This window comes from Rhinolophus ferrumequinum, chromosome 12 (genome assembly GCF_004115265.2).
Source record: "Rhinolophus ferrumequinum isolate MPI-CBG mRhiFer1 chromosome 12, mRhiFer1_v1.p, whole genome shotgun sequence".
Taxonomy (NCBI): Eukaryota; Metazoa; Chordata; class Mammalia; order Chiroptera; family Rhinolophidae; genus Rhinolophus; species Rhinolophus ferrumequinum.
This window is the reverse complement of record NC_046295.1, coordinates 9,586,779-9,647,726: the sequence shown is the minus strand read 5'-3', so window position 1 is coordinate 9,647,726 and position 60,948 is coordinate 9,586,779. Positions and strand designations below refer to the sequence as shown.

General features: G+C 38.7%; 2 protein-coding genes across 5 annotated transcripts; one reads left to right on the top strand and one right to left on the bottom strand.

The window, feature by feature from the left end:
• Positions 1–10,564: 10,564 nt before the first annotated feature.
• LOC117032230 (zinc finger protein 260-like) lies at positions 10,565–44,195 on the bottom strand. 4 transcript variants are annotated; one of them, XM_033123573.1, is made up of 6 exons: positions 44,128–44,195; positions 42,009–42,092; positions 41,710–41,888; positions 38,346–38,472; positions 21,820–21,912; positions 10,565–13,295 (listed from the first exon to the last, which is right to left on the bottom strand). In XM_033123573.1, exons 4-6 carry the CDS (start codon positions 38,377–38,379, stop codon positions 11,107–11,109), a joined length of 2,316 nt encoding a protein of 771 aa, XP_032979464.1. In that variant the 5' UTR covers positions 38,380–38,472; positions 41,710–41,888; positions 42,009–42,092; positions 44,128–44,195; the 3' UTR covers positions 10,565–11,106. The 4 variants fall into 4 exon arrangements, with proteins under 4 accessions (XP_032979464.1, XP_032979463.1, XP_032979462.1 ...); XM_033123572.1 differs by having other exon boundaries at positions 42,009–42,189; positions 44,128–44,194; XM_033123571.1 differs by lacking the exon at positions 41,710–41,888 and having other exon boundaries at positions 42,009–42,189; positions 44,128–44,194.
• On the top strand, positions 24,950–25,871 carry LOC117032234 (ubiquitin-conjugating enzyme E2 D3-like). Its single transcript, XM_033123580.1, has one exon. It carries the CDS (start codon positions 25,173–25,175, stop codon positions 25,614–25,616), a length of 444 nt encoding a protein of 147 aa, XP_032979471.1. The 5' UTR covers positions 24,950–25,172; the 3' UTR covers positions 25,617–25,871.
• Positions 44,196–60,948: the final 16,753 nt, after the last annotated feature.

Sequence of the window (60,948 nt, the reverse complement as noted above, 5' to 3'; positions counted from 1 at the left end):
GACTCTTCAACTCCTGCAAGCAATGGTGGGCTCTGCCCCCTGCAAATAAGATTGAACATGGCACCTTGAGCTGGGCTGCTGCTGAGCTTCCAGATGGCTCAGTTGGTTGGAACATGTTCTCTCAACCACAAGGTTGCTAGTTCAACTCCCGCAGGGGATCATGGGCTGCGCCCTCTGCGGCTGGCAGCCGCGGCTGGACATGGAGCTGGGCTGTGCCCTCTACAGCTACGATTGAAAGGACAACAACTTGACTTGGAAACAAAATGCTGGAAGTGCACACTGTTCCCCAGTGAAGTCCTGTTCCCCTTTCCCGATCGAATGTTTAGAAAAAAGAAAAAGGAAAAAAAAACCTATACAATATTGAAGAAAGAAACTGACGATGATACAAATAAATGGAAGCATATACTGTGCTCACGGATAGAAGAATTAACATTAAAATATCCATACTATGCAAAGTGATTTACAGATTCAGTACAATTCCTATCAAAATTCCAATGGAATTTTAAACAGAAATAGAATAATCCTAAATTTGTGTGGAGTTACAAAAGACTGGAGTAGCCAAAGCAATCTTGAGGAAAAAGAAAAATCTGGAGGCATCATGCTCCCTGACTTAAAACTATTACAAAAACTATAATAGTAATTTTAAAAGTATTGTATAGGAATAAAAATAAACATATAGATCAATGAAACAGAATAGACATCCCAAAAATGTTCCATACATATATGGTCAATTAATTTATGACTAAGGAGCCAAGAATACACAATGAGGGAAGGATAGTTTGTTCAATAAATGGTGTTGGGAGAACTGGACAGCCATATGCAAAAAAAAAAAGAAAGGAAGAAAGAAATTCAACCACTATGTTACACCATAAACAAAAGTGAACTCAAAATGGATTAAAGACTTGAACAAAAAACTCAAAACCATAAAGTTCCTGGAAGAAAACATAGGCAGCTCCTTCACATAGGTCTTAACAATGATTGTTTTTAATCTGACACCGAAAGCAAAAGCAAAAATAAACAAGTGGGACTACATCAACCTAAAAAGCTCTGCACAGCAAAGAAAATCATCAATAAAATGAAAATGCAACCTACTAAATGGGGGGAAATATTTGCAAATTATACATCTGATTACAGACTAAAGTCCTAAATATATAAAGATCTCACACACTCAATAGCAAAACAAAAAACAAAAAACTTGATTAAACAAGGGCAGAAAAATCTGAATAGACCTATTTCCAAAAATAACATACAAATGGCCAATAGGTACGTGAAAAAAATGATCAACATCATTAATCATCAGGGAAATGCAAATCAAAAGCACAATGTGATATCACTTCACTACTGTTAAAATGACTATTATCAAAAAGAAAAAAATAACAAGTGTTGGCAAGGATGCGGATAAAAGGGGACCCTTGTGCACTGTCAGTGGGAATGTAAATTGATGCAGCCACTATGGAGGCTACCAAAAAAATGAAAAATAAAACTACTCTATGATCCACCAATTCCATTTTTGGCATTTTCCCCATAGAATCTGAAAACACTAATTTGAAAAGATGTCTGCACCCCTATGATCACTGCAGTGTATTTACAGTACAATGGACACAATAACCTAAGTGTCCATTGATGGGCGAATGGATAAAGAAATTGTGGTATATATATAAAATGAAATATTATTCACCAATAAAAAGAATTAAATCTTGCCATTTGTGACATTGATGGACCTATAGGGTGTTATGCTAACTGAAACAAGTTAGATATAGAAAGAGAAATACTGTATAGTCTTTCTTGTATGTGAAACCTAAAACTGAACAAATACATATGTACATATATACCAAGATCATAGATACAGAGAAGAAACTGGTAATTGCCAGAGGTGGGGGGGGGGGGGAAGAAATGGGTGAAGGGGATCAAAAAATAAAAATTTAGAAATAAGTGTAAAAATTGTGTAGTCTATAGTTAATAATCCTGTATTGCATATTTGAAAGTTACTAAGAGATCTTAAACATACTGACCAAAAGAAAAACATTGTAACTATCTGTAGTAAGGAATGTTAGACTTATTGGGGTGACTTTACAGTATGCACATATATCAAATCATTATGTTGTATACCTGAAACTAGTACCAGCGTACCCCAGATATCGTGGGTTTGGTTCTAAACCACTGCAATAAAGCAAATCATGACAAAGTGAGTCACACAAAATTTGGGGTTTCCCAGTGTATATAAAAATTATATTTACACTAAACTATAGCCTATTAAGTGTGCAACAGCATTATGTCAAAAAAGTTAAAAAATAAAGATAGTGGTCACTGAAGGTTGGTGTGGCTGTAGTAATTTCTTATAAGACAGTAAGTCTGCTGTATTTACTGACTCTTCTTTCACGAATGATTTCTCTGTATTGCTGTTTGATAGCATTTCATCCACACTAGAACTTATTTTAAAATACGAACCAATCCTCTCAAAACCTGCTACTGCTTTACTAAGTTATGTAATATTCTAAATCCTTTGTGGTCATTTCAACAATCTTCACAGTATCTTCACCAGGATTAGATTCCATTGCAAAAAATCACATTCTTATTGCTCATCCTTAAGAAACAACTCCTAATCCGCTGAAGTTTTATTATGAGATTGCAGTAATTCAGTCACATCTTCAGGCTCCACTTCTAATTCTAATTATCTTGCTATTTCCACCACATTTACAAATACTGCCTCCACTCAATTCTTAAACCCCTCAAAGTCATCCAAGGTTGGAATCAACTTCTTCCTAACTCCTGTTAATGTTGATAATTGGACCCATTCTCATGAATTATGAATGTTCTTAATGGCATCTAGAATGGTGAATCTTTTCTAGAATGTCTTCAATTAAATTTTCCGAGATCCTTCAGAGGAATCACTATTTATAGCAGCTATAACCTTATGAAATATGTTTCTTAAATAAGACTTGAAAGTCAGAATCACTCCTTAATCCCTGGGCTGAATTAACGATGTGTTAGCAGGCATGTAAACATTAATCTCATTGTACATCTCCATCAGAGCGCTTGGGTGACCAGGTGCATTGTCAATGAGTAGTAATGTTTTGAAAGGAATCTTTTCTGAGTAGGTGTCACGTTATAAACAGATGTGCTGTCATCCAGGCTTTGTTCTATTTACAGAGCACAGGCAGAGTAGATGTAGCATAATTCTTAAGGGCCCTAAGATTTTCAGAATGGCAAATGAACATTAGTTTCATCTTAAAGTCACCAGCTGTATTAGCCCCTAATAAAGAGAGTCAGCCTGTCCTTTGAAGCTTTTAAGGCAGGCATTGACCTCTCTTCTCTAGCTATGAAAGTCCTAGATGGCATTTTCTTCCAATATAAGAAGACTGTTTCATCCACCCTGAAAACCTATGGTTTAGTGTAGCCACTTTCATTAATGATCTTAGCTAGATCTCCTGGATAACCTGCTGCAGATTTTCCATTAGCATTTGCTGTTTCATATACCACTTTGACGTTATGGAGACGACTTCTTTCCTTAAACCTCATGAACCAACCTCTGCCAGCTTCAGACTTTTGACTTTTCTTCCTCACCTTTCAGCCTTCATGGAATTGAAGACAGTTAAAACCTTGCTCTGGAGTAAGTTTTGGCTTAAGGGAATGTCATGGCTGGTTTGACCTATTCAGACCACTAAAAATTTCTCCATGTCACCAATAAGACTTTTTCAATTTAATATTTGTGTGTTCATTGGAGGGGCACTTTTAACTTCCCTCAAGAACTTCTCCTTTGCATTCATAACTTGGTTGTTTGGTGCAAGAGGCCTAGTTTTTGGCTTATCTCAGCTTTTGACATGCCTTCCTCACTAAGCTTAAACCTTTGTAATTTCTGATTTAAAGAAACAGATGTGCAACTCTTCCTTTCACTTGAACACTTAGAAGCCATTGTAGGGTTATTAATTGGCCTAATTTCAATATTGTTTTCTTCCAGGGAATAAAATAATAAAAGATACTTTTAAAACGATGCACTTTTGTGGAAGGAAAATAGAATGTGTTTTTTGGATAAAGAAAGATATAAAGGACGAGAGGGGGATGGAGAGAGTTGATAAAGGAATAAAAGGAAGTAATTTTATCCTGAAGTAAAAAGATTGTTTTAAAATAAAAAGGGAAACATAGGACAACAGCTTAAAGGTATATGAAAGTTTAATAAGGTTTATGAAAGTTGCAGAAGATTTTTGGAAAGGGGATCTTGAGAAAGGAATTTTATGTGTGGCCAAGCTAAGATTTTAATGGGTAAGTCAATTACATCATTTATATGTGTGTATACATGAACTCTCATCCATTCTTTAACCATGGTCATTTTTAAGTCTTTTGTCACTTATAGTTATTGTTCTACTCTGATACTTTTACAAAAGTGTTTCCACAAAGATGTCTCATCTTCAGAGAGATTCATGGAGAGGTCTCTAACACTTACAATATAGTACAAAATTTTATAAACTTTCAGAAAACAATGTTAAATTTGAAGGTTTGCAGAACTCTGTGGGAAAACTGGATTCATAAAACGGCTAACAAAAAGTTCCAGATCAAGAATTAATAACATGGGAATGAATGAACTGATGGGGATGATTACAATTTTTATGACGAATTTTTATATGAAGATAGTTTTTTATCTTTTCCAAATAGAAAAAATTTTCTCCTAAGCTACCTATGACCTATGGTAATTTGATAAATTGTAACTTCGTCAGTATTGAAACGTTTACCTTTTCCTCTCACCTGATCCCTCCAAAATTTAGACATTCTTAGTATTCCTATTTTTATGACCATACAACTATTCACGTAAGTTCAATAAAAATCTGCTCTCCTTATAACAGTATAATTGGAAATATTGACTATATTCCCAGTGTATGACTGAAATGTCATGTTTCAGACAGGCAGCTTTCCCAGACATGACCAGACAACTTTAAGGAAAAAGGTTGACTTATAGAAACTTCCTTGGAAAAATCAGCCTGGTACTTTTTTTTTACAGGGTTCCAAAGAGCTCTACCAGGTCAACCAGTGTACTTAGATTTATCTGCTTTGGTATCCAATTCATTAAAGACAAAAAAATTAATCACCAAAATTTACAGATTATGAATAGTGGAAAAAGACACTTTTAAACACTCCCTTTACAACCAAGATGAAAAGGACCATATCAGGTACTTTTAACTAATTTGTTGTGGCCAAATTTAATGGTACTGACTCTTGGATTCATGTTTCCCATTTAAAGAAAGCTCTTGCATCTAACTGGACTGATCAACAAGGATTTAAAATTTTAAATTACTAAGAGGTAAAACAGATGACATTTGTTATGGACAGCTAACCCAAGACCCAGAAGAGGGCTATATAATCAAGGCCATTTTTCCTTCTTTCCTTACATTAGTTCCTTCCTATCTCCAAATAATATGAGAGGCCAAGCACTCACTATAATGTTTTGGTTTCCTTTTCCTCCTTAATTTCTGACTGGAAATATAAATCAATATGGGCATCATCTTTAAACCGACGTCGCAGATCAAAACGTGGAACAGATTATACACAGTCAATGCCCAGCAATGGTATGAGATTAGGAAGAATACTTTTCCATTGGCATATATTGCAATAAATAAATACATGATTGGGAACTTTTCAAAAACCTTAAAGGAATTGCTGGAGCTACCACCAAAGTACCAGCCAACAAGGAAAAATCTATAAATTCCCTTGCATGACTTGTATTACACAACAGAATTGCTCTTGATCATCTGGCTAAAGAAAGTAGGGGTTGCTGTAGTGTTAATACTTCCTGTTATACTTGGATAAAACACTTAGGGAAAAAGAGAGGGAACTGGGTAAAATATGGCACAAGCCGAGATTAAACATAGTGCCCACTGATACTTCATGGTTCTTTAATATATTCAGTTGACCGTCCTCAGGTATTGACTCCTCGTTCAAGTCTATTCTTCAAAATGGACTTACAATTTTTTGCTGTTCTATAACTTTGTTTTGCATAGGTCAGTTATAAAGGCACACTCTGACAATGGTCGCTCCTTTTGAGATGATCACTAAGACCTCTGAGACTTCACAGGAAAAACCTGAAGAAACTACAGATGTTTGCCCTTAAAGAAACATAATGTAGACTTTCTGTGTTCTGGAGCAATTGCTCAAGTGTGGACTAAGGCTCGTAAGAAAAAACCTCTTTCCCTTCTATGTGGAACATAGCCTACTGGGAAGGAGTCTTCCTGGCAACGAGAGAACAATGCTTGTAATAAGTGATCAGTGTTGTTTTCCCATGATTGATCAGTGAGGCTTTCAAGGAATGATCTTAATTAACAAAAGGGGAGAAATATAAAATATAAAAAAGAGAAATATATAAACGGAGCCACATTAAAATGGAGTCAGAGCTGCTATCCCAGAGAAAGCACCTTGCTCAACATACTTCTCACACCTTTGGAATGTTAAAACTGGGCAAAAGAACTTTGCACTGGGGCTGAAGCAGCATTTCAGCATAACAAGAGGCATTATGAATATTGGGCTGAAATTTTAAAAACATTCTTTAGAACTAGCATCACAATGGGCAGAAAATAGAAACATGCTTTAGAAATAGCACCATTAGCTTTTCTGCACATATAGAAATTTGTTCCTTCTATTCATGTAATTCTTCCCCTTCTATTTCATCAATAGCCCTTGCCTCGTCTCCTAATTGAAACACTATTGTGTTTCTTCTTCAATCAGTGCTTCACAAATAGCTATTCTTTTGGATCTCAAATAAATGCTTGTTGCCTCTCATTTTGGTCATTTAATATTGTTAATAGTTTATAAATGTATTTGTAAACAATTCAAAGAATTATCGCAATAATTCATGAAAAAAACTCTTTAAGGCCCTGCATGTGTCTGTTTTTATTGGCAGAGGAAGAAGGGGAGGGCAGAGAAGAAATATTGGAGACGAATAAACTCGGCAATTTTCTCATGGCTCTGCTATTAAGTTTACATAATATAAGAAACGTGTGTGAGTCAAACCAGCAACCTTCAGAATTTCTGAGCCAAGGAACAGGATGAAATTTCATACTATTAATTAACTGATTTAAATCATTTTCACTGATGAATATTGCTCAGTCTCGTAGGGGCTTTCAGACTCAAAAGGGGAATTCACAGGGACTTCCCAACACCTCCAGTCAGGGTACAAAGCTTACTTCTTTCCTCCCCTTATGCTTTATGTTTTATGCTCATCTCATCAACCCACATAGTGTTGACACAGAACCCAGTGTCACTGTTAGAATGCCCGGCCCGGCACGGCCCTGCCACAACGCAGGTTTCCAGGAGACTTTCCCTTAAAGATACTATTACCAACGAGGTGTCTCTAGCTGCCTCCCACGACACCTCGCATTGGGGCAAAATCTCCAACTGCTCTCAATAGGATCCACAGACTACCCACAACCAAGACTCAGATTCTTCCAAACCACTCCCCAGAATTCATGAATACCCCATAAATAAAGAGACCTCGAAGGCATTAAGCCCTTACTAAAAGATTGTAAACCTCAGGGCCTCATTATCTCCTGTGCAGATCCATAAGGCAGGGAGGAGAGAGGACCACTCATGTTCAGAGCTCAGATAACATTCTCTCATGGAGAAGTGGTGTTGGGGTGTCCACTGGACATGTGCCAGCAAAGACAGGAAGCGGGAAAGGCAGGGGTCCCACATCCCTAGGACTCTTCCTCTGGGTTTCTCAGGAACAGATTTCAGTCAGTTGGTTAAGTTGGTTGTATCTTGTGGATACCTGACTGAGAAAAATGAAATGCTATTCCAACCAGAAGTATTGAATATTTATTTAAGGTGGTATAGTACTCTAAATATTTGGGCAAACACTTTTTTGCAAAAATGAATAAAGGATTTGCTCTATAATGCAAACTATCACAATGGCATAATAAATATTCTCATTATCAGAACAAGTAAAAAGATAGTTTCATAAAAGGAAAAAGATATCAGAAAAATCAATATTGGACACAAGCCAATCTGAATGAACATCAGCTGGCTTTATCTCAGATGATTTGACCATCAAAACAAAACTAACAACACTAGTTAAGGATTATAACCTACTTGCATTAAACAAAAATCTGAGTCTACACAAATATAAATTTAAAATTCTGGAAAGAGGAAAACTGTTTCATACCATGAGAACAGGAGGAATACTGGGGAAAGTAGTATGATTTTGCAATTATGGTAAAAATTGATTTGGGCAATGACCAGAAATAAATGCTAAAATTTGAGAAAATGAAGGATTACAGCGACATACTGAGGTATATAGCCTGAATATATCTCGTGAAGATACTTAATGACTTTTTCCTGAAGACGTTTGGAAGATACTACATTAACCAAATGATCCAATTTAGTATCGCTATTCATGGGACCAATTAACAGTATGCATCCTGGTATGATGTATGGTGAAATCTTCAATAACTCTTTTGTATTGATACAAAAGGTATACAAGCTAAATGTAATCATAAGAAAACATCAAACAAATCCTTTTATTTACATGATTAATAATAGAGAAGATAATAAAAGAGAATGATGCAGCTAGCGATCATTCAGGATATTATCAAGGATTCCCTTCACATCACTCTTCTGATACATACCCAGTTGTCACTGTTCACAGAGGTCACAGTCATAGCTTGTGAGAGGGAGATATATCTAAGAGAGGTCAGTAACATGTAGATCCAAACCTCTAACAGCTCAGCAGAGAACAAGTTTTTTATTCCTTGCAAAAGTCACACTGTCAAGAGGAGCAAACTGTTCCGTACGGTAATTCTTGAACCCTGACTTGTTCCATGTGCTACTATACCATAGTCACTATAGGAGAAGTAACAGCAGACAATACATAAGATGAACAGGTCTTCATGGGACTTGTTTTACCACTGACAGTCATATTTCACTATCTAAAATTTAGTCACTTTACTGCATTAGGATGAAAGAGTGTCTGGGAAATTTAGACCAGTCGTGGGCCTAAGGACTAAAGAAAATGGTTATCAGTGAACATGTAGTATACGGGATAGGGGTCTCATTTTATTAGGTTTATTATATATGTATATATGTATTATATTGTGGATTGACTTCTGGTAGGATTTCCCAAACGCATTAACTTCCTAAGATATCTTTCATCTGCTCGATATACTATGAGGTCTCTACTGCTCTATGAATTTTCTCCTGTACTGAGAAGGGAGGCTTCTGCCTGAAGTTATCACACATTTATTACATTCTACAGTTTTTTCATTGTGTGAATTCTCTACTCCGTGAGAGTCAATCTTTGACAGAAAGCTTTCACATTTTTATTACACAGTCAGTATTTCTCCACAGTGTAAGTTCATTGATGGTTGAGTTCATAGAGAATATTTCCTTTATTCATTACCTTCACAATGTTTCTTTTCCCAGAGAATTCTCTGATGTCCAGTAAGGACTAAACTTATCCCTCGTGGCTGAAATACTGTCTATAGACACTTCGAGGGTTTTCCTTCCAGAGTAAGTTCTTGTGACAGACTGAAAGTTTGTGTTCTCCCCAAATTCATCTGTTGAAATCGTGTCCCCAAGGTGCTGGGATTTAGAGGTGCAGGCCTCTGAAGGTGATGAAAAGGCCTGGAAGTGTTCATTGCTCCTTCCCACATGTGAAGACACCACAAGGAGATGGCTATCTATGAACAAGGAAGTTGATCCTCACCAGATACCAAATCGACCATCACATTAATTTGGGACTGCCACTTTCCAGAACTGTGGGAAACCAATATTTTTTATTTGTCAACAAGTTTATTTGTTATAATAGCGTCAATGTTTATGTTTAGTGAGGAGCTTCCTGAGGAACTTCCATGTTCATGGCTTAATAAACTGTGGCCCCTTCTCTGAGTTCTGAAATCTTTTCTTGACCCGGACTTGTCATTTTTCTTAGTCATCATCATCTTTAGGATTTCTCCCCTGTGACTTCTCTGATGTTCTCAAATTGTGATTTCTGGTTGAAAGCATTTCAAGTTCCATTACCTTTACACGGCTTTCCATGTGTGTGAGTTCTGTGAGGTAATGCAAGATTTGATGTCTAGATGAAAGTTTTTCCACAATCGTTACATTCATGTTTAATTCCCTGTGAGTTTCCTGATGCTCTCTGAGGTTTGAATTTTGATGGAAATTTTCCCTACGTGTACCACATTTATAAGGTTTCTCCCTGGTGTGAACAAGCGGATCAAAATATGCCACCCCAAATCATGCCACTTTGGCAAAAGGATGATCTTCAGCTGAAAGCAACTGAAAAACAGTAGACACAGAAAAATCTTTTTATAACCTTTACCCATCTGCTGAAAGGCAGGACATAAATCTCCCTTTATAAATGTGTTCCCCATACCCTCTGTGTATAAGCAAGAGCAGACAACTCGTATCATTGGAGATGGCCCCAACTAATATCTGCATAAACAAATCTTAATGAAATAACACTTATATTCCATTGGTTTCCCCGTCTATTTACCTTCCCACAACTTACCACCTGCGTTAGCTCTAAACACTTTTCCCTTGTGTGGACACTTCTTTGCAAATGTATTGTCCTCTTTGTATTGTCCTCAGTTTAAATGTCATGTAAACTGACAGGACTTATCACCTCAATGGAGTTTTCATTTCACTTATGTGACGCTCTCCATATGAATATGAAATAAACCTTTTTCTCCTGTTAATGTCTTTCAATTTGCAGGGCTCCAGCCACTGAACCTAACAGAGTACACACAAAAAATTATTTTTCCTCCCCTTGTTTTTTACATCTGACAACTGTCTAAAGATTTTCCCATATTACCACCTTTATAGGATTTTTCACTTTTGTGATTTTCCTTATGTTTTCATAGGTTTTCACTGCTGAAAATGTGTAAATCACTGCACTTCCCTGTGTGAATTGTCTCGTACGTTGGATTTTGAGAGTTAAGTTGCAAACAAAAGCTTTCCTGCATTAGTTACATTCATAGGGTTTCTTCCCAGAATGCAGTCCTGACGAATTATGAGGACTTCCAAAGAAAAATTTCCCCTATTTCATACGTTCATACGATTTCCCCCCTATATGAACTCTCTGATGTCCTTTGGATATGACATGAAAATGAAACTGTTCCAGATTCATAGGGTTTCATTCCTGTGGTGAGTGCTCTGATGTTTTCCAAGGTTTGACTTCTGGCTGAAAGTTTTTCCACATTTATTACATTCATAGGGTTTCTCACCTCTGTGAATTCTCTGATGTTTTCTAAGGTTTGACCTCTGCCTGAAAGTTTTCCCACATTCATTACATTGATATGGTTTATCCCCTGTATGAGTTCTCTGATGTTCTCTGTGGTACGACATGGAGGTAAAAGCTTTCCCACATTCATTACATTGATAAGGTTTCTCCCCTGTGTGAGTCCTCTGATGTTTTCCAAGATTTGTCTTCTGGCTGAAAGTCTTACCACATTCATTACATTGATAAGGTTTCTCCCCTGTGTGAGTTCTCTGATGTTCTCTCAGGTATGACATGGAGGTGAAAGCTTTCCCACACTCATTACATTGATACGGTTTCTCCCCTGTGTGAGTTCGCTGATGTTTTCCAAGATTTGTCTTCTGGCTGAAAGTCTTACCACATTCATTACATGGATAGGGTTTCTCCCCTGTGTGAGTGCGCTGATGTCCTCTGAGGTTTGACATGGAGGTCAACGCTTTTCCACATTCGTTACATTGATAGCGTTTCTCCCCCGTGTGAGTTCTCTGATGTTTTCCAAGATTTGACTTCTTGGTGAAACTTTTACCACATTCATTGCATTTATAGGGTTTCTCACCCGTATGAGTCTTCTGATGTTGTGTAAGTTCTTTTTTGCATGTGAAAGCTCTCCCACATTCAACACATTCATAGGGCTTCTCTCCTGTATGAGTTCTCCAATGTATATTCAGGACTTGCTTCCAAAGGAAAGTTTTCCCACATTCATTACATTTATAGGGTTTCTGCCCTGTGTGAGTTCTCTGATGTACTCCAAGGCTTGCACTGCGCCTGAAAGTTTTCCCACATTTAGTACATTCATATGGTTTTTCCTCTGTGTGAGTTCTCTGATGCTCTCTGAGGTGTGACATGGAGATGAAAGCTTTTCCACACTCACTGCATTTATACGGTTTCTCCCCTGTGTGAGTTCTCTGATGTACAACAAGGCTTGACTTCTCAGTGTAGGTTTTACCACATTCATTACATTGATAAGGTTTCTCCCCTGTGTGAGATCTGTGATGTTTTCCAAGGCTTGATTTCCAGGCATAACTCTTACCACATTCATTACATTGATAGGGTTTCTCCCCTGTGTGAGTTCTCTGATGTACAATGAGTGATAATTTCCAGGGAAAAGCTGTCCCACATTCATGACATTCATAAATTTTCTTACCTGTGTGACTTCTTTGATGTAAAATGAGTGATGACCTCCTAAAGAAAGATTTTTGACATTCATTACACTCATAGTGTTTTTTCTTCCCATGAATTTTCTGTATTGTGAAGGTCGACTGAGAACTGAAACTTTGCTCACGTGTTTTATTATCACAAGATAGCTCTATTGGGTGAGTTCTCTGTTGCATGTTAATGGCTGAGTTGTAGCTCAAGTTTTTCCCACACTCAAGCAGTTGCTCTCCTGTGTAATTTCTCTGATATTCTCTAAAGTGAGCTTTTTGAGCAAACGTTTTCTCTCTTGTATCAGTTCTCTGAAGTTTAGCAACCATTCTGAAATTGTTCCCAATTTCATTACATTGATCTTCATGAAATCCACACTGACTCTTCTCTGTGTGAATACTTGGAGAGACAACAAGGGCTGAGTCAGCACATAGTTTTGTTCCAAATTTATAATAAAACCTCTCTTTTGTGTAAGCACTCTTCCATGTAATGGAGGAAGCCTTATCATGCAAAGCACTACCCCGTTCATCATAATCAAAAGACTGCCCCAAAGTAAGTTCGTCCACACAACTATTAATGAAACTGTGCACATTTTGATTGTATTCCAAAGACTTCTCTCTAGTGTTTGTTCTCTCATTTCTAGTATTAGAATGAGATGTATTAAATTCATCAGTCTTGTTTTTTGAGTCATTATGTGGAGCCAATGAGTAGAGACGAAAGTATGTAGGCCGCACAGTGTTACATGTAGAGAGAATTTTTCTTGAAGGAACAATGTCTGTGCCCAGATTGAACAGTTTTCCTGAAACTTTCTCTTGCTCGGTAGTCACTGGTCTGTTGGTGGTGAATAAAACTTGACATAAATACTTGTCCTGGTTTACCTGGCTGTTCTCTAAAAGATCACGTTGGTAGTCTTCTAAAAAGAGAAAGTTAAAAAATTCCTTATGAAATTTAATATATTTTTAACGTAAAAGTCTTACAGACCTATGCCCTACTATATGTTTAACATTTTTATTTCTTGATAAAGTCTTCCAACACTGTAGTATTTCCAAGTATATATTAACTATACTCACTTTACTTGGGAGACAGGAGGCTTGCTATCCTAAGTGGAAAAAGGGAAAAAAACTTGGAGGTGAACATCGCATGTATTTTGGCATTTTAAAATATAATTTTCAAACTTGGGCATAAAGGAATGAAACGATGAATTGGGAACATAACAGTTTTAAGAAAGTTGGGTCCTGGGGACAAAATCAGAGTACGTTTTGAATTCAACATCAACAAAAATATCAATACCACAATAAGTTCATAATGGAACACATTTCCTCATATTTAAAAAAACAATCCTAAAACACAAGTTCTGATTCTGCTGTCATTCTTCGAAACACAAATGCACAAGAGGAATTGTAAAAGTGACTGGAGGAAAACCACCCTTCCACCTGAATGGGATTCATTGCTGTATTCTGGCTCTGGTACTTTGGTTTTTATTACTGTTGTTTAAAAGTAAATGTTTATTCAGCAGAGAATCTTGAGTATCACCCTTTCAATATGCTCACCCATTTCAAAGGTGAAATATCACCTTTTCAAGCAGTTTTAATGCTGTCTCATATGTAACTCTGCTTTCAATACACTTTTCAACATATCTGATTTCTACTGATTGTGATCACACTTCAAACTGCTCTCATAAATTTCGGAAATATCCTTTATATATAGCTATCGTAAGAAAAATATTGCGTATATGTGACTATTATCCTACTCCAAACCATACTCCATGCAAGCATGTCACACTTTTTCTAAACACCTCAGATGATGCATACCACCCAACCCACTCACGCCAAAAAAGATTCAAGACTTCGGAGATATCTCTCTAGAAAATAAAAGTTTCACATTACCCGTATATACTTTATGTGTTCAAACTATTAATATAATTCCAATGCACAAGTCCACAGTATTTTCTACCATAGTCTAATCCAGGCTATTTTCTACTCCAAATGTTCATTTGAAAAAAACAATCTGGTACTAACATTCTTTCCTGACTTCCCTGAACTTCCACTTTGGCAATATTCATACTCTAGATATCCTTCAAGCAAAACTATTTACAAACTAAACTTAATATATTTCCTAAGGGTAAACCTATAAAGTGACTAACAGGATCTGTGTAAAGAAAATCCTGAACACTGATGAATGAAATTCAAGAACACCTAAATAAGTAGAGAAACGTGCTATGTCACTAACTGAGAGACTCAATATAGTAAAGATATCAATTACCGAAATTATTCTATAGATTTAAGACAAGTCCTATGAAAATCCCAACAAGATTGTATATAGACAAACTTCTTCTCAACTTTACAGGAAAAGGCAGAGACAGCACAATAGTTATAACAATTTGTAAAAGAAAAATAAAGTTTACCTTATATTAAGACTTATTAGGTATTTATAGAAATCAAGAGAGTGTAGTATTGACAGAGAAATAAAAATACAGATCAATGAAACAGAAAAGAGAACCAAAAATCTGACCAGCACAAACACAGCCAAATGATTTTTGACAAAGGTTGAAAAGCAATTCAATGAAACAACAGTCTTTTCAACAAATGGTGCTGAACAAATGGACTATCATAGGCAAAATAGTGAATTTTGGCCTGTACTCATCACGTACAAATATTAATGCAGGATGCATCATGGATTTACAAGTAAAGCATAAAACTATAAAACTTTTGAAAGGAAAAAGAGGAGAAAAATTTGGAGACCAAGGGCTTGGGTGAGGAGGTTTTATATGTAAGAAGAAAACAATCCATTTTTTAGATGTATTTAATTGGACGTCAAGATTTCAATCAAGATTGAAAATGTTTGTGCAACGAAAAGACCTTGTTAGGAGTATGAAAAGTATGCTACAGTCTGGCAAAATAAAACGGGCAAAATAAATCTGGCAGATACAACGGGAAAAAGACGGAACAGCTATTTCCGTAAACATGATATACATATAGCAAAAAAGTAAGTGAAACGTAATACAACATTTTTAGCCATCAGGAAATGCAAAATGAAGCTCAAGACATTGGCATGAAAATTAGTACAGCTAAAAAAACAAGAGATAATAAATGCTGATAATGCTGCAAAAAAAAAAGGATCTCTCATACACTGATGATAGAAATGTAAAAAAACACAGTCTCTCTGGAAAATTAGTGGCAATTTCTAATAAAACTAAACATGTACATACCACATGAACATGGAATTGAATCCTTTCATTACTTTATCCCAGAAAAATGAAAATTATGTTCACAAAATACCTACACACAAATATATATCGCAGCTATGTTTACAATTGGAAAATACCAGAAACAACCAAAGTACCCTTCAGTGGGTCAATAATCACTGACACAGGCAAAAATTTGGGTAAACCTCAATGGTACCATGCCTGGTTAAAAAAAAAAAAGTGAATCTGAAAAGGTTATATATGATTCCATTTATATAACTTTCTTGAAATGACAAAATTTTCGAAATGAAGGGAAGATTAGTGGTGGCCAAGGCACACAAACGACCCCTAGGGGGATGAGGGTGAGGAAGTATAAATACAGAAAGTAGCGCAGAGTTCTGTTATGCTAATGTAATAGTTCTGTGTCTTAACTGTGGTGGTACTTACACAAACCTATCTATGGGGTAAAACTGCACAGAGGTATACACTTATATGAGCATGCACACACACAGAAAGACACAAAGGAATGCAAGTTAAAAGAATAGTAAAAAATGAAAAAGGTCAGCAGTAACTTAATTAACAGTAATGTACCAATACCAAGTTCTGGGTTTTGATCCTCTACTACAGCTACTAAGATGTAACCATTGGAGAAACTTGGTGAAAGGGGAGACAAAATCTTTGTTATTTTTGTTACTTCCTGTGAGTCTATTTTATTTCAAATAAAAAGTTTAAGAAATGCGAAATCAGATGTGTTTGATGTATTACTGTTATAAGAATTCCAAAGGAAGATGGAAAAATCAAGAGATGTTCACCTTGCCTTACATTAAATTCGTACATGTAAAGAATATTACCAAAACAGTCATAAAACTAACTCATCTATCAAGTTTTCCTTTATCAAAGTACTGGTAGTACTTTGCATAATATTTACAAGTATAGTATTGTCAATTATTATCTTAAATGTTCACTTAGCCAAAACATTACTTCCGTATTTAAACCTCTAGTATCTTTTAGGTCAGTCATTTTCAACTGGGGATGTATTACAGACTTACTGATGGAGTTTTATAAAATGACACTTCTCTAGACCCTACTCCAAACTTATGGAATCTGTTTAGTTGATATTCTTGTATATTAATGGGTATATTATTTAGGTAAACTATAACTCAGGATTCTTAGTGTATGTAATATCAACAACTTTCTCTAAAAAATGTTGTTCATGCATTTTGACAAATACAATGTAACATTCACTGACTTCTTTGAAAACAGGCTTATTTGATGCCCTTAAAGACATTATACCTAAAACTTTTCTTTACAAGTGGGGTTATTATATTTTTCCTATCAAGAAACAATAATTTTCCTGTCACTACATTATTCTTATTATGAACCCACAAAAGACTTTTCCTATTTAAAAATGATTACTTATAATGACTAACCACAACCATTATAAATTCAGACATCTACACATGACTTTTTTTTTTTTTAACTCTAATGCTTGCCTGAAAGTTCTGCTATAAGCTGGGCCATAGTTTGTGTCATCAAGAAAGAAAAATCTCAAAATCTCAGGAAAAGAGGGTGTACTAACTGTTTCAAACTGTTGACACTTCAATGAAAAGACTCTTACAAACATGCTTTTGAGCTAACATCATTTAGAAAACTTTCAGGTCATTAATGTGCAGTGTCAGAAGTTTTTCAGTCAATGAGCAGACAATTTCATGAGACTGGCAACCCAAAATACAGCAGAACAAGAATTATATGTAACTGAATAATTAATTACACGTTAATTATAAATAATTGATGGCGGGACAGCAACTTGCCTTGGGCATTGGCATTTGGGATAGTGCTTTCAGAGTGTATCAATATGAAATACCTCTCTTATACCTTTGGAGGTAATACTCAATGTAAGTATACAGTATTTATTTGTATTAGTGATGTAAATATGGATGAATAAAGCAGAGTGATTCTTTTTAGTGGATTTCCAGGAGGGGAAAAGAGCTCTTTCAAGAACTGTATGATATCTGACACAGAGTATGTGAAAAATCACATTTTCATGTAAAACAGCCAGGTTTGGAAGATTTACAAAAAGAATAAATTTAAGTAGGCTAAAATATCCCATGATTATTTAGCAGAAGTAGGAATCTTAGCCAAAACTTAATGTGTAGTAATTTAAAAAATATAAGAGCCCTTCCCTGTGGCCAGGCATGCTAAGAAATTTAAGAACAGAATTTAAGAACACAAAAAGCATACAATGATGGAAAGTGTGAGGTAGGGAAGATGTCACAAGGATTGGTGACACTTAGGAGACTGGATCATACAAGCTCTGGCAACAAGGTAGGCAACATAAATACATCTGATGATGCAACAGGAGTTCACATTGGACAGTCACTAATATAACAGAAATTTAAATTTCATATGTTAAGTCACACGTAAACCCTACGTTTATAAGCCATACGTTATTTTGTGAATCCAGAGCAACGTGAATTGGATGCATTATTTAAAAATGAACTCTAATTACAAATAAGAATAACAAAGGCAAGTAAAGAACAAGACTCTAGTTGTGGGGAATGTTATTAGACAGTGAGAATATGAAAAGACTGAGTACAAAGAAAAACTAAAATGTCAGAAAGTGTTGAAGGATCAGTATGAGGATGACCGAGATGAGCAATCAGCACTTTCAAGTGATTTCATGGTTGTGTTATCAGAGTAGGTAGTAGAACAAAATAACTAAGCCAGAAGTGGAAAAATAAGGATTTCTGACTTTTGAAAGAAAAACTTCATCTTCATTTGGTCCTTTTGAGAATAAAGACAGCATAACACTGAGGTACAGCTGCCCTAAAGGTGGGATGAGGTCATCGGGATGAGGCAAAAAGGTTTAAATTACAGGGAAGGATGGCACAAGCATGGAGCGAGCTACTGTACAGGAAGAAGAGCAGATAGAGGACAGAGCTGAGAGACACAAATTTGGAGGAGAAAGAGACTAGGACTCAAACTTTATTCACTCACAAATACCCATTGTATGCCTATTCCTAGTCCTTATTGTGACTGAGGTACTAGGGACACAAGGTTATACCAGGCCAGCGACATGTGGGCAAGCACTCAGGGAAGCACAGACAGAAGTAGGATCAATTCCAAGGAGGGACTGAGCTCGGGAATCATGATTAGTACCATCACAGGAAGGGGATAATGTATGGGAGGGAGGAGTAAGCCTCCGAAATTTTCAATAAAACACATAAGTGGAGATTTTTAAATATGATTTTAGAAGTAAGGGGAGCTGATGAGTGCTTAGGGGGGAAATAAAAGATGGGTATAGATGGACTGACTGCTGGAGAAGAAGAGAGCCGCTATAAATAGGGCGTCATGGAAGGACATAGTCAGAAAGTGATGACAAGATCTGAATTCTTCATAGAAACAATACATTTGTGAGGAATGTACGTAGCAAGCACCTCCCACTCATTACTCTGTCCCTTCTTAGCGGTTAGAACATGGAAACCAAAGCAAATATACATAAATCCCTTTCGTATAAATCCACCCCAAATTGAGTTTTGTGGTAGGGTAAAAACCTGGGGCACAATGCCAGTTTTCATATACATGGCCTTGGAGCTTTCTGCACTGTCACCCTGTTCATATATCAGTTATCATTATAGCACGCAGTTGTTTCTGGGCTCTGTACTGTGTTTCAAAGGTCTATAATTATCCCCATGCCAGTACCATTCTGTACCAGTTACAACAGATTTACAATGTATCTTTAATACCAGTTAGAAAGATTCCACACTATCCTATTCTTCAAGTATGTTTATACATATGGGTGAGAAGTAGAATTTTGTAGTATCCAATCTATGAACATGATATATCCATTCACTTCAGTTTTATTACATGTTGCTCAGTTTTTTAAAATTTCCATATTTCTCCAGCTGTACTTCTAAGTACACTCACACTGTAAGTTCTTATACAATGCTTCCTCTCCTTTTTCCAGCATGGGATAGCTACTGAATGCATTTTATTTAAATCTTTTTATTGCACAAACCATGGTTTGCACTACATTTAATTTATATGATTACAGCTTTCCAATTATACACACACACTCACACACACACACACACACACACACACACATATTTAAAGTAATAACTTCTGTTTTGGTTAAGTGTTCTCAAAATTCCTTGTTCTTCCAACTTTCTATTAAGCAATGCTATACCCATACACAAAACGTTGTGTGCAGGAAAGGGTTAACTGACTCCGTTTGCAGTTTTCACATCTTGCACATTTCAAAGAAATTACTGTCCTCTGACCAAGTGTTGGATAAATTGTTAGCCCAGGGAACATCCTGCCCGATGAGAGTGTCTTTACATACCTGGGGCTGGGTCACACCAGACAGTTCAGGCTCACATTGGGATTTATGGTTGGGGCCTTGGGCCTCACTGGAGGGGCTACACTCCGAGTAAATAAGGTCAGTCACGCAGGTATTCTGGCCCTACATGACCGACCCATATTAAGAACCTTGGACACCAAAGCTTGGGTAAATTTCTCTGCTTGAGAATACTTCATGTGTGCTGTCATAAATCGCTGCTGGCAGAATTAAGCATTTTCCACATAACTCCACGGGCAGAAGAAAACAAGAAGTTTGCATTGAGTCTCTGTTGGATTCTGCCGTCCGAGACTTTTACCTTTGCTGATTTTATCTATACCCTGTGGCTATAATAAACTAGGCTTTTATACAGCAGCTTTACTGAGTTCTTCCAGACCTCTGGACACAGGTTCATAAATACATTTTATACTTTTATAATTTTGATATATCCTTTGATCAAATACATTTTTCAAAACTATGTATGTATTCTTAATTTTCAATTGGGGTATTTTTTCTCATACTGTCTATAATTTCTAGGTTTATTGAATTATGTTACATTATGCAAACTTATTTAATGAACTTTTCTTTTAACTCAAAATATATTTATGTTTTGTTACATAATTGAATCTTCAGAGAAAGTTTATACTATATTTTCAGAGTACAGACGTGAAAAAAACATGTATCAATATATTGGCTTGTCATAAAATATGTTATTAGTATCTAGAGCAGAGGTCAACAAATTTTTTATGCACAGAGTCTGATGGTGAATATTTTAGTCATTACAGGTCATATGATCTCACTCACAACTATTCAGCCATTTTGTTGTATCACAAAACCAGCCATAATTAATATGCAAACAAATGACTAAAAAAGTTGTTATTTCAAAAACATGTAGCTAGCTGGATTTAGCTCAAGGAACGTAATTTACCAGCTCGTGTTCTAGAATCTCAGTTGTTGTCCACTATAGCTTGTATGAAATCAGAATAGCATATATATAAGTCCGTTATATCTAATGCTGGCTGTTTCTCCTTGTATCTCTTGCAGTTTTTAATCCACTTTCATGATAATTTAATTGGCACACAGGTATCTGCAGCCTCTGCATCTCCTTTTTAAATTATCTTCTTTAGTTTTATTAAAGGATCCTTTGAAATACTGTATGAATCTTAATGTGAATCAAAACTTTGTCCAATAGTTATATTAATTAAGCCTGAATGATTTTATGTATATTGTCTGAATATTAAGCGTTTCATATTTTAAACATTCAAAATTATTTTTACGTCTTTCTTATAATCTCATACGATTTTCTAAAATGACTTTAACCCATTGACACTGACATGACACATCTATCTTACTTTATGATATGCTATTTACATGTTAATATTCACGTTTTTTAAAAATAAAAGACCTCTTCAGTGATAGGTATGTTCTCCTTGTATTAATAATGGTGTTTTCCTCCTAATAATGAGAAAGGTTGTATTTTTGCATGTATAGTAGCACATTTATAGTAGTTACATTTCTCATTTATAAATCTTCCATAATTCTTATTTATTAATTAGGCAGTACCTAGTTTTTCCAACTATACTACCAATGATAAAATCAGCGTATTACTTCTCTGTTTTCCCTTGCTTTAAACTTTCATTTTAGTTGCTATTATGTTTTTCTATAATTGACTTTACACTGGTTAAATATAAGTTGATTATTTGATTTCTCAGGTATAAATGATATACTGTATTGCCTAATTGAAAAGAAGAAATAATGAAAACAATTACATTATACCCCTTATGTTACATCCTCCATACAGACATTTTATTGGATGCACTCATTTCTAAACTTCCAAAGGTGCCCATTGTTTAACTGATCCTATTTTGGATTGAATTTTCAAGGGATACCCTCTATCAGTATTCTAAAACTCACCTGCATAATTGCCATTTAGAAATGTGTGCTCTACTAACAATGGGTCTTCTTGTTCCAACTTGAAGATCACTTCTGGTTCTATCGAGCAATAACCTGTAAATGGAAAATAATTTAGGCCATGGGTTCATTGCATGGGCTTTGATGATTCTGAATGTGAAGGAAGGTGCAGCTTTAAAAGTGGCACAAAAACGATACTCACTTGACCCCTTCTTTGGGGAGGTGAAAAACAAACATATTTTCAGATGCTCCAAAGAGATCTCCTTAAATCTCTCAATTATAAACCTAAATAATATTCAATTCTAATGAAGGTCCACGTTTATTAGCGACAGTGAGAAAGAGAGTTATGGAGATCAACAAAAGGGTCCCTAATTTGTGGACACATACAAAAAAAAACAACCTAGGGGTAGGGATTTACCAGAAAAAAAGTAGAATGAAAAATCACGAAAGCACCAACATAACTAGGAAGTTTGTGTTTCCAGAGTAGAGAGGCAAAAAATCCTCAGTAAGATTCCTCCTCAGACACCATAAAGGGCAGAAGGCAGTGGGGTGATATACTCTAACTACTCAAAGAAAAGAACTATCAGGGAAGAATCCAAGGAAATGATCTTGCAAAGATAAAGGCCAAATAAAAATATTTCCAGATGAACAAAAATTGATAGATGTTTATTGCAAGTAGAGCCACCTGACAAGACACACTAAAGAAAGTTCTCTTGGATGATTTGAAAAGGAACTGTAGAAAATTATGAGTACATGTGTGTAATGTTAACATACACGTGTATTCTTACATTTCCCAATAAAACCATAAAAAAGGTAGGTGGGAGTCAAGCTATACTAGACTAAGGAAATAAGAGCAAATAGTAACTCAAATGCACAGTAAAAAATGAAGAGAAATGAAAATTAATAACATATTAACATACATAACGTATCAGAAATTAACATATAACAATACCACAAGCAGAGGTAGGGTGTGCAGGGGGACGGGTAGGAAGAATTAACCTACACAGGAGTAACCTGTTGATACATCTCTAAAATTAAGATAAACATGATATAGATTCTGGTCAGTGCAGGTGTATATGGTAAACTCTAAAGAAACAACTAAGGAAATAAACTCTAAATTCACACTACAAAACAGCGGTTGAGAAATAGAGAAAAATACATGACACATATAGAAAACAAAATGCAAAATGGCAGACAAATATGCAAGTATATAAATATTACATTAAATGTGAAAGAACTAAACAATCCAGGCAAAAAGCAGATTTTCGGACAAGATTAAAAACAAAACAAAACACAAAAAACAAAAAACAACCAAGATTCAACTACATCCAACTACATGCTGTCTAAGGAAATACACATTAAATTCAAACATACAAAGATGTTGAAAGTAAAAGGATGGAAAAAGACATTTCATGCAGACAGAAACCATAGGAAAGCTATACTAATATCAAACAAAATACATTTTTAAGTTAAAAAAAATGTTATTAGAGATAAAAAGAGGTAATTTATAAAGACAAAAGGGTAAATCTATCAAGAAAACATTGTAACAATAATAAACATATACACAACCAACAATTGAGCCAAAAATACGTGAACTTAAAGGAAGTGAAAGGAAAAATAGACAAAAAATAATGGTTGGAGACTTCACTGTCACACTTTCAATAATGGAGAGACTAACTACTAGGTATGAAATAGAGGATTTCAACAGAACTAGCAGCCAACTAAACCTAAAAGACATATATACAGCACACTCCACACAAAAGGAGTACGATTCACATTTTTCGGAAAGGTACATAAAACAGTCTCCAGGACATGCCATTTATTAGACCGCAAAACAAACTTCAATAAATTTAAAAGTATAGAAATAATACCATGTATTTTCTGTCCCCAAAGGAATGAAATCAGAAATAGAAAGGAATTTCAGTAATTCAATGTAAAAATTGAATAACAGTATCCTCAGTAACTCATGGATCAAAGAGAAAATTACAACAGAAATTGAACGCACTTTATAATGACAAAAAGTGAAGGCATAACATACCAAAACTTATGGGATGAAGCAAAAGTGTTTAGAGGGAAATTTATAGATATGACCAACTATACAGTTGACCACTGGACAATGCAGGGCTCGGGGCCCCAACCAGCGCACAGCTCAAAATCCACAGATAACTTTTGACTCCCCAAAAACTCGGTCATCACTAGGTGCCCGCAGGTGGAGTGTGGGATGGTTTCAGGATGACTCTATGCCACAGATACTAAAATCCATAGCTGCTCAAGGACCTTATATAATATGAAAAAATGCATACAGTTGGCCCTCCATGGATTAACAATCAGATATTGGAAATACTGTTTTCAAACTACAGTTGGTTGACTCTGCAAATGCAAAACCTAGGGATGTGCAGGCCAGACTGTATACTTATTGAAACAAAATCCGTGTATAAGTGGACCTGTGCAGTTCAAACTCATGTTGTTCAAGGGTCAAGTGTCTTAAGAAAGAAGATCTCAAATCATCAACCTAATACTTCCATTTTCATGTAAAGGAAAAACAAGAGCAAACTAAACCTAAAGCAAGCACAAGGAAACAAACAATAAAGATTGGTTAGAAATTCATGAAACAAAGAATAGAAAATCAGCTGACAAATCTTTAGTTAGCTTAACCAGAGAATAAAGAGAGAAGACTCAAATTATTAAAATCAGAAATGAAAGAGATGACATTACTATTGACGATACAGAAATGAAAGAGGATTGTAAAGGAATATTATGAACAACTGTATAGCAGTATGTAACTCAGATAAAAGGGACAAATTCCTAGAAAGACACAAACTATAGAAACTAACTCAAGAAGAAATAGAAAGTCTGAACAGAGTTAGAACAAGAGGCTGAATCAGTAACCAAAACACTGTCCACAAAGAAAAGCCTGTGCCTACATGGCTTTATGGTTAAATTCTACCAAATATTTAAAGAAACAATAATACCAATTCTTCACAAACTCTTCCAAATAGGAAAGAAAATACTTTCTATCCCATTGAATAAGGCCAGCATTACACTGATACCAAAAAGGGATAAAGACATCACAAGGAACTAAAGACCAATACCTTTTATGAATACAGATGCAAAAATCCCCATCAAGGTGTCGTGCGCGTGAGCCCCGTAGGGCCGGGGAGGCACCAGCTGCCGCGCGGGGGGAGGAGGCCGAGGCCGCGGCTTGAGGGAGGCCCCGGCCCCTCAGCGCCTGTGTCTGGCAGAGCCGGTGTGAGACGAAGAGACAATCCTTCCCTTCCGCCGGGATAATCAAGAGTTTTGGCCGGACCTTTGAGCACACACCAAGATAGTGAGGAGCCAGACGCAAAGCACAGACTATGGCGCTGAAACGGATTAATAAGGAACTTAGTGATTCGGCCCGTGACCCTCCAGCACAGTGTTCTGCAGGTCCAGTTGGGGATGATATGTTTCATTGGCAAGCCACAATTATGGGACTTAATGACAGCCCATATCAAGGCGGTGTATTCTTTTTGACAATTCATTTTCCTACAGACTACCCCTTCAAACCACCTAAGGTTGCATTTACAACAAGAATTTATCATCCAAATATTAACAGTAATGGCAGCATTTGTCTCAATATTCTAAGGTCACAATGGTCTCCTGCTTTAACTATTTCTAAAGTTCTTTTATCCATTTGTTCACTGCTATGTGATCCAAACCCAGATGACCCCCTAGTGCCAGAGATTGCACGGATCTATAAAACAGACAGAGATAAGTACAACAGAATATCTCGGGAATGGACTCAGAAGCATGCCATGTGATGCTACCTTAAAGTCAGAATAGCCTGCATTATTAAGCTGGAATAAACTTTAAATTACTGTTCCTTTTTTGATTTTCTTATCCGGCTGCTCCCCTATCAGACCTCATCTTTTTTAATTTTATTTTTTGTTTACCTCCCTTCATTCATTCACATGCTCATCTGAGAAGACTTAAGTTCTTCCAGCTTTGGACAATAACTGCTTTTAGAAACTGTAAAGTAGTTACAAGAGAACAGTTGCCCAAGATTCAGAATTTTTTAAAAAATGGAGCATGTGTATTATGTGGCCAATGTCTTCACTCTGACTTGGTTATGAGACTAAAACCATTCCTCACTGTTCTAACATGCTGAAGAAATCACCAGAGGGGGAGGGAGATGGATGCTCAGTTGTCACATCAAAGGAAGCGGCATTATTCAAACAGCATCCATTCTTGTTTAAGCCTTCCACTGTTAGAGATCTGAGGTTACATGATATACTTTATGCTCATAACTGATGTGGCTGGAGAATTGGTATTGAATTTATAGCATCAGCAGAACAGAAAATGTGATGTATTTTATGCATGTCAATAAAGGAATGACCTGTTCTTGTTCTACAGAGAATGGAAATTGGAAGTCAAACACCCTTTGTATTCCAAAATAGGGTCTCAAACATTTTGTAATTTTCATTTAAATTGTTAGGAGGCTTGGAGCTATTAGTTAATCTATCTTCCAATACACTGTTTAATATAGCACTGAATAAATGATGCAAGTTGTCAATGGATGAGTGATCAACTAATAGCTCTGCTAGTATTTGATTTATTTTTCTTCAATAAAGTTGCATAAACCAATGAGTTAGCTGCCTGGATTAATCAGTATGGGAAACAATCTTTTGTAAATGCAAAGCTGTTTGTAAATACTGTTGGGATTTGCTTCATTGTTTGACATCAAATGATGATGAAAAGTTCAAAAGAGTGAATATTTTGCCATGTTCAGTTAAAAGTGCACAGTCTGTTACAGGTTGACACATTGATTGACCTGATTTATGCAGAGTTAATAAGCTATTCGGATAGTGTAGCTTTAGTATGCTGCACGTGATAACTGGCAGCCCTGGAGTTCCTAGATGGACTTGGGACCCAGCAGTTTTGAACATGTATATGGAGTTTAAGAAATTTTATTTTCCAGGTGCAACCCCCATCTAACTAAATATTTTCTTCACCTTGTACACTTGACAGCTGAAAAAACCGTAACATGGGAGTAATAATGGATTAAAATTTACAAAATAAAGTACTGTTTTGGTGTGGGGAAAAAAAAAAAAATCCCCATCAAAATACTAGCAAACTGAACCTGGAAACATACTAAATGTATTATACAGCTTGACCAATTGGGATTTATCCCAACTATGAAAGGTTGGGTAACATCCAAAAATCCATCAGTGTAATTCACCAAATCAACAGAAGTTTAAAAACCACAAGATCATCTTCACAGACAAAAAAAAAACATTATGACAAAACTCAACACTCTTTCATGACAAAAATGCTCAACAGACTAGGAACAGAATGGAACTTCCTCAACCTGATAACGGGTATCTAAGAAAACCCCACAGCTAGCATCACAGTTCATGATCAGATGCTGGAGCTTCCCCACTAATATTAGAAGACAGGACGTTCACTCTCAGCACTTATATTCACTATTGTACTACAGGTTCCAGCTGGGTCAATTAGGCAACAAAAACAGAAGTTATCAAGATTAGAAACAAAGAAATAAAACAAAATTCACACATGAAATAGCTGCAAGAATTCTAAGGAGGGCTGTTAGACGTCGAACATCAACAATGGAGTCAGACTCAATTACCATTGACCTCTTATATTTGATGAGTGAAAGGTGCTATGTTCCACTTAATTGGATTTGAACTCATGAGCTAATATTGCACCCTCTGAGGACTGCAGCCTGAGGTTGTAAAGAAAGTGAAAGTTGTTTGTTCAAGAGCCCAGTACTGTGTATTTTGAGAAGTGACAAAAGTACTTTGGTCATCACTGATGACATCTAGCACTTCAAAGGAGTGTCTTCAAGACGCCTTGTATCGTGGCTTTAGTATGGCCAGACTCATGTGTAACCTTGATTTATATGTTTGGGTATCGGTGAGGCAAGATGTTCAGAGTTCTTTCCCCCAAAGGCGGCTAACCTGGACAAGGAATTGTGGTTGCCATTGGTTGAACCAGACAGCCAGTTCATTGGCAATGGCCCAAATATCTGTAAAACGGTGCAGACGGGACCAATACTGGCTAGTGCATCCTCCAGTGCCAAGATGAGTGCTTGACCTTTGGCCAATTGTACCGTCTTAGGTCCCATCTTTATTACATAAATCCCAGTGAAAGGAGGAAAAGCAGCAGCCTTCCAGGGAGTTCCATTATGTGACACAGTGGCACTGCCATTCGCAAAATTTAAATACTCCTTCTGCTGTTCACTCAGTTCATCTCAAAAAGTTCCCTGGGGGGTGTCAAGGGGTCTGGAATAAGGATGACCTCCTCCAGCACTGCACCATCTAGCAAGGGACTGAGGTCAGGCCAGGCCAGCTCCTCCTGCATGTGGGATGAGCCAGAGAGCTCGTGTGTGGATCTATCCTGTAATACCACTCCCGTTTCAGCCAGGAGGTCTCACTGGCCATCCCAAGGTTGAGGGACACTGCTTCTAGGACACAAGGCACACTGTGCAGCTGGGTACTGAGAGTCACAGACTCGGTACCTGTTTGAATATCTATTTCCAGGAAAGAGAAGTGTGCAGTCCACAACGCTGCTCTAATGGCATGTCACACGGTAACGGGGCACTTTCCTGCATCAGAGGCTCATGGGCATTTTATGGGAAGCATGGGTGGTCCAGAAAGTCCAAGAGGCATGAGAAGAGGTTGCTAAAGCCTCTACAGCGAGAGTCTCTCAGGGACAGGAGTGCCTATTTCATTACAGTTTAGACCGATTCTAGAGTGTTTGGTCGTAGGAAACACCACTGAAAGTGGATGATTTATGACCACATTATAAAATTTCTTAAAGGGAATATGTTGTCATCAGAACCTCCAAAAAAAATAAAAAAATAAATCTAAAGGTATTTATAACATTGAGGGCGTGGAGAGTGCCAAGAGCTGTTTTATGAATCAGGAATAGAGCAGTCCCTCAACTGACCAAATAATTCCCAGGAATTTGACTAAGGTGGTGCGGTTTTGTACTGAGGGTGGGACAATGGCCCATTACGTTTTGTGAGCTCTTTTATGAGTATCTGTATGTCAGGAATGACTGTGTCAAATGCATCTCCTCAGAGGAGCATGTCATCGATGTAACAATCCCATCTGTGCTCCTGAGGAAAGTTGGATGTGGTTAAGATCTCGCCTGCAAAGACTGGGTGCAATGGCATAACTGAGGGGGGCGGTCACTGAGTTCCATTTGTCAAGCTAACGAAGCGTAAGTGTCAGACATGTAATTTCATTATCCTTCTTGGGTCAGTAGGTCCATGATGCATTACAACGGGTGCTCTGTGACCACATTGTGAGGTTTGAACGGCCTCATTGAAACCAAGCAAGAAAGGAGTAGACTTTATGATTATCTTGCCCAGATGTGGAGCACAGAGGACTGAGGACATGAGGCTTCTCAGCTGTCAGAGCTAGACAATCAAAAATGTAGACAAAGTATTTAATGAGGAAACACCAACAAAGAAGAACAAATAACTCTACACGCAGACACAAAAGAGTCGTCAGACATCTGAAAACGAAGGGGAAAAAAAAAAACACTTGTGAAAGCAGCAAAACAAAGGAATCTTACCTATAGGGGGGAAACAATTGGAACAACAGTGATATGTCACGAGAAACCATAAAGGTTGTAAGAAAGTGGCACAATTATTCAAGTGCAAGAAACTGTTTACCCAAAATTCAATATGTAGTGAAAATATTCTCAGGAATAAAGTATAAATCAAGACATTCTCAGATGAAGCAAAATTTAGACAATTTGTCACCAGCAGGACTACCCTAAAGAATGGCTATAAAAATTGTCTCGATAGATTGTAAATATTCACGTTCCTTAACAATCGGGGGGAAAAAAAGCACAAGAGAAGGGGTAAAAAATTTAGGTATAGCAGTCCTCTCTTATCCGTGGGTGATATATTCCAGCAACCCCCAGAGGGTGCCTGAAACTGCAGACAGTACCAAACCCTGTATGTACTATGTTCTTCCTATACATACATACCCATGATAAAATTTAATTTATAAATTAGGCACAGAAACAGACTAACAACAATATCTAATAATAAAATAGAACAATTATAACAATATACTGTAACTAAAGTTATGTGAATGTGGTCTCCTGCTCCAGGCAAACTAGCACAAATTTCCTTTTCCTCCTCCACCATTTCAGATAGAAGACTTGTTCTTATTGTAGATTGTAGCCCCACTTCAGCATAATTTGTTTTCTCGTTAAGTCAAGAACATTTACCTTTTTACTGAAAGGAAGCACTTTACGGATTCTCTGCGGCATATTCGAATTGCCAGCACTACTACTATCGTGCTTAGGGGTCATTATGAAGTAAGATAACGGTTACTTGAACAGAACCACTGCAACACCCCGACAGTCGGTCTCAGAACCGAGATGGCTACTAAGAGACTGACGGTTGCATATACAGTGTGGAGACACTAGACAAAGGAATGACTTATGTCCCATGTGAAACAGTCTAGATTTCATCATGCTACTGAGGATGATGCACAATTTAAAAACAATGAATTCTTTATTTCAGGAATTTTCAATTTAATCTTTTCGGACCTCAGTAAGTGAAACCATGGAAAGCAAAACCATGGATATGGGGGGACTACTGTATAGGCAACAGGTACTCCTTGTCTTGTTTTCAAAACTGGTTTATGGTGGAAGCAACATTTAGACTGATATAGTTATTAGTATGCGGAGAGAAAATATTTGAAAAAGTTACATTATAAATGAAGGATGGTGAAAGGAGGTACACTTTACTCAAACTAATAAAATGTGAACACTAGCAGCCTGTCATAATTTATATAAAATGGAATTCCTAGAGAAAGCATTCAAAAATATATAAAGGAACACTTGAAAAACACTATAGGCAAATCAAAATGGAACTCCAAAAAATTTTAAAGTAATGCACAGGAAAGAAAAAAAAAGAAACAGAAAAATATAATAAACAGCAGACTTAACCCTAACATATCAATAATTCCATCAAATGCAAGTGACCTAAAGACAACTTTAAAAGACAGTCAGCTGTATTTATAAACAAACTGACTATATATACTGTCTACAAGAAACTCACCTGAAAGTAATGATGTAAGAAAGTTTAAAAGTAATGGACTAGAAAAATGTATACCATGCAAACATTAAAATAAAATTTTAAAAAAGCTGAGGGGCTATGTTACTGTCAGATAAAGGAGACGGCACAGCAAAGAATATGAAGAGAGACAGAGAAGGACAGTACATAATAATTAAAGGATCAATCCACAAAAATGGCATGTCAATAAGAAACTTGTACATCACAAAAAGAGAGCTTCTAAACATATGAAGCAAAAACTAAGAGAATTAAAGAGAAAAATAGATAAATCCATAATTATAGTCAGACCCTTCAAAAACCCCATCTAGCAACTGATAGAACTAGACAGAAAATAAGCGAATACACAACTTAACAAAACCATCAACCAACATGCTCTCATAGACATTTATAGGAAACACCATCCAGTAAGAGCAGAATACACATACTTTTCAAAACTCTACAGAACACGTATAAATACAGACAACATCCGGGGCCATTAAAAAGAAAAAAGTTTAATAGAAATGAAATAAAGGGTGTTCTCTGTCCACAACCAAATGAAACTGAAAACGAGTTACAGAAAGTTACAGTAAAATCTCCAAAGACTTAGAAATTAAACAACACATTTCTAAATAATCTATCAAGGAGGAAGTGTCAAAGGAAATAACAAAAATACACTGAACAAAATGAAATGAAACTATGACAAATCAAAATTTCGGATATGCAGCTAAAACAGTGCTGAGATGAAAAATTATTCCACTAAATCCTTACATTAGAAAGCAGGAAAACTCTCAAGTCAATCGAAATTCCAACTCAAGAAATTAGAAAAAGAACAAAATGAAGCCCAAATAAGCAGAAAGAAGGAAACCAAATCCCATTCATGATATAATTCAATGAGAAAACTAGGAAAAGAGAATTTTCTCAACTTGATAAAGTACATTTATAAAAGTCATATAATCCAGAAACAGTTTTGGAGACAAAGAGGAAAAACTGAGGGTTGCTAGAGGGGCAGGGGGGTGGGGGTAAGGGGGAAGGTGAGGGGATTAGAAAACAATCAGTAGCCACAAGATTGCCACGGGATTTGAAAATTAATCTGGGGAACGTAATCAATAATGTTGTAAAGATTTTGTAGGGTATCCGATAGACACGTGTCCCATTTGGGAGACCATCTCAGGGAAGATGTAGATGCCTGATCACTGCACTGTACACCTGAAGCCGAACAATAATGAATGCCAACTATAATATTATATATGTATGTATACATAGGTATGTATACATTTACAAGAGGCAGAGTACAGCATTGGGAGTGGAGACAGTGGAAATGGGATGGCTTGGTGTGATGTCAGAGAGATAGTACATGGGGGCGGGGGGTCCACAGTGTGAGGGATATAAATGATAAACGTCTAAGGAAACAAAAAACAAACAAAAACAAAAACAAAAAACAAACAAAAAAAAACCTCATAGACACAGACAATAGTTTAGTGGTTACCAGAGGGTTAGGGGGGTGGGGGGTGGGAGATGAGGGTAAGGGGGATCAAATATGTGGTGATGGAAGGAGAAGTGACTCTGGGTGGTGAACACACAATGTGATATATAGATGATGTGATACAGAATTGTACACCTGAAATCTATGTAATTTTACTAACAATTGTCACCCCAATAAATTAAAAAACATAAAAATAAAAAATAAGGGCCGGTTAAAAAAAAAATCATATAGTCAACATCATATTTAATAGTGATAGACTGCATGCTTTCCCCCTAAGAGAACAAGGCAGAAATAACAATCTCTAATCTCACCACTGTTATTCAACATAGAAGTCTTAAAGACATTATGCTAAGTGAAATAAACCAGACACAGCAAAATAAACAGTGAATGAATCCACTATATTCACCTAGAGTAGTCAAATTCAGAGACAGAAAGTAGAACAGCGGTGAATAGAGCTTCGGGGGAGGAAGGAATGGGGAGTGAGTGTGCAAAGGGTAGCCTCAGTTGGGAAGATGAAAAAGTTCTGGAGAGAAATGGTGGTGAGGGTTGTGCAACACTGTAAGTACATTAAACGTTACAAAACTCTATACGTACTTAAAATTATTGTTAACAGTAAATTTATGTTATATACTATACCACAACAACAAAAAAGAAGTAACCCTAATTTTATTATAGCTAATAAAAAAAAATTCACTTAATGAAATCCTTCCCACAAAGAAAAGTCTAGATTCAGAATACTTCAGTGGTAGAGGGGGCATAGCTCTGTAGTAGAGAAATTGACTGCACAATGCTTCAGTGGTGAATTCTACTAAATATTTAAGGAAGAACTAATATCAATTCACTTCAATCTCTTCTAGAAAATACTGGACACAGTTGAACTCACTGCATAAGTATTACCCTGATATCAACTAACTGAAACATTACATCTACATATATCATTGAAATATAGAGGTGCAAAAATCCTTAAAATGTTAGTGAACCAAATCCAGGAATACGAAAAATATAATATAGTATGAACTGGGGGTCACCTTAGGAATTCAAGGTTAGTTGAATATTCAAAACTCAATGTACTTGACAGTATTAATTGAATAAAAAAGAAACACCATGTGACTATCTCAATACTTAAAGAACATCTGACAAATTCAACAATGATCACTATCAATAAAAAACAAACAAAAAATCTTTCAGCAGACTAGAGAACTTTCTGAAATAGATAAAGGACAGCTTTAGAATCCTACAATTAGGGGCGGCCGGGTGGCTCGGTTGGTTAGAGCGCAGAGCTCATAACACCAATGTCGCCGGTTCGATTCCCACATGGGACAGTGAGCTGTGACCTCCACAACTACACTAAAAACAACGACTTGACTTGGAGCTGATGGGTCCTGGAAAAACACACTGTTCCCCAATAATAAATAAAAATAAATTAATATAAAATAAAACAAAAGGCAGAGAAATACTATCACTTTAATGGATCAGAGATTCAATATTATCAAGATGTAAATCCTTCCCACATCATTCTATCTCAACCAGAATTCCAAGCAAAATTCTTGAAGAAATTGATTAGAAATTCTAAAAATTATATGGAAATGACAAAGAATGAACAATAACCAAAATAGTTTTCAAATAAAAAACATATTTGGAGAATTAAATCCTCTCTATTTGTAACTTTCCACAAAGCTACATAATCAAGAAGGTGCATTACAGATACACAGAACCATTAAACAGAATAGAGTCCAAGTACAGAACTACTGATATATGGTCAATTTGTTTTTGACAAAGATGCCAAGGCAGTTCAATGGAAAAATAATAACCCTTCCAATAAATGGTGTCAATATAACTAGACACAGACATGGAAAAAGTGAAACACAACCCTTATTTCACAGCATATAAAAAAATTCACTGCCAGTGAATCACAGGCTTACACGCAAAATTATAAAAATTCTACAAGAAAATACAGGAGGAAATTTCAGTGACCTAGGATTAGGCAAAAATTTCTTTTAAAAGATACAAAAAACATGAAATATATAGGAAAAATCAACAATAAATTAAAAAAAGAAAAAACTGTGCTCTTCCAAGACACAGTTAAGAAAATAAGAGCAAGCACCAGATAGGCAGAAAACTTAGCAAAATATTTATCTCATAATAGTCTTGTATTGAGATTATATAAAGAAATCTTTCAACTCAATATAACTATTTAAAAAAAACAACACTATCTTAAAAAAGGGGCTAAAGTTTTGAACAGACTTCAAGAAACAAAATGTGCATGGCCAAAAAGTACTTGAAACGATGATCAACTTTAAGGGGCCGGTCCTGTGGCTCAGGCGGTTGGAGCTCCGTGCTCCTAACTCCGAAGGCTGCCGGTTGGACTCCCACATGGGCCAGTGGGCTCTCGGCCCTCGAATCCCGCAAGAGATGGTGGGCTCGGCCCCCTGCAACTAAGATTGAACATAGCACCTTGAGCTGAGCTGCTACTGAGCTCCCGGATGGCTCAGTTGGTTGGAGCGCATCCTCTCAACCACAAGGATGCCGGTTCGACTCCCGCAAGGGATGGTGTGCAGCGCCCCCTGCAACTAGCAACGGCAACTGGACCTGGAGCTGTGCTGTGCCCTCCACAGCGCCGACTGAGGGGACAACAACTTGAAGCTGAACGGCACCCTCCACAACTGGGATTGAAAGGACAACAACTTGACTTGGAGAAAGAGTCCTGGAAGTACACACTGTTCCCCAATAAAGTACTGTTCCCCTTCCCTAATTAAAAAAAAAAAAACTTCAAAAAATAAAATAAAAAGATGATCAACTTTATTAGTCCTCATAAAAATACAAATACTATCCAGTAAGATACAAAGATACCCACTAGAATCTTAAAAAAACACACAACAAAGTAACAGCCACCATGTGGCACACAGTGAGAAGCTGGCAGCCTGCAACCCAGAAGTAGGTCTAGACCAGACATCGAGTCTACTGGGGTCATGATCCTAGACTTCCAGCCTCCAACTGTGAGCAGTAAATTTTTGTTGTTTATTAAAAACAACAATAAAAAACTATAATGACCTCCAATCCCACATGTAGATGAGGATGTACAGCAACCATAACTATCAGACACTGCTAACGGGCACGCAAACCGGCACAGCCTCTTTGGAAACACTGGGCAGGTTCCTATAAAGTGACAGTAAGAACAACAATACCATATCTCTGAATATTTACACAAGAGAAATGAAAACAAATGTCTGAACAAAATTTGTACTTAAATGGATACTGCAGCTCTATTCCTAACAGCACAAATAAGTGAAAACCTACGTGTCTATCAACTGGTATATAGATGACAAACTGGTGTACACATGCAAGGAAATACTACCTAGGAATAAAAAGAATGGTGAGATACACAAAAGCACGCATGAATCTGAAAAGCTAAGTGAAACAAAGAAATAGAAAGAAATTCTGTGGTCGTGGATTGGAAGAATCAACAGAGTTAAAATGGCCATATTACCCAAAGAAATATACAGATTTAATGCAATCTCCATCAAAATACCAATGGCATTTTTAAAAAAAAAAACAGAACCAAAAAAAATCATGAGATTTGTATGAAACCACAAAAGACCCTGGGGTTAACCTGAGGGGTTAAAGCTGAGAAAAAGAACAAAGGTGGAGGGCTCACATTCCCTAACTTCAAATTATTCTACAAATAGGAAATTATCAAAACACGTGGAATTGGCAGAAAAACAGACACACAGACTAATAGAACAGAAATCACAACCCACAAATAAACCCACATATATATGGGCAAATAATTTTCAACAAAGGAGCCAAAAACACACAATGGAGGAAAGCTTCTTCAATAAATGGTGCTGGGAAAATTGGAAAGCCACGTGTAAAAGAATGAAACTAGATTATTATTTGTCACCATACACCAAAATTCACTCAAAAGGGATCAAAGACATAAACATAAGACCTGAAACAATAAAGAACATAGAAAAAACGTTGCTCTTAGAGAAGATTTTATCAGTTTTATCTCAAAAGCAAAGAAAGTAAAAGCAAAAATAAATGAATGGGACTTTATCAAGCTAAAAAGACTTTGAACAACAAAAGAAACCATCAACAAAACAAAGAGGCAACCAAGGGAATGGGAGAAAATGTTTGTACACAACAAGTCTGATAAGGGGACAATATACAAAATATATAAAGAACTCATATAACTCAACAACAAAAACCAAACAATTCAATTAAAAAATGGACAGAAGATCTGAACAGAAACTCCTCCCAAGACAGACAAAAGGCCTACAGATGTGTAAAAAGATGCTCAAGGTCACTAGTTATTAGGGAAATGCAAGTCAAAACCACAATGAGATACCACCTCACACCTGTGAGAATGGCTATTATCAACAAGACAAGTATAAGTGTTAGAGAGGTTGTAGGGGTAAAAGGAAGCTTCATACACTGCTGGTGAAAATGTAATCTGGTATAACCAGTATGGAAAATAGTATGGAGGTAGCTAAAAAAAATTAAGAATAAAATTATCATGTGACCCAGCAATCTCTCTTCTGAGTATCTACCCAAAAAATCTGAAAACATTTATCTGTAAAGATATATGTAACCTTATGTTCATTACACCATTATTCACAATGGCCAACACATGGAAACAACCAGTGGACTTCGACAGATGATTGGATAAAGAGGTAGTACCTATATGCAATGGATTACTCGGCAATGACCAAAGATGAAATCTTTTTTGCCATTTGTGACAAAATAGATGGATTTTGAGATTATCATGCTAAGCGAAGTAAGTTACATGGAAAAAGACGAGAACCATATGATTTCACTCAGATGTGGGATATAAAACTGAAAGTAGAAAACAAACAACACAAACAAACAAACACTCATAGTCAACGGTATAGTGGTTACTGGAAGGAAAGAAAGGTTAGAAAAGGGTAAAGGGGAATCAAATATAAAGTGACTGAAGGAGATTTCACTGTGGGTGGTGAACACACAATGCAATATACCATATTTTGCCGTGTATAATATGTACCTACATTTTTGATCCAAACTTTTAGGGGGGAAAAAAAAATCTTGTTTTAATTTTTTAATTCAAATTTTTATTTGTTTACACTTACGTCCTTTTTGTTTTCTATTATACAGGTATTTTAGAATTTCTTTATTAACATATTATGGTACAAGAAATTTTATGTAACAAATAATTACAAAACACAAGAACAGATATAAGGTACAAGAAATTTTATGTACCACTAGCAAATTTACGATATTTACGCATCGCCAAGAACTCATTATTGGTGCAAGTTCGTCATAAGTGCAACAAAACCAAATATTGTATTCCATGGTATTATTTTGTATACGGGTATCGTTATTGATTTGTAGAGTTATGCTTTTAACTCATAAGCAAAAAAAAGAATTAACTGTTATATAGATACAGAATTAGTACTACCCATATATAATGAGCATCCTTATTTTTCTCACACAAATTTTGGCATAAAATTGCGCATTATACACGGCAAAATACAGTACCAACGATCAACTATAGACTTGTGAAACTGAAACTTATATAATTTTATTAACCAAAGTCAACTCAATAAATTGAATAAAATTTTGTAAAAAACTAAGGAATATAAGCAAGGAAAAAGGGTGAACACTGTGTGATGTATATACAATTCTAGAAAAGCAAAACTATTTCGACAGAAACATCAGAGGATGATAGCGACCAGGGAGAGGGATGGGAAGAGAAAAATAACTGCAAAGAGCTATAAGGAAAATTTTTGCGGTGACAGAAGTATTTTATGTCATTATTTTGGTGGTGGTGATGACCTAGACATTTCCAAAACTCAGCAAATTATATGCTGAACATTACTGACATTTAATTTCTGTTAATTACACCCTAATAAAAGTAATTTCAAAATGAAGGAGAAAAGGAAAACAGAATTGCATTTCAGAGGGAGTCAGGTGGTCAGGTCTGCTCACCCACGGAGACAAGGTGGCTGTAGATCTCCAGCATCACGTCTCTGTAGAGGGCCCGCTGAGCAGGGCCCAGGCGCTGCCACTCCTCCTGGGTGAACTCCACAGTCACATCCTTGAAGGACACTGAGGCCTGTAACAGCATATTTCTTACTCAATCACAAGGGTTCAGAAACAGGTGACATGGCAAATACCTTTGAAAACTAATTTCTATCAGATTTTAAAACAAAATTTTATAACGGATGCCTACTATGGCCCTGTCATTGTCTTACACTGTGAGGGTACTCACATAATTGGTACAAATATTAATCTAATGCCCTGATGTATTTGTATTTATTTCTAAATTACATAACACAGACTATCAGTTAATATAGTAATGATAAGGCTTAGTGACTTGTGTTTTAGATCCAGTTTTATAACCAGACTTCCTGTCATCTTTTCCTGTCCTAATGGACTGTCCTGAGCACTCTCTAGAGTACACACCCCCCGTTGGAGTTCTCTGCTGGGGTAACAGGCAACCAACGAAGAGCCACAGGTAAGCCCTGGAGGTCGTACGCATCATCAGACTCGCTTTCAGACGCAATGCTCCTTGCAAGAGTGGAGAAAGTTTTACTTAGGAAAATAGAGATCAATTTAAGGACCTTGACAACATTATGCAAAGTGGAAGAAGTGAGACAAATATCACAGGCTCTCTCATATATGTGGAAAGTACAAAGAAAAAAAAAACAACCCTAAGCTCATACTGACAACAGATTGGTGGTTGCCAGTGGCGAAAGATGAGGGGTGGGAGAAATGGGTGAACTGTTTTTTGTTTTGTTTTGGTTCTTGCTTAAATAAGTTCAATTTAAAAGACAGAAAGACAGCACTGACGTTTATTAAGAGAAATAAACGGGGAGGAAAAATTTGAAATTGATCTCTATAAGAAGGAACAAAATTTTGATCACTACGTTTTGTACAGGTGTACCCAGAGAAGCCGCATGAGCAACTGGTTAAAGGCTGATCACATTGTGAAAAAGCTAATATATACAGATTCCCTGAGTTTCAATGAGTAGAATTACATTTTTTTAACTTGATTATGCTGTGAAAGTGAATCGCATAATAATTACATGAGATATTCAACATTTCGTTACAAAATTGGCTCTATGCTGAAGGATTTTGCCAAGCTGGTGGCTAATGTAAGTATTCTAAGCTGACGAAGGGAGACTAGGCTAAGCTATTCTGGTCGGTAGGCTAGCTGTTGTAACTCCATTTCTGACTTACAGTATTTTCCACTTACAACAGGTTTATCAGGATGTAACCCCATCCTAAGCAGAGGAGCATATGGATACACCAGTCTCTGCCCCTTGTTCCCAGCACAGAGCTCCTAAAACCCTTGTACATTCCTAAGTGATAAGAGCACCTGGAGCATCTTTGGTTTTCATGAGATGACCCTGGGTGGGCTCCAGGATGGGCACTGGTCACCAGAAAGATCAAGTCATAACTGCAAGCTTGGAATTTTCAGCGCTGCCTCCCATTTCAGTAGAAAGGAGAGGCTGAAAATAAAGTTAGTAAGTGATCAGGACTACATGATGATTCCTCCACAAAAACCCCAAGAGTACGCATTTGGAGAGCTTCTAGGTTGGTGAACATAAAAGCCATGTATCAGGAGAGGGTTGCACCCCAACTCTATGCGTACAGGAGCTCACACAATGTATCTCTTCATCTGGCTGTATCCTTTATCATGTCCTTTAATAAACGGGTATATATGCCTTTCCCTGAGTTCTGTGAGCTGCTCTAGCAAATTAATCAAATCCAAGGAGGGGGTCATGGGAGCCTCAAGTATATAGCCCAAGGTCAGAAGCAAAGCGACAACTGGGACTTGCAGTCGGTACCTGCAGTGGGGTGGGAGCAGTCCTGTAGAACTGAGCCCTTTACCTGTGCGATCTCACGCTATCTCCAGGTAGATGGTGTCAGATGAATTAAATCACAAGACGCAAGGCTGCTGTTGCAGAAATTTACTTGGTGGGGGAACAGAACCCACACATTTGGTGATCACAAATGTCAGAAGTAAAGTATTCCATGTGAGTAGTAAAGAACACATACAGGAAGGAAGATGACAGGGTTTCTCTAACTCAGTCATACACTGAGATTAGAAGAACAAAAGTTAGAGAAGGTGCAGAGGGTCAGTGAGGCAAATGTTCTCCTTTTGCACTCAAGATATCTATCAACATAGAGATGGAATTATACACTGCAGTGTTGGTTACATGATTTTGGAATATTAAAGGGAGGTCTAAAATTGATGTATAGAGTCACTGCAATCACACACAAAATCAGAGCATACTTTAAACACAGAAAGCTATTTTCTACAACTTTTAGGAAGAGATAAAGGATGTACATTATCCAATACAATTATGAAAACAGAACAAGGTTGGGAGGTTCATAATACTGATTTCAAGACTCACTTTAAAGCAACAGTAATCAAGACAGTATAGTATTAGCAAAGGATTGACACACATCAACAGAAGAGAACACTGACTTGAGAAACATAACCACAAATAATATAAAATCAAATCATTCCCACAGGGTGCTAAAGTAATTCAGTGGAGAAGGTATACGTTTTCAACAAATGTTGTTGGAATATTAAACGTGCATAAGAAAAATAAACAATCCTGATCTATACCTTGTACTGAAAAAGTTAACTGAAAAGACTGTAATTATAAAACTTACAAACACACAGGAGAGAAAATCTTGAAGATCTTGGTTTAGGAAGATTTCTTACATATGACCAAAAAAGGGCAACTAATCAAAGGAAAGGTTTAAAAATTTTGAAAACTTGATTGATTAAACACTTCTGCTCTTTGAAAGATACGTGGTGAGAGAAAAATATAGTACAGACCTATAATCTTTTATACACAGATTTGGTACTCAAAATCTTCACACAACAATCCCCCACAAACAACAGGCAATTTTTATCAAATCAAATACAAGGCAAAAAACATTACACAAAGGAATAAAAATAAAAAAAAGGTTGAAAGTGTTACATTCTTTTGATGAGGCTAATATAAGCATACCATCACAATTGGATGGAAACACAGGAAAAGGAAATGATAGGCTCACCTATTGTGATATAGATACTTATTTATAAGTACAAGCAGAAAGATCCCAGCCAACTCATCAGCAAGTAGGGTGTACACAGTAAATCAACAATGAATTAATATTAAAAAATTCATTTTACTACTCATGATATTTACAGATTAAAGGAAATAAGCTAGGCCTTTATTTCAACTGATACAGAAAAAATACTTAAAATAATTCAAAGTACATTCATGATTAAACTGAAATCTCAGCAAACAGACAGTTAGAGGGAATATACATATCAAAAGTTACCTACCAAGAGCCCACAACAAACATCACAGCTAATGCTGAAAATGTATATTTTCCCTCAAGGCTGGCTTTATTTTTACTTCTCCGGGCTGGCCGGTTAGCTCAGTTGGTTAGATAGAGCATGGTGCTGGTAGCACCAAGGATGTTGGTTCGATCCCCACGTGGTACACTGTGAGATGCGCCCTCCTTAAAAAAAATAAACAAAAAAAACCCAACTACATACATCTACTTCTCCTTTTGCATTGAATATATGTGCCCTTATAAAACTCATAAATCCATCACAATGCAAATGAATAAAGAGCTCACCTGTGTGTTCATTCTGCTGCTCTGGGGAGAACTGGGGAGGTTCGGCTGAGAGGCCAAGGAAGGACAGTGCAGGGGCAGCAACACCTGTCCACATGAGACGGGAAGTGGTCATGTGGACTAAACCGCACAGCTTTTCATTGACTGAAGTTTACGATGATTAAACGACAGCCTAGTTAATTTTCTGAATGATTAACATAAACAACTTAGTTACATTAAAGTACATACAGGATAAGGCATTGCTTTTTCACTAATATTAACATGAAATACTCAGGCTGCATCACTGAACTCTTTTCCTATGAACACTGCTTACATCTCCAAAGAGAAAATCCACAGTAAGCCCAGTAATGGGATACGGAGGGCTTGAAGGCAAGATTTTTCATTTGTTTTAATTGGGTCACAGCTTCTCAAAATGTGCTTTCCGTAAGGTAATTTGGGTGACTTCCTATGAGAAACTGAACTGCAGTTGTTTTCCTTCTGGCTCTGTCACAAACTCCATTTCCCTTGGCAAGTCAGTGAACCTCTGTGGTCCAATTTCTTTACAGCTTTCAAGAGTCAGAAGTAGATCACCATGGAAACCCTTCATGAACCATTGTTTTGGGATTCTGTGAGGACAGGATAAGTCAGTAATGTCACATGGGCACGTGTGAGAGCAGCAGTGTTGTAAACACTGAAGAGCCAGGAGGCCAATGAGCAATAGTGGGGGCAGAATTTCCACCCAGTATCTGGTTATCACTTACGCCAGACCCCACCCTCACAAGCTCTCCCACAAAGTGGCCTTTCTTGGGCAACATACCCCTGGGCCACCCCAGCTCACCCCTCTCTCAAAGCTGACCCAAATCCTCCACTGTCACACCAATGTGGTGGCTACAGCACTTGACAATATCTCCAAATATGGCCAAAGGGATCAAGAACTGCTGACTGTGCAAATTTAGCCTGTGCTGTTTCCTGCGTTCTTTTGCCTCAGCTCTGAAGCTCTGGTGAGGAGAGTAAGAACAGGGCTGTTCTCTCCCAGGGAATATTCCTGTTCCTGGAGCCCTCCCGATTCCTACATCACAGGAGCTGCTCTGTTCTGAAATAAATGTTTCCCAAAATCTGGGACCTGGCTCTGGGAAACAGTTCTCTTTAGGGTCACAAATCTTACACTTTTGGAATTCCTATAATTTCAGACTTAAAACACAGACTACCTGCCAGTGCAGGAAGAGCTAGGAGCCTCTGTCTGACCTAAGGATTCTGAAGAGAGGCCAGGAATTCCGGAATGCATCTGACAGTGCTGGGAGTTCACTTTCACGTTCACTTCCAGTTTTACCCACACGAATGTAGGGACAGGTCACTCTGTTAAGTGCCGTGAAAGGTGTAATGATGGCTTTAGGTAGGTCGGTATTTAGATATATCCTGAGATTTAAAGCACATCTGCTCCTAATTCGGAGCTCCGTCATCCCGAGCTTGTGAGCTGAGCAATACGCTCCACCAACCTCAGCCTCGGTTGCTTTTTTTTTTATCCTAATGCGGATGGTCATGCCTACCTCATATATTGGATGTGAGGTTTACAAAAGCCACCCAGTGAAGAGAAAGACCTAAGTACCTTCTGAATATAATGGCAGTTGCCATTTACTCACTTGGCTATTTGCTTTGTAAGCGAGAACTTCTCTCTCAAAACGCAATTATTTTCCCATGAGAAATCCGACGGAGGCAGGTTCCTTCTGTCGGCCCTGCCTACAGGTGACAGAGCTGGACTTTACCCGGTAGTTTTAGCTCCAGAGCTCGTCTCTCACGCAGACTCACCGCCCGCGCTTTCTGGCTCTCACGGTCTCATTATAAACGCGCTTTCCCCTCCTGCCGCTAAAACCGGGTTTTCTCCCGTCCGGCTGCAGGCGGGGCCGGGCACAAGGTCCCTGCACCCCGGCCAGTACGGAGCACGTGCTCCCGACCGGGCTCAGTCCCATCTGCGCCCCGGGAACCGGAAGGGCTTGGGTCCCAACAGGCACCGGCGGGCTCTGCACGGGATCCCGCCTGGGGGGTTCCCGGGACCTCCCGTTCCCTCCTCCACAGACACAAGCCCCCACGCGCTTCAGGCTGGTATTCAGGTCGCCCTGATTCCCCATCACTCCCAAATTCTCACTTTAGATTCTAATCCTCGGAGCCCGCGCGGAAGACGAGGTTCACGAAGTGCTCTCCGCGTGACCAAGGACCCAACGGAAGCAGGGAGGCGGGACTAGAGCTGTACAGAAGCCGACAGAGTCCAGAAGACCCGTTCCCAGGTTCCTTCGCGGCCAGCCAGTTCCATGTAAGACTACATTTCCCACAAAACACCGCTCCTGCTCCCTGTCTCAATTTAGCAACGTTTCCACTTTTTTAGATGGTTGTAAAATGTTGGCCTTTACCGTTTCTCTTGCTCCAGTTGTCTCACAATTCGCAAACGTTACGGGTTAAACTTGAAGTTTACCGCCAAATACAATGCGTGGTCGTGGGAAAAAATCCCGATTGAATAAACAACAGCTGTTAAAGACATTGATTACAAATGGGGAAACTTGAATGTGCAGTGGCTTGCCCTTAAGTGTAAAAATAATATTGAAATAACAGAGGAAAACATACTGGTTTATAAAGGCACGCAGAGTTAAGCATTTAACGATTGAAATTATGTGTTTGTAAACTTATTTCACAAATATTCAGGAAAATCAACTAGACAAAGAAAATATGGCAAAATTGTAAGATTTTACATACATGAAATGGGTGGAGATAAATGCACATTCTATGGTTTTCTCAATGCTTGAAAATTTTGCAATACAGAGTGAAAAAAGAGGGAGGAGAATATGGGTACTACCTCCATGCGTGTACGTACATTTAAATTGAAAGCTGCCATGGGAGTTTAAGGTCGGTGAGATAGCTCTTAGGAATAAGGCTGTGACGTGGGAATAAAATAATTAAAAATGGAGCACAGAAATACGAAAGAAAAAAGATTTTTGTTTCCTTCACCAAACTCTAGCTAGGATTCTCTAAGCCTGCTTCTCAAATAGGACTATCAACTTTGGCCTAGGAAGATTTAAACAAAATACCGTTTGTAACAGCTCAAGGACTCATCCCCAGGATGACATTAAGCCCCCTTAAAGTACCTGCTGGAGAAAAACAAGTCAGCCAAATAAGTTTTGTGATATCCAATACCTGAAGTTAGGGCACCTGTCTCACAGTCTCTGTGAGAAGGTAGGACTTTAATTTCAACAAGTGCCAGTTAGAAAACCCAAATGGATTTTACATGGACCACTTCCTCCTTCCTGCTTTTTGTACTTTTTCAGTTTCCTCGCTGTACTGAGTCCCAGCCTATCCTCTCTCTCTTTCCTCATTTTACCTTTTAAACTCCCAGTCACCTCTGTACAAATCGAAGTGGAGTTTAGTTCACCCAAAACCCCTTTCCCTATTGCAGTTGTATATTACCAATTAAAATCTGTTCTCCCTAGTTTGTGTCAAATTTTGCTTATCTTTGATATATATTAATAAAAGGATAGCATCTATAAGCAGAATGGCTAACCTCAGGAAAGATAAAAAGGCAAATAACCGTTCAAAATTGCGTAAGTAATACAGGAAAATATACACAACCCAGTATAAGAACATAGTTATCGTGCAAGTGGTTCACATCCCAGAGATGATCCTATTTAAACCCAATATGACCATCTTGTTCTATTACCAAATAGGTCTATGGTCATATTATGGTAGGAACTCTTGTTACTAAATTATATCTAATGAGCATGTTTTTGGTAAATATTTTATAGCATCAATTGTTTCTAATGACTGATATATTTTTATATTGGATCTTACACACTGGGAGAAGAAAAAGAATAGAATCATCAAGATTAATGCACTCTATGAGAACACAGCATAAGGCTTTACTCCTGACATTAAAGAAAACTTGAATAAATGCCTGTTTTCTACATGAGAATGCTAAAGATTCCTTGCCAAAATTCAGATTTGATTCTCAAAATATTTTGTCAGCTTGTTTTCTCTCTTTGACATATTTTTTAACTTTTACCTAAAAGAACTATTCAAAATGTCATTAGGACAAAAATAACAATAATCACAGAAGCCTTGAAAGAAAAAGAAGTGCCTGTCACACATTAATATATAGCTGTTGCTAAACCATTAAACAATTTTACTGCAACAATACAGGTCCAGGAAAAAGAGAAAGTGAGAAGGTAGAATATGTCTGAGCTGGCATCCAGAGCAGTGGGCCAGAGAACCTTCAGTCACCTCGTTAGGACAACAAGGAAGACACTGGGACACACTAGGACCATAAACACAGCTCTCATGTAAAATAAGTAACTTTCATATTTAAATATGTCTAGGAAGTTACTAATTCTTCAAGAAAACATAGGGTTTCTTGTTTTTTTAAGAAATCGCTTAAAAAAATTTTTTTTTATTGGGGAATATTGAGGAACAGTGTGTTTCTCCAGGGGCAATCAGCTCCAAGTCGTTGTCCTTCAATCTAGTTCTGGAGGATGCAGCTCAGCTCCAAGTCCAGTTGCCATTTTCAATCTTAGTTGCAAGGGGTGCAGCCCACCATCCCATGCAGGAATTGAGCCAGCAACCCTGTTGTGCACAATTCATGCTCTAACCAACTGAGCCATCTGGCTGCCCCAAAACATAGGTTTTTATACATATAAATACACAACTATAATTCCCTTGGCACCTTTTTAAAGAAATGCTCACCCTCACTAGATGTGCTTTTCTCTTATATAAATGCATGACACCTGGTGTCAAACTTTCACGCAGCCCCACAACACACAACCTATAGTAGGTATCATGGAGTCTTGACCTGCATACATTCAACCGACCCCTTGGCCAAGGACCCATTTTGAATTTGAAACAGATCTCTGCCAATCCCTTCTCCCCCATACCACACACACACACACACACACGAGCTATCTTGTATTAAGTATCTTTTCCCACAAATTTCCAGTTATTTCTTCATTTTAGTAAGACTGCTACCTTCACTTGGGTTCCAACTCTGTGTAAATCAAAAAAATATCTTCAAAGCAAAGAGGTAGGGGACTGAGGGCCTAAAAGTGTGCATTTCTCAAGTATCACTACTATGAAATTTTCAATGCCTTAAATCCTTTGCCTCCTATTATGTCAATTTTTATAGCACTAGATGGCCACACTGGTACCAGTTACTGTCCATTGGCAGAGGTGAGATCTCAGGTATTTTTTAAAGCTGCATTTTAAAAATCTGTGATAAAATATACATAACATAAAGAAATTAACTACCAAAATTTGCAGAAAATAATGTATAGTGAAAAAGTCACCTTCAAACAGATCCTTTGCCAATCAAGATGAAAAGCACCATATCAGGTACTCTTAACTAATCTGTGCGTGGACAAATGTAATTGTGTTGACTCTTGGATTCATGTTTCCCATTTAAGGAAAACTCATGCATCTAACTGGAATGCTCAACAACAAAGATTTGAAATTTTAAATTACTAGGAAGTAAAAGAGATGACATCTGTTATGGACACCTAACCTAAGACCCGGACCACGCCTGTAAGCTCAAGACAATTTTTCCTTCTTTCCTTCCTTTAGTTCCTTCTTATTTCACAAATAATATGAGGCCAAGCACTCACTATAATGTTATTGTTTTATTTTCCCCCTTAATTTCTGCCTGGAAATATAACTCAACATGGGGCGTCATCTTTAAACTGACTTGGCAGGTAAAGACATGGAACTGGTTACATACATAGTCCATGCCCAGCAATTTTATGAGATTTGGAAGAGTACTTTTTCCTTGGGCAGGTATTGCAATAAACACATGATTAGGAATTTATCAAAAATCTTACAGGAATTGCTGGAACTACAACCAAAGTAGTAGGCAACAAGGAAAAATCTATAAATTCCCTTGTGTGACTTATATTGGAGAACAGAATGGCTATTGATCACTGTGGACAGAAAAGGGGCCCCATGTTAAACCTGACAATCTCAGGAGACTGAAAATAACCACAAAGGATGGCATGAACATGAACAATTCCTAACTAAGATGGGCCATGGCAGGAAGTCACATCTTTAGTCTGTATCTTCCTTCACAAAGGTGAAGCTTTACCTTAAGTGAGCCTATCTATTGTCTTTTTGCATCTAAGATAAAATGTCCTTGGAATGCCAAAGTAATCCCTTTTCTTTCCCAGACCAGGAAACTACAGAATCTCACTGTCGTGCAGGGGATCCTGCCGACTACGCCATGTGTCGTGTGGGGGCGGCCTGCGGGGTCTCTGGTCCCGCTCCCCACACAAGACCGCAGGATATGGCTAGGCCAAAAAGGAACACCCACGGAGCCATAGGTAGGGGAGTCATATCTCCATACTCTCGCTGGCGGCTGAGTTGGAGACACAGGAAACAGGAGCCACACAATTCTCAACCCTCACTGCACCGCTTGCAGGCTCAGCCACCATCAGCTCGCTAGCCCCCATTTTTTGCTAGCCTAGCCGGCAGTTATATTAGTGCCCAATGGCTCACTGGTTACAGCTGACAGCCAACTAGCCACAGCTGATGGCCATTTGATCACAGTCGATGGCCATTTACTACCTGAGCCAGCACCTTTCTATGTGAGGCCGAGAGCCTGGAAACTGCTTTTTGGGGCCCTTCCCCACACTCCACCCCTACAGGGTCTCGCCTCACTATCTACGCGACAAGCGTCTTCCGCGAGGGGCCCTGTGCGAGGAGCCTGGAGGTGAACGCTATTTCCTGGACACAGCCAAGCTCTCTGGTCACAGCCAAGGTTTCTCAGGGCACCACCAGTACTTCTGGGCACAGCCAGACTTCCTGGACTTCTTAGGGTACCACTAGTCTCCCTGGGCACACGAGGGCCTCTCAGGGCACTGCCACTCTCTCTGGGCACAGCCAGACTTCCTGGACTCAGCCAGGGCTCTCAGGGCACTGCCACTCTCTCCGGGCTCAGCCAGACTTCCTGGACTCAGCCAGGGCTCTCAGGGCACTGCCACTCTCTCCGGGCTCAGCCAGACTTCCTGGACTCAGCCAGGGCTCTCAGGGCACTGCCACTCTCTCCGGGCTCAGCCAGACTTCCTGGACTCAGCCAGGGCTCTCAGGGCACTGCCACTCTCTCCGGGCTCAGCCAGACTTCCTGGACACAGCCAGGGCTCTCAGGGCACTGCCACTCTCTCTCTGGGCCTCTCAGGGTACCGTGCTGGAACAACAGCGGCTCACAGTCAAGGTGCTTACATATTCTCGATGGCGGCCGGTCAAAACACAAAAGCAAATATCTGCCAGTTCCATTACATGGTGGTATGTTCCCAAACAGTCAAGTGGTCAATTAAATTAGGGATGGAAGGCAATTCCCCATAGTCCATAGTCATTCACCAAGGCTGTCCTGGGGGTGAGGGACGACCTTGACCTCACCCTCATCTCCCATGGAGGACTCAGCAAGTGTTTCCTCCTGGGACTACAAGTCCTGCATCCGGGCTGCCTCAGCAAGCACTTCCCAGCCCACCGGGCTGCAAGGACCTTCGCTTTCTCCGGCTTTGCTGGTTGGGGAACCGTCCATGTCTTCCCACCCCTCCACGGGGTCCAGCTCTCAGGCAGCTGCTCCTCCTAGTCTTCCTGCAACTGAGTGTTCATATGCACAAACTGCTCCACCGTCCTTTGGAGAGCTTTGGCCGACACCGTACCCTGCTCGCTGCGCCATGTGTCGTGCGGGGCGGCCTTGGGGTCTCTGGTCCCGCTCCCCACACAAGAACGCAGGATATGGCTAGGCCAAAAAGGAACACCCTCGGAGCCATAAGTAGGGGAGTCATATCTCTATACTCTCGCTGGCGGCTGGGTTGGAGAAACAGGAACCCTCAGGAGCAACACAATTCTCAACCCTCACTGTGCCGCTTGCAGACTCAGCCACCATCTTCTTGCTAGCTCCCCCTTTTTTTGCTAGGCTAGCCACGGCAGTTATATTCATGGCTAATGGTTCACTGGTTACAGCTGACGACCAACTAGCCACAGCTGATGGCCATTTGATCACAGTCGATGGCCATTTACTACCTGAGCCAGCACCTTTCTATGTGAGGTCGAGAGCCTGGAAACTGCTTTTTGGGGCTCTGTCCCCACACTCACAGTGTTACTCTTCTCCCGATTACCATCTCTATGTGCTATAAAAAGTGAAGTATTAACTCTCATGTATCCACCTATGTAGAACAAGTATCTGTCTGTCCAATTTGCTTTGATCCAAGCCCAGATATTTCAACCTTTGCTTTCTCCCACCCTTTTCATCTACCACCTATGGATTTCACATAACCCTTCTCTTTTGATTCTATGTATAAAATAAGCTGCAAACTGCTATTTTGCGGAGCATTTTCTCAATGTCTTGAGATTTTTCCTCACAAGCAATTGTCGTGAGTTTGGCTCCAATAAACTCTTCCAGGCTTTCTCTTAGGCTGGATGTTTTTTCGTAGACGCAATCTGGCTAAACAAGGCAGGATTTGCTCTAGTATTAATACCTCCTGTTATGCTTGGATAAAACACTTCTGGTGAAATAGAAGTGGAAATAGATAAAATATGGGCACAAACCAACTGATTAAATACAGGGCCCACTGACACCTCCTTGTTCTTTAATATCTTTAGCTGACTGCCCTCAGGTGATGCCTCCTGTTTCAGGTCTATTCTTCAAAATGGACTTACCATTTTGCTTGTTAATATATGAATTTTTGTTGTTCTAAAACTTTGTTTTCCACAGCTCAATGTTATAAAGACACCACTCTGAAAATGGCCGCTCAATGTTTTGAGATGATCATTAAGTCCTCTGAGACTTCACAGGAAAAACCTGAAGAAACTACAGAAGATGTTTGCCCTTAAAGAAACATAACAGTAAAGATTTCCTGTGTTCTGGGGCAATTGCTCAAGTGTGGACTAAGGCTCCTAAAGAAAAATAAAACCCCATTTCCTTCTGGGACATAACATACTGGGAAGGAGTCTTCCTGACAAGAGACCAACAATGCTTTTAATAAGTGATCAGTGTTGCTTTCCGATGATTGATACTTCATGCTTTCAAGGAAACACCTCAATAAAAGAGGAGAAATATAAAAAGTAACATGAATGGAGTCACTTTAAAATGGAGTCGGAGCTGCCATGCCAGAGGAAGTACCTTGCACATCTTACTCCTCAAACGTTTGGAATGTTAAAACTGAATAAAAGAACCTTTGCACTGGGCCTAAGGCAGCATTTCAGCATAACAAGAAAGCAGGTATTATGACTATTGGCTGACATTTTAAAATATTCTTTAAAATTAGCAAGACTATGGGCTGAAAATGAAAAACAGGCTTTAGAAATAGCTTCACTGTTACCTTGTTTGCATATACAGAAATTCCTTCCTTCTATTCATGTAATTTTCCCCCTTCCCTTTCTCATCAATGCACTTTGCCTTGCATCCTAATCGTAACCCTATCACGTGTCTGCCTGAAACAGTGCTTCACAAATAGCTATTCATTTGGCTGTCAAATAAATGTTCACTGCCTCTCACTTTGGTCTTTTACATTTAAGTTAATAGTTAATAAATGGATTTTGTAAACAATTCAAAGGAAAATCCCAATAATTCATCAATAAAAACTCTAAGGCCCTGAATGTGTCTGTTTTTTATTGGGACAGGCACAAGGGGATGGGAGAGCAGAAATGTTGGAAATGAATAAACTGGGAAATTTTCTCATGGCTCCTCCTTTCCCTATAGTTTATATATAATATATATAAACGTGTGTGTGTGTGTGTGTGTGTGTGTGTGTCAAAGCAGCAGGCTTCCAAATTTCTGAGCCAAGGGATAGAATGGAATTTCACACCCATTTTAACTCATTAACTGATTTAACTCATTTTCACTGATGAAAATTGCTCAGATTCCTAGGGGCTTTCACAGAGTTGCAAATTGAATTCACAGGGACTTCCCAACACCTCCAGTCAGGACACAAGGCTTAGTTCTTGCCTCTCCTTATGCTTTATGATGAAAGAGCTCCTTGTTTTGGTTGTGTTCTGTCCTGAGAAATAATGGTGCCCACGTCCCAGTTCCCATTTCTCATCATCCAGGGTGTTGGGATACAGACCCAAGTGTCACTACATTAGAATGCCCTGCCCGGCACAGCCCTGCCACAATGCAGGTGTCCACATGCGGCTTTCCCGCGAAGACACTGTTACCAACCAGAGGGCTTTCTAGTTGCCTCCCGGGGCACCTGCTTCTGGGCAAAATCTCCAACTGCTGTCGGCAGGATCCACAGAGTACCTCTCATCAAGACTCAAACAGATTCCTCAAAACCTCTTCCCCACATTAATCAATACCCTATAAAATAAAAGGGCCTCCAAAGCATCAAGTTCATAATGAAGATTATAAGGCTCAAGGCCTCATTATCTCCCGTGCAGATCCATTTGGCAGGGAGGAGAGAGGACCATTTGTGTTTAGGGCTCAGATGACATTCTCTAGTAGACGAAGTGGTGTTGGGGAGCGTCCTCTGGACATGTGCTAGCAAAGAGGAAGCAGGAAATGCTTGGGTCCCACATCACTAGGACTGTGCCTCTGGGTTTCCCAGGAATGAATCTCAGCCAGTTGGTTAAGTCAGTTCTACCTTGTGGATACCTGACTGAGATGAAGTGAAATGCTATTCCAACCAGAAATTTTCAATCTTTATTTAAGGTGGTGTAATATTCTAAATATTTTAGCTAAGACTTAACATTTTCTTAAAGCTATGAATTAAGAACTTGCTCTATAGTGCAAACCTTTACAAAGGCAGATTAAACATCATGATCAGAATAGTAAAAGGATGGTTTGATGATAGCAAAAAGATATCAGTAACATTAATATTGGACCCAGGAGCCAATATGAATGAACAGCAGCTGGCTTTATCTCAGATGATTTGACCATCAAAACAAAATGAAAATAATAATGCTAGTTAAGGATTATAATCTACTGCATGAAGAAAGAATCTGAGTCTATATAAACATAAATTTAAAATTCTGGGAAAAGGAAAATTATTTCATACCATGATGAGGACAGGAGTAATAATGGGAAAAATAGCATGATATTGTAACAGGGGTAAAAATTGATTTAGGCATTGATAAGAAATAAATGCTGAAATTTGTGAAAGCTTGAGGAATACAACAACATAGGTATAATCTGAATGTATCTACTCAAGATAATGACTTTTTTGTGAAAAAACATAGAAGGGGGTGGCTGGTTGGCTCAGTGGTTGGAGCACAGTGCCCATAACACCAAGGTCACCAGTTCGAGTCCCACATGGGCCAGTGAGCTGTACCCTCCACAACTAGATTGAAATCCACTGACTTGACTTGGAGCTGAGCTGCAGCCCCTACAACTAGATTGAAAACGACTTGACATGGAGCTGATGGGTCCTGGAAAAACACACTGTTCCCCAATATTCCCCAATTAAAAACAAATAAACAAACAAACAAACAGGGAAGGTAACACATTAACCAAATAATCCAATTTAATACAGCAATTCATGAGACCTTTTAACAGTATGTGTTACTGTTATGATGTACTGTTATGATGTGATCCTATTATGATGTACCGAGAAATCCTCAATATTTCTTTGTATTGCTACAAAAGGTACACAAGCTAAATGTAATCGTAAGAAAACAAGAAACAAATCCTGTTATTTACATTATAATAATAGAGACGAGTTCCGGTTTATAGCTACTGATCATTCAGGATATTGTCAGGAGTTTCCTCTATGTGACTCTTCTGATACATACCCAGTTGTCACTTTTCACAGAGGTCACAGTCATAGCTTGTGATAGCTGAGGAATGTCTAAGACAGGTCAGTAACAGGTAGATCCAAACCTATAACAGCTCAGCAGAGAACAAGTTTTTTCTTCCTTGCAAAAGTCACAGGAGGAAAAGTAACAGGAAGAAAGTGTTCCACACAGTAATTCTTGAACCCTGACTCCTTCCATGTGCTACTTTTCCATCATCATTGTAGGGAAAAGGAACAGCAGAGAATATATAGGATGAAAATGTCTTCGTGGGACTTGTTTTACCACTGATAGTAATTACCACATGCAGAAGAAAGAGTGATTGGAAAATTTAAACTAGTCGTGGGCCTAAGGATAACAGTAAATGGTTATTGGTGACCATGCAGTATATGGGATATGGGGTTCTACTCATTAGATTTATTATTTATATATATTAATTGTAGATTGACTTCTGACAGGATTTCCCAAATCCATTATCTTCATAAGATTTCTTTCATCTGGTCGATATACTATGAGGTCTCTACTGAGAAGGGTGGCTTTTGGCTGAAGTTATCACACATTTATTACATTCTTCATTTTCTTCATTACGTGAATTCTCTACTCAGTGAGATTCAGTCTTTGACAGAAAGCTTTCCCATTTCCATTACACAATCAGAATTTCTCCACAGTTGAAGTTTGCTGATGGTTGAGTTCATACAGAATATTTGCTATATTCATTACCTTCACAATGTTTCTTTCCCCAGAGAAATCTCTGATGTCCCAAAAGGACTAAACTTATCCTTAGAGGCTGAAGGACTGTCTACATACATTTCAAGCATTTCCTGCCAGTGTAAGTTCTTGCTACAGACTAAATGTCTGTGTCTTCCCAAAATTCTTCTGTTGAAATCTTATCCCCAAGGTGCTGGGATTTGGAGGTGCAGGCCTTTGGAGGTGATCATTAGGGCAGAGCCCTTATGAAAGAGGTGCCAAAGATTTCCTTTGCCCCTTATGCATTTTTTTCTTCCCTTGGCTTTTTACATCTGATAATTCTTGATGATTTCCCCACATTGCCAGCTTTATAAGATTTTTCACATTTGTGAGTTTTCTGATGTTTTCATAGGTAAGACTCATTGGTGAAAGTGTGCAAATCACTCCCCTGTGTGATTTGTCTTATGAGTTCAATTTTGAGAGTTAAGATGCAAACAAAAGCTTTTAGTTATCTTCGTAGCATTTCTATCCTGCATGCAGTCTGATGTGTTATGAGGATGGATTTCCAAAGAAAAATTTCGCAAAATTTCATATATTCATACAGATTTTCCGCTCTGTAAATTCTCTCATATCCGCTGAGGTATGACATGAACACAAAACTCCAGATTCATAGGGTTTCTCTCCTATGGTGAGTACTGTGGTGTTTCCCAAAGTTTGACCTCTGCCTGAAAGTTTTCCACATTCAATACATTGATAGAGTTTCTCCCCTGTGTGTTCTCTGATGTTCTCGGAGGTATGACTGGAGATGAAAGCTTTTGCACATTCATTACATTGATAGGGTTTGTCCCATGTGGGTCCTCCGATGTTTTACAAGATGTGACTTCTGGCTGAAAGTTTTACCATATTCATTACATTTACAGCGTTTCTAACCTGAGTGAGTCTTCTGATGTTGTGTAAGCTGTTGTTTGTACGTGAAAACTCTCCCACATTCAACACATTCACAGGGCTTCTCCCCTGTGTGTGTTCTCTAGTGTATATTCAGATCTGACTTCCAGAGGAAAGTCTTCACACATTCATTACATTGATAGGGTTTCAACCCTTTGTGAATTCTCTGATGTTCTCTGAGGTGTGATAAGGAGAAGAAAGCTCTCTGGCATTCATTACATTCGTAGGGTTTCTCTACTGTGTGAGTTCTCTGATGTCCTCTGAGGTGTGACATGGAGGTGAAAGCTTTTCCACACTCACTGCATTCATATAGTTTCTCCCTTGTGTGAACTCTGATCTACTTCAAGGCTTGAATTCTCGGAGTAAGTTTTACCACATTCACTACATTCATAGGGTTTCTCCCTTGTGTGAGCTCTCTGATGTTTTCCCAGGCTTGACTTCTGGGCATAACTTTTACCACATTCATTACATTGATAGGGTTTCTTTGCAGTGTGAGTTCTCTGAGATACAACTAGGAATAACTGCTAGGAAAAAGCTGTCCCCATTGATTATTCATAAATTTTCTTACCCGTGTGACTTCTTTGATGTAAAATGAGGGATGACCTCCTACAGAAGGATTTTTGACATTCATTACACTCACAGTGTTTTTCCTTCCTGTGAGTTCTCTGCTGTATACCGAACGCTGAAAGAGAAGTGAAAGTTTCCTCACATGTTTTATTATCACAAAATAGCTCTAATGTGTGAGTTCTGTGTTGTATGTTAATGGCTGAATTATAGCTGAAGTTTTTTCCATACTCAAGGGTTTACCGTCCTGTGTGAGTTCTCCAATACTCTTGGAACTGAGCGTTTTGACCAAAAATTTTCTTTCTTGTATCAGTTTTCTGAAGTTGAGCAACCCTCCGAAGTGATTCCCAATTTTATTACATTTATGTTCATGAAATTCACAGTGACTCTTCTCTGTGTGTGAATACTTAGAGAGACAACAAGGGCTGATACATTACATAGGTTTCTTCGAAATTTATAATAAAATCTCCCTTTTGTATAAGCACTGTTCTGTGTAATGAAGGCAGCCTTATCAAGCAAAGCATTACTATGTTCATTACATTCAAAAGACTGTCCCGAAGTAAGTTCCTCCACAGAATTAAAATTTTGCACATTTTGATTGTAATCAAAAGACTTCCCTCCAGTGTTTGCTCTCTCATTTCTAGTATTGGAATGAGATGCACTAAAGTCATCAATCTTTTTTCAGTCATTATGAGGAGTCAATGGGTAGAGACCAAAATATGTAGGCCGCACAACGTAACATGTTGTATGAAAGATGTTAAGAAAATTCGCCTTCATTGGCTGATGTTAGCTTTTTTGTTTGTTTGTCTGCTTCCCTCATGTGGGGCAATGTTACTCCACCATGTGAGGTGGTTGGTCAGATTAAGGTTGGCTTTTGGTTTCCTCATGTGAAATACTGCCTGTGAGATTGTTCCCTCGGTTGAGGTTGGAAGTTGGCTTTTTGTTTAACTCTCGGTTGGCTTTTGGTTTCCTTACATGAGAGACTGCACGTGAGGTGATGTTTAGCTTTTGTCTGTTAGGTTTTAGTTCCTTTGTTCCCCCACATGAGAGACTGCATGTCGGGTGATGGTTAGCTTAGGGTTAAGAGAATTTGTCCCTCATCTGATTCCTGGCAGGAGAGATATGGGATAATGTCGCTTTCTGTCTGTTTGGCCCACATCAGCAGATGAAGTGGAAAAGTAAGTTATATCAGAATGACGTGACAGGCATGTTGCCAGGCTTTGGAAGACCTTGGACCGATGGTCCCAGGTGAGAACAGTAGGTATTGTTTGTCCGAATAAACTGGCCCTTCAGCCCGATAAGCAATATTTTTATCACAGTAACTGCCGAACCCTCCCGGAACTGACCATTCCCTGAGGGGGAGGCAGGAACAAGGAGCTTGGCTCTAAGGTACGTCTGAAAAAATATATCAGACAGATCTCAGTTGGCAGTGCATTCGTTAATTTCATCATTTATCACTGGTGAGTCTTCATCATTCTAACATTTTGGAAACTGTCAGCAACATGCAGCTTACAACACCAGAAGACGCCCTGACTGCCAGCCAGGGACCTGGTGACGTCTGGCTGGTTTCCAACCGTTGTTCCCCACGGTTAGCCTTCTTAAGAACTTGTTAGCATTTTAGAAAACTGTATGCAGCTTGCAGCTTTTAACATCGATGCCGTAGCTTCCAGCAATAATAACAACAACAATGGCAACAGCAACAGCATTCTTGGGAACTTGTTAGCATTTTGGAAACTTGTATGCAGCTTGCAGCTTGCAGCATCATGAGACACCTCAGTTTTCCAGCTGCGGACCTGGGAAGGTTTTGATTCCTGACCTTTCCACTATTGTTTCCCCAGTTTGGTGAGATTTTAGCATCCACTGTAAGAGTTGCTATCCTATAAAATTTGATACTGTTTTTAGATACTCCTTATTGATGTTATTTGTGTATTTGACCAAGTAATTTTTGATCAATAGTAAACATGTGTTGGGATCTCTTCAACCTGTATGTATGTGTACTCCTTTGACATGACATTGTTATCAATGTATATAGTTTAGTCTTAACTGCCTTTACTTTCTGTCATTAACACATTCCATTAATTGCCTTTGTCTTTTGCTATTGCATATTGCTAAATAAATTAGATATTGCTAAATAAATCAATTAATACCTCTCTAGCGTGTCCTTCCTCTTTCTTTTCCCTGCTCATCATTACACCTATACAGAGTATTTTTCTTGAAGGAACAATGTCAGTGCCTAGATAAATGGTTTTCTTAAAAGTTTCTCTTGCTCTGTAGTCAGTGGTCTGTTGGTAGTAAATAAAACTTCACATAAATACTTGTCTTGGTTTTCCTGGCTCCTTTCTAAAAGATCAAGTTGGCAGTCTTCTAAAAAAGAGAAAGTTAAAAAATTCCTCATGAGGCACTCTGGGGCCTGCCCTTCCTAGAGGCATCTCCGCGGGCCTTGCGGTGCCAACTGGTCGGCGGTGGCCTCGGAGCGAGGGTCGGACATGGGGACGCAGGGTCTGTGACAAAGCATGAGCCATCTCTTGCCAATAGTGAATGGCGAAAGAAGCTGACTGCAGAGCAATTCCATGTCACCAGAGAAAAAGGAACTGAACCGCCTTTCAGTGGGATCTACCTGAATAACAAGGAATCGGGAATGTATCATTGTGTGTGCTGCGACAGCCCACTCTTCAGAACAGCTAAGAGACTTGTGGAAGGATTACTTGAAGGTGCGCTAATTGGGCGAGGAGGGGAAGGAAGGAAGGGAGCGGAGAGTGAAAACGTGCGGCCCGCGGTGGGGTCCCGGCCGGCGGCGGTGGCGGCGGCGGCAGCAGCGGCGGCGGGGAAAACCACGGTGGCACCCCCAGTTCCGGGCACGCACGGGATCCCAGGGCGGAACGGAGAGCACAGAGACCAGGAGGTGGGCTCTTTCCCTGCGTCCCACGGCTGATCTCTCCCGCCGGAAGGGCGGCTAGTGGGCCCTAGGGCGGACAAAGAACACAGACTCCATACGTGGGCCCCTCCCCCACCCCTCTCTTCCAATCCTACCCCGCCCTTCCAGAGACTTAAACTGGCCCCTGAACTGAGGAGTAGTGTCAGATTACAGAGGAGCCGTAGTAGTGCTCAGGCTCTGGGAAGACTGACAGGCAGCCCTGACCCAGGGAGACTGGGAAGAGTGTGATTTTGGCTGGGCTAGGAGAGAAGAGACTCCCCCACCCCCAGCCACCACCTTTTCTGGCCTGCGGGAAGAGGGTGACGTGAGGCTGGGCTGGGAGAGAGAAGAACCCTCCATCTCCAGCCCCCACCCTTTCTGGCCTGCTTAGGGCGGGGCAAGTGCAACTGCAGAGAAACTCCCAGGGATCAGCAGTAAGGCAGGCGCAGCTCTGGGCTTTCAGCAGATCAGAAATCTCCCGCCCGCACCCCCCCATACACACACACACTGAAGAAGTGCCCTAAGACTCAGGAGTACTGGACACGGGGCTGGTGGTGCTACTCTCAGTGTGCATATGTGCAGGCAAGGGCAGAAACTGCACTGACTTTGTAAAAACTATCATCCAGACCCCTCAGGCCCACGCATTTAAATCTACAGTCCCCAAGTCACTCTGGGCACCAGGTGACCGGCTCTGCCTGCGCAATAAGCAGGGGGCTCTTTGGTACAGCAGAGGACAACCTGGACATTATTTGGTGGGCTTAAGCCAAGACTGGCGCTGCTTTTTGTTTTGCTTTGTTTTGTTGTGTTGTGTTTTGTCTTTATATCTTTGATATCTTTACCTGTGTCAAGTGTGGGTTATCGGGTGTTTTTGCATGTGAATGTATGTGATTTTTTTCTTTGTTGTTGTTGTTGTTGTGCTTGGTGATTTGCTTTGTTCTGAAACTGCCCTACCAGGGCACAGCTTAAGAGCCACAAGATTCAACATATCCAGAGGCCAACTCCAGACCAAACCAGAGTACTACCGGGTTTGACCTACAAGTCACACACCCAGAGGGAATTCTCTGCAGGCACTAGAGCCCATAGAGGCCAAACCACATTTAAGTAGTCAACCCTCACGCAGCAGAACGCCCTGCGGTGGGCAGAGCCAAGTCTCACAACGAGTCAGCCTAGGAGTTAACCCCACCTACTCACAAGCAAAAAGCAATTAAAGATCTTCTTGAACAGGACAATATACACAACACAAGAGTCACCTTTGGAGCACACACAGAGGAGAAGAACGAAGTAGTGCAAGTCAAATATAAAGGACACATACTACATAAGATAACCTAGCAAGAACTAAGAACTCTAGGGGATCTACCGAATACATCAAAGCAAACACAGAGAGTCAGCCAGAATGGAGAAACAAAGATACACGTCCCAAATAAAAGAACAGAAGAAACCTCCACAACTGGAACCAAATGAAGCAGAGGTAACCAACCTTTCAGAGACAGAGTTCAGAACACTGGTGATAAGAATGTTTAAGGAGCTTAGAGAAGACATAAGGAAGGATGTAGAAATCATAACGAACAACCAGTTAGAACTAAAGAACACAATTACTGAAATTAAGAACTCACTTGAAGGAATTACCAGCAGGTTAGATGAAGCAGAGGATCGAATCAGCGACTTAGAAGACAAGGTAGCAGAGATCACCCAAACGGAACAACAGAAAGAAAAAAGAATAAAAATCAATGAGGATGGCTTAAGAGACCTCTGGGATAACATCAAGTGCAACAACATGCGCATCATAGGAATACCAGAAGGTGAAGAGAGGAAGCAAGGGATTGAGAACATATTTGAAGTAATAATGTCCGAAAACTTCCCCAACCTGATGAAGGAAACCAACACACAAGCCCAGGAAGTGCAGAGAGTTCCACCCAGGATAAACCCAAACAGGTCCACATCAAGACACATTATAGTTAAAATGGCAAAGCTTAAAGACAAAGAGAGAATCCTAAAAGCAGCAAGAGAAAGACAGAGGGTTACATACAAGGGAACTCCCATAAGACTATCAAATGATTTTTCTACAGAAACATTGAAGGCCAGGCGGGAATGGCAGGAGAT

Coding starts and splice junctions, on each gene's coding strand:
- LOC117032234 (XM_033123580.1), top strand. CDS start 25,173: ATGGCGCTGAAACGGATTAATAAGGAACTTAGTGATTCGGCCCGTGAC.
- LOC117032230 (XM_033123571.1), bottom strand. Junction 21,913..38,345: donor CAGCCACCTTGTCTCCGTGG/GTGAGCAGACCT, acceptor TTCCATTTACAG/GTTATTGCTCGATAGAACCA. Junction 13,296..21,819: donor TCTAAATGGCAATTATGCAG/GTGAGTTTTAGA, acceptor TTCTCTTTTTAG/AAGACTACCAACGTGATCTT.